This window comes from Arachis ipaensis, chromosome B1, assembly GCF_059453495.1.
Source record: "Arachis ipaensis isolate K30076 ecotype BB chromosome B1, ASM5945349v1, whole genome shotgun sequence".
NCBI lineage: Eukaryota > Viridiplantae > Streptophyta > Magnoliopsida > Fabales > Fabaceae > Arachis > Arachis ipaensis.
This window is the reverse complement of record NC_142436.1, coordinates 87402635-87474723: the sequence shown is the minus strand read 5'-3', so window position 1 is coordinate 87474723 and position 72089 is coordinate 87402635. Positions and strand designations below refer to the sequence as shown.

General features: G+C 35.8%; 1 protein-coding gene and 2 non-coding genes across 3 annotated transcripts; 2 read left to right on the top strand and 1 right to left on the bottom strand.

Moving 5' to 3' along the window:
• Window positions 1-4371: 4371 nt before the first annotated feature.
• LOC107618299 (protein STAY-GREEN, chloroplastic) lies at window positions 4372-6742 on the bottom strand. Its single transcript, XM_016320327.3, has 4 exons — window positions 6414-6742; window positions 6133-6306; window positions 5799-5966; window positions 4372-4922 (listed from the first exon to the last, which is right to left on the bottom strand). Exons 1-4 carry the CDS (start codon window positions 6537-6539, stop codon window positions 4560-4562), a joined length of 831 nt encoding a protein of 276 aa, XP_016175813.1. The 5' UTR covers window positions 6540-6742; the 3' UTR covers window positions 4372-4559.
• A 10294-nt stretch (window positions 6743-17036) lies between these two features.
• LOC148577358 (small nucleolar RNA R71) lies at window positions 17037-17144 on the top strand. Its single transcript, XR_015902773.1, has one exon. It is a non-coding gene; the product is annotated as a small nucleolar RNA R71 (small nucleolar RNA).
• Window positions 17145-38781: 21637 nt separating this feature from the next.
• On the top strand, window positions 38782-38888 carry LOC148577357 (small nucleolar RNA R71). Its single transcript, XR_015903064.1, has one exon. It is a non-coding gene; the product is annotated as a small nucleolar RNA R71 (small nucleolar RNA).
• The last annotated feature ends 33201 nt before the right edge of the window (window positions 38889-72089 follow it).

The window sequence follows — 72089 nt, the reverse complement described above, 5'->3', positions numbered from 1 at the left end:
TTTCCGGATTCTCTTGAATGCCGCCATCATTCTAGCTTACGCCACGAAGATTCTGGTTAGGAGATCTAAGAGATACTCATTCTAGCTTAATTCATGTAGAACAGAAGTGTTTGTCAGGCACGCGTTCATAAGGGGGAAGGATGATGAGCGTCACACATAATCATCACCTTCATCACGTTCTTGGGTGCGAATGGATATCTTAGAAGCGAAATAAGAAGAATTGAATAGAAAACAGTAGTACTTGCATTAATCTTTGAGGAACAGCAGAGCTCCACACCTTAATCTATGGAGTGTAGAAACTCTACCGTATGAAAATACATAAGTGAAGGTCCAGGCATGGCCGAGATGGCCAGCCCCCTAAACGAGATCACAGGATCAAAATACAATCCAGGATGCCTAATACAATAGTAAGAGGTCCTATTTATAATAAACTAGTTACTAGGGTTTACATGAGTAAGTAATTGATGCATAAATCCAGTTCCTGGGCCCACTTGGTGTGTGTTTGGAATGAGCCTGAGTGTTGCACGTGCAGAGGCCATTTGTGGAGTTGAACGCCAGTTTCTGTGCCAGTTTGGGCGTTCAACTCTGGTTTTGGATCCTTTTCTGGCGCTGGACGCCAGATTTGGGCAGAAAACTGGCGTTGAACGCCAGTTTACGTCGTCAATTCTTGGCCAAAGTATGAACTATTATATATTGCTGGAAAGCCCTGGATGTCTACCTTCCAACGCAATTGGAAGCGCGCCATTTCGAGTTCTGTAGCTCCAGAAAATCCACTTTGAGTGCAGGGAGGTCAGAATCCAACAGCATCAGCAGTCCTTCTTCAACCTCTGAATCTGATTTTTGCTCAAGTCCCTCAATTTCAGCCAGAAAATACCTGAAATTACAGAAAAACACACAAACTCATAGTAAAGTCCAGAAATGTGAATTTAACATAAAAACTAATGAAAACATCCCTAAAAGTAACTAGATCCTACTAAAAACATACTAAAAACAATGCCAAAAAGCGTATAAATTATCCGCTCATCAGCTGTCACAGATAAAATTCAGTTAAAATAACTCATTTTACTAAATCTAATTTACTAAACTCCCGGATAATAATAATTTAACTTACAAATTTAATCAAAAATCCTGTTGGGTTATTTCGAATGCTTCATAATTTTTAAAAATTACGATATTATTATACATATTAATTATTTTAGCCACACTTCTTCCTAAGGCAAGCATTGAATTAATTTAGTCATAGATAATTTATCGGTCAATAATAATAATTCCTTTACTACTAACTACAGTTTCTAATTTACCATTAATAATAATAACTAATACATAAATTCGGTTCTTATTTAATTAATAATGTTAAACTTTATTATTAAAACCTCAACTATATATATATATTATATATCAATTAAAAAACTAACAACAAACATATAATTAATACTTAAAAACAAATATATTATATTTTATAAAATCTAATTATTAATCAAAATTCCCAATACTATTACAAAAAATTATACACTAATTTAATATATTTATTGTTACAAAAAATTAGCATAATTTCTAAAATTATAATTTCTAAAGTTAATTATAAAAGTTAATTAATTAATTACAATTTCTAAAATTATTACAAAAAATTTTTAAAATATTCTTTAACTAATAACATCTAAACATATATCTCTAACTATTATTTAAACATATATTTTTAAATTTCTAACAATAATAATATTTCTGTCATATATATACCTAGCTTCAATTTCTAACAATACTAAAAAATAAATTTTTAACAAAAATAATTATAATTCTAAAATTTGAAAAGGTTTAAAAAAATAAACTTACATAATCAGGATGACAGAAATAATTTACAATAATATAAAATTCAGGATGATCAATATTTTAACTTTATGTTTCTTTGGCATTGTTTAATTTTTTTTCCATTCTGTGAAGAACAACTTGAAAAAAGAAGAAGGAGAGAATAGTATGACTATGAGGGTTAGGGACACTCTGATAGTGATTTCGGACTGAGGGAGTGGGACAACAAGGAGGATATGTTTATGTTGGGTTCAGAAACACCGTTCACAGGGGAGCTTGGGCTGCACGATACGTAGATGTTAACCGTCTGTGTGATCCCCACAAATCGGACCGTCCGATCGCTCTTCTCCTTATTATACAGTCTAAGTTCTTCACACCTGACACCATACCCTGGTAAAGTACACATGTACCCCATATTTACAGCCTACTCCATTAACGACTCTATATGAAAATTAAAAAACGTTGAAATGAATATAAAATATAAAATAAATAAACAATAACATAATGACAAAACATACGGGACTCACCATCATCACAACTTGGCTTGCAGTGGCGAGATGGGCAGAGGGAGGTTGGCCGCCATCCCATCAATCCATCATGGAATACATGTTTTTTTCATGTTATGACAGTTACGTTCCTTCCCTTTCTTTCCATTCTTCCTAATTCCAACTCCGTCCAATTTTGTGTTTTCATTCTTATACAAATAAATTAAAAAATACTAAGCAAAAGATGTCACTAATTCGATATGAAAAATGTTAACAACCAATATTTTTTTATTAATATCGCTCAATATTCTAGATTATATTTTATTTTTATATATTAAAAATTAAAACTTGTAATATAAAAAATTATTTATTAACCAAATGTGATATATGTTATTAGTTAGCATTTTATACCATAAATTTTTTATGAAATCGGTTAATAAAATAACGAAATGATAAATGTAATTAATTTATAATGTCCGAAAGATAAAGACTAATTTAAAAAATGTCTTGGAAACGAATTTGGATTCTCTAAATTTTAAATTTGTACTTTAGAGAGTAAAGTATGATCTTCTACCCTTGAATGGTTTCTCTTTCATATTTATTTTTGGTCCCATGCTACTTGTACAACACTAATCAGCCTTTAATAATATTTAATTATTTTTTTATTAAAATATATCCCTATTTTTTAGATACATATCTATAAATTAATTTAATTTAAATATTAAAAACAAAAATTTTTCTAACAACATAACCCACTTCATAGGTAGTTACTGGGACTTTACTTCTTTTACGTAACTTCTGATAACAAATACGATTTGTTATTTTTTTTTACGTAACATTCACACTGCATTAGTGAATTTCAAACGAACAGGAGCTAAAGCCTCCTCTTTTCATCGGTGAAAGGTATCACCACCTTCCAGCAGAAGCACCCTCTCGTCTTCATTGGTGGAAGGTATCACCACTTTTTATACCTGTACTTAATTAATGTTATGAAATATCATGTTCATCATTTTTAATTATATTTAAAAATAAACATACAAATTCCATTCTTATTTAATTGGAAGAAGTTTGAGTTTATTTAATTTTATCAATAGAATTGTTATAAATAAAATATTTTGAGTAAAGAAGCAAAAAAAAATCTAAAGTTTGAGAGAGAAGATGTAGCTGATATGGTCATAAAAATTGTGTTTTTATTTTTCAATTATAACACATTTAATAGTAGAATATTATATACAAAATATTTTTAAAACACATCCAAAATCGTAAAATTTTAGTTTTTAAATATAAACGTTTTTAAAATCGTTAAATTCTAGTTTTTAAATATAAAAGTTTTCAAAAATCAGTTAAACTCACTTCAATTATTTTTTTTATTCAAAATATTTAAAACTCATGTAAACAACACATCTAAAATTAAATAAACAACATAAACATATTTAAAATTATGTATTAACACATCTAAATTATTGTCATTATAGTTCTAAATTACATATTGAACACAGAAAAAATTAAACTCAAATACACATCCAAAATTATAAGAATGCACTCTAAATATTTTATAACACATCCAAAACTTATGTAAAAAAACTTATATATGTACATAAAAACATAATGAATAACATAAACACATCCAAAATTAATTTAGAATTTAATAAGGGGGAGACGCTGCAGCTCTGGATCTTTACGGAATGAAGATTTTACTAGTGATTTAAGATAGTTTAAGATTTATTTTAGAATTTTAAATTCGAAATTTTGAATTCTAACTAATTTTATTTTTGAATGTGTATTTAAATTGTAATATATTAATAATTAAATATATTAAATATGAGACAGAAATTTAAAATTAAAATTAAAATTTTAAATTTCGGTTTTATTTAGTTTGTATTTTGAATGTGTATTTAATTTTAACAAGACACTAAATCTATTTATAATTTTTAGATGTGTTTGTTTTATTTTTTTTAAATTATTGTAATAAAAGACTGAATATTGTACAACTTTTAAAGGATACCTAGTTGAATTTTAAAATAAATAATAAGAGATCACACTTTATTCTCTAAAATGAAATTCAAACTTTAGAGAATCGAAATGTTTTGGGACTGATTTAACTTTGATCATTAACCTGTTGAATCAGTTTACAAACCTAAATCAGAAAAGGAAAAGTAGGCACCAACACCAAATTTGTATTTACATTAAATAATTCATTTAATTTTGGTTTTCCCAAGTGACAAACACGCACATGGAAGAAGTGATAGTTCTAAAACATTTGAGGCTACTTCACAAGATGTGCTGATCCCTAAACTCGTCATATGTTTTATCGTGGTCACGTTTATGATGACGATGATGATGATGCTGTGAACATGAAGAGCATGAAGAAGGGTTACGATTCTTGCTAGTAGAAGTAGACGGTGGGAAGCAACAATTACATTCCTCTTGGCACGGTTCTTGTGGCGTACCCTCGTTACTATTTGTTGTGTGGGACCCAGTTGAAGCCGAAGACGCATCCTTCAGTGGGCCCCAACATTCCACCTTGTTGTAGTCTGGAATGTTTGAGTGGAAATATACCCAAACCTCTGCATCTTCCAGTTCTGGGTAGTTCCTTAACAAGTCCCCATCTCCATGAACAAACGCCTTCAATACCTAATCCATACCATAAATTCAATATAGAAACACAATCATGTTATATGTAACACAAAAATCAGTCAAATATATTTGAGGATAACTATTTGATGGAATAAATATTTTATTTTGTCTAATTAATTCTTAATTATTCAAATAATTAGCCTAAATTATTCTGGTGATTTATTGATGTATCAAAGGCTAGTTAGATCCATAATCAGACTATTAATCAATTACTTAAATAATTAAAAGCTAATGAATATTTTTGAATAGTAAAAGAATGAGTTAATATTCAATTTGGTCTCTAAATTTATATCCGAGTTTTAATTTAATCTTTGAAGTTTTAATTGTCTTTCTTTAGTTTTCAAACTTTGCAAATATGATTCACATTAGTTTCTGAAACAATTTCTGCCACAAAAACGTTAATAAAGTGCTGATATGAACAGCTAAATGTCATATTGGAACTTGTAAAACAATGTCATTATGGTTTTAGTGTTTAAATAGTCCAAAAAGATTTCGGATCACTTGTTTTAGGAGAAAAAATTTCAATAAATAATATCACTTACAATGTTTTTTTGGACTATTGGAATGTCAAAAATAAAATAATATCGTTTTACAGACGTGGCATTCAGCTGTCTATGTTAATATTCCATTAATGTTTGTGTATTAAAAATTAGCCTAGAGATTAATGTGAGTCATATTGATAAAGTTTAGAAATTAAATAAAAGCATTTGAAACTTCAAACACTAAATTGAGACTCACATACAATTGAGGGGACAAATTAAATATTATTTCAAAAAAAAGTAATGTCTTTCAAATAACCAGTGAGAAACCGAAAAGGCTATTTAATGTTTAAGCAAAGTTTAGAAATGTTGGTCAATGGTCAATGCTTATTACCACAGGAAGCTCCTTGCAGAAGATGTAGTATCTAAACCTAGCGCATAGATCAAGGAGAAAATGACCACCACTTATGTGACAATGAACGTGCAGAGACATCTTCCCTTTAATCTTCCTCCAATGTGCCACCACATCATCTCTTTGCAATTTGTTGTACCAACCTTGCAACTGCAATCAACATCAACAATTAATTAATAATCACTCTTATAATATATACGTCACCATGTCAAGTGTTATTAATGTGTTCATTTCCTAATCCAAAAATTACAAGTGTTCAATGTTCATCACTTGCTCTGTTTTTTTTTTTCTTTCAGAGAACAAAACAAAGAATTACCTGAGAGTTGTTAATGGATTGGGAGATAGCAAGAGTGATCTTAGAGGTTACGTCGCTATGTGTGAGGGTGTAAGTTCTTGGAAGATTTGCAGGGTGTTTCTTTTCGTCTACTCCTAAGAACAACACCTTCAACTTCGATGCTTCAAATATTGCTGGCCCAAACAACCTTGCCACCTGTCATTCAATTCATATCACCAAAACCAAAACCAATAACAACAATTAAAAGGTCTTCCTTCGACAAACAAAACCAGAAAATTCAAATTAAAATTAAAGTTACATACAGGAAAAATGAATTGGTTCTTTTTCTTCCATAGTGCTTTTCTGTGAGGAAGAAAAACAGAGTCTTGCTGCTCCCTGAGCGAAGGCTTGAGATTAGACGGAACCAAAGCATTCGTTAAAGTTCCCATGCTTCTAATGAATATCTGAATCTGAATTAATGTATGACTCCTCTTAATATAATAAAAGAATGAACTAATAAGAAGAGGCTAGCTATGTTGTCATCTGTTTCTTGCTTCAACCTGCTTTAGCTTTTACTTGTTAGCTATAATAAAGTAGAAAAAGAAAGCAAGCAAATGGAAGGTGTGTTTAGACTTTAGATGCGTGAAGTGGTGTGTGACACTTGCGGTTACGGTTGCCTTATATTCTTAGGTTAGGTATCTTTAATAATTTGGATTTGGTAGTTAGTTTAATACGCTGTTTAAATAAATATTAAAAATTTGAATCCTATTTTGTGGATATAGTAATTTATTCGTTAGTGATAAATTTTTTAATAAGATATCAATTATAATGAATTAATTATTAATATCACTGATTAAAAAATATCATAAATAATAATAATAATAATAATAATAATAATAATAATAATAATAATAATAGTAAGAGTAGTAGTAGCAGTAGTAGTAGGTGTCACTGTTATCGTTCAACACGTTACGGATCGGAGGACCCAGGTAGCATTCTTCTTCTTGCCATCATGCTCTCCTCCAATCTAAATTCAGAGACGGATATTCTTCCCTCAATCAGGAAACCACGAACCTTCATGCTGGAATTATCAAGATTAAAGAGAGAGAGTAAAACTTCGATTTAGCTTTTGACAATTTAAAGTGGGTTTCATTTTGCATTCGGGTTCCCATAATAATAATGAGGAGGATAATAATATAAAATTATTTCATTTAATTTATAATTTATAATTTTATATATATAATATTTTTTATAATTATATATTTATTATATTTAAAATTATTCTTTATTTTAATAATAATTAATAAATATAAAATTAAAAATGAAACTCCGCCTATGTTACACTTGCGGTACATAGTCGGTCCCAAGTCCAGATAAAGGAGGAGGGTTGTGTTAGGTCTTCGACAACCACCATAAAAATATAGTCGAACCCCCATGACATGAATCAAAGACATTATTGCGCTAAAGCTAGGTCATTGCCCGGAAGCAACGCGCTGTATGGCTCGAGTACGGTGTCAAATGAGCAAGAGCCACTGCATCGGTGCCCGGATGTAGTGTTAAATGAGCAAGGATTCTCGCGTTTTCGTGAACGGACGAGGGTAAATAAGCTAGTTCACAAAGTAAAAGGTAAAGGTCGAAGCGACAGAAGGTTGAGATTTGGGACATGGAACATAGACACTCTAACAGGAAAGTCCATGGAGGTGGTGGACACTATGACAAGGAGGAATATTAACATTATGTGCCTACAAGAAACAAAATGGGTTGGTGCAAAGGCTAGGGAGTTGGATACTTCTGGTTTCAAACTTTCGTATACAGGAAATGTGAAGAATAGGAATGGAGTTGGAATAATTGTGGATAAGCAGTAGAAGAAGGACGTAGTGGATATCAAGAGGGTGGGAGATCGGATCATCTCTATCAAACTGGTGGTAGAGGGAGGTGCTTTCCATGTGATTAGCGCCTATGCACCACAAGTGGGTTCGGACGAACAACACAAGATAAGATTTTGGGAGGATCTAGAGAGTTTGGTTCAAGGCATACCTTTGGGAGATAAGATTTTCTTAGGAGGAGATTTAAATGGCCATATTGGGAGAGAAGTGACTGGATATGGGAGTATTCACGGAGGCCATGGTTTCGGGGTGATCAATGCCGAGGGTAAAACTATTTTGGACTTTTCCTCAACCTTTGATCTTCTCATCGCAAATACATGTTTTAAAAAGAGAGACGAACATCTTATAACCTATAAGAGTGGCATGACAAGCTCTCAAATCGACTTCTTCTTGTTGAGGAGATTCGACCGAAAATTTTGCATTAACTGTAAAATTATCCCGGGAGAGAGTTTGACAACACAACATAGAGTGCTCGTCATGGATTTTCGCGTTGAGCAAAAGTTGAGGAAAAGACATCATAGGAAGAACCCAAAGACGAGGTGGTGGCGGATGAAAGGTGAGGAACAAAGAAGATTCCTAAGACGGGTAGGAGAAGAGGCAAAGTGGGATGGGAATGGAAGTGCGGAAGAGATGTGAAGGGAGATGGCAGAAGTTATTAAAAGAACAGCAAAAGAAAGTTTTGGTGAATCTAAAGGAATAGGATCAAGAGACAAGGAGTCCTGGTGGTGGAATGCGAGTATACAAGAAAAGATAAAGATAAAAAGGGAGTGCTTTAAAGAGTGGTCTTTATGCCGCAACGCAGATAACTGGGAAAAATACAACGCGGCTAAGAAAGACACAAAAGTGGCTGTAAGTGAAGCAAGAACAAGAGCATATGAGGGTCTTTACTAGTCTTTGGGCACAAAAGAAGGAAAAAAAGGTATATATAGAATCGCAAAGAGCCGGGAAAGAAGAACGAGAGATTTGGATCAGGTTAAGTGCATAAAGGATAAGGATGGAGAGGTGTTGGCTCAAGAGGAGAAGATTAATGAAAGGTGGAAGAGCTACTTCTACGAGTTATTTAATAAGGGACAGAAGACTCTTCCGAGCCTTGGTCGATTATGCACAAGGGAAGAAGATAAAAACTTTGACTACTATCGAAGGATTCGAGACTTCGAGATAAAAGAGGCTCTAAAGCAGATGAAAAATGGCAGGGCAGTAGGACCTGATAATATCCCGATTGAGGTTTGGAAGGGTCTTGGAGAAAAAGGCATCAACTGGTTAACCAAGCTTTTTGATGAGATTTTAATGTCAAAGAAGATGCCTGATGAGTGGAGAAAGAGCACCTTGGTACCTATCTATAAGAATAAGAGGGATATACAAAGTTGCAGAAACTATAGAGGGATCAAGCTTATGAGTCATACTATGAAGTTATGGGAAAGGGTGATAGAACGGAGGTTGAAAAAAGAGACACAAGTAACGGAGAACCAATTTGGATTTATGCCAGGAAGATCTACCACTGAAGCGATATACCTATTAAAAAGGATGATGGAGAGGTATCGTAGTAATAAAAGGGATCTACATATAGTGTTTATTGATTTGGAAAAAGCGTATGATAGGGTACCAAGGGAGGTCTTATGGAAGGTTTTAGAAAAGAGGAGAGTAAGGATCGCATATATTCGGGCAATTAAAGACATGTATGATGGGGCCACAACTAGTGTGAAGACTCAAGGTGGTGTGACAGAGGAATTCCCTATTGGTATAGGATTACACCAGGGATCATCCTTAAGTCCATACTTTTTCAAATTAGTCTTGGAAGTACTCACAGAGCACATCGAAGAGCCTGTGCCATGGTGCATACTTTTTGCCGATGATATCGTCCTTATGGGAGAGTCAAGGGAAGACCTAAATAAGAAGTTGGAGTTATGGAGAGAAGCTCTAGAAGTATATGGTCTACGCATAAGCCGTAGCAAGACGGAATATATGGAATGTAAGTTCAGTTTGAGAAGGGAAAACACTAATATAGAGGTGAAGATTGGAGAAAACATCCTACGAAAAGTTAAAAGTTTTAAGTATCTTGGATGCATCATACATGATAATGGAGAGATTGAACAGGATGTAAATCATAGGATCCAAGCAGGTTGGTCAAAATGGCGGAGTGCATCTGGTTTTATATGCGACAAAAAAGTGCCTTTAAAACTTAAAGGTAAATTCTATCGTACCGCTATAAGACCGGCCATGCTTTATGGTACGGAGTGTTGGGCGGCTAAAGGGGAGCACGAACATAAGCTGAGTGTGGCAGGGATGAAGATATTGAGATGGATGAGTGGTCATACGCGATTGGATAAAATAAGGAATGAAGATATAAGGGAGAGAGTTGGAGTAGCACCCATTGTGGAAAAAATGGTTGAATCGCGTCTGGTGTGCGAAATCGTGATCATTCCATTCCTTAGTAACGGCGCTAAAAACTCAATACGCACGTTCATGATCTTATATCTGTTTCACAACTTCGTACAACTAACCAACAAGTGCACTGGGTCGTCCAAGTAATAAACCTTACGTGAGTAAGGGTCGATCCCACGGAGATTGTCGGCTTGAAGCAAGCTATGGTCACCTTGTAAATCTCAGTCAGGCGGATTAAATTGTATTAAGAAATTATAGTGGATGAAAATAAATAAAATATAAAATAGGATAGTGGTACTTATGTAATTCATTGGTGAGAATTTCAGATAAGCGTATAGAGATGCTTTCGTTCCTCTAATCTCTGCGTTCCTTCTGTCTTCATCCAATCAATCCTACTCCTTTCTATGGCAAGCTTTATGTAGGGCATCACCGTTGTCAATGGCTACATCCCATCCTCCTATGAAAATGGTCCAATGCGCTGTCACTGCATGGCTAATCATCTGTCGGTTCTCGATCATACTGGAATAGGATTTACTATCCTTTTGCGTCTGTCACTACGCCCAGCACTCGCGAGTTTGAAGCTCGTCACAGTCATCCCTTCCCAGATCCTACTCGAAATACCACAGACAAGGTTTAGACTTTTCGGATCTCAGGAATGGCCATCCATGGGTTCTAACTTATACCACGAAGACACTAATATCTCGGACTTGGTCCCCTGTATTAGATATCCAAGAGATATCCATTCAATCAAAGGTAGAACGGAAGTGGTTGTCTGGCACGCGTTCATAAGTTGAGAATGATGATGATTGTCACGATCATCACATCCATCATATTGAAGTGCGAATGAATATCTTAGAAGCGGAATAAGTTGAATTGAACAGAAAAATAGTAGTACTTTGCATTAATCTTTGAGGAACAGCAGAGCTCCACACCTTAATCTATGGTGTGTAGAAACTCTACCGTTAAAAAATATATAAGTGAAAGGTTCAGGCATGGCCGAATGGCCAGCCCCCATGATCTAAGAACTAAACGTCCCCAGATGTCTAATACAATAGTAAAAAGTCCTATTTATACTAAACTAGTTACTAGGATTTACAGAATTGAGTAAATGAGGTAGAAATCCACTTCCGGGGCCCACTTGGTATGTGCTTGGGCTGAGCTTGAAGTTTACACATGGAGAGGTCATTCATGGAGTTGAACGCTAGTTTGTAACGTGTTTTTGGCGTTGAACTCCACTTTGCAACTTGTTTCTGGCGTTTGACTCCAGAATACAGCATGGAACTGGCGTTGAACGCCAGTTTACGTCATCAATCCTTATTCAAAGTATTGACTATTATATATTTCTGGAAAGCCCTAGATGTCTATTTTCTAACGCAATTAGAAGCGCCCCATTTGGAGTTCTGTAGCTCTAGAAAATCCACTTTGAGTGTAGGGAGGTCAGAATCCAACAGCATCTGCAGTCCTTCTTCAACCTCTGAATATGATTTTTGCTCGGGTCCCTCAATTTCAGCCAGAAAATACCTGAAATCACAGAAAAACACACAAACTCATAGTAAAGTCCAGAAATGTGATTTTTAATTAAAAACTAATAAAAATATACTAAAAACTAACTAAATTATACTGAAAACATACTAAAACCAATGCCAAAAAGCGTATAAATTATCCGCTTATCACAACACCAAACTTAAATTGTTGCTTGTCCCCAAGCAACTGAAAATCAAATAGGATAAAAAGAAGAAAATATACTATAAATTCCAAAATATCAATGAAACATAGCTCCAATCAGATGAGTGGGACTTGTAGCTTTTTGCCTCTTGAATAGTTTTGACATCTCACTTTATCCATTGAAGTTCAGAATGATTGGCATCTATAGAAACTCAGAGTTTAGATAGTGTTATTGATTCTCCTAGTTCAGTATGTTGATTCTTGAACACAGCTACTTTATGAGTCTTGGCCGTGGCCCTAAGCACTTTGTTTTCCAGTATTACCACCGGATACATAAATGCCACAAACACATAATTGGGTGAACCTTTTCAGATTGTGACTCAGCTTTGCTAAAGTCCCCAATTAGAGGTGTCCAGGGTTCCTAAGCACACTTTTCTTTTGCTTTGGACCTTGACTTTAACCGCTCAGTCTTAAGTTTTCACTTGACACCTTCACGCCACAAGCACATGGTTAGGGACAGCTTGGTTTAGCCGCTTAGGCCAGGATTTTATTCCTTTAGGCCCTCCTATCTACTGATGCTCAAAGCCTTGGGATCCTTTTTATTTACCCTTGCCTTTTGGTTTTAAGGGTTATTGGCTTTTTGCTCTTGCCTTTTGGTTTTAAGAGCTTTTGGCTTTTTCTGCTTGCTTTTTCTTTTTCTTTCTATTATTTTTTTTCGCCATTTTTCTCTCTTTTTTTCGCAAGCTTTCTGTATTCACTGCTTTTTCTTGCTTCAAGAATCAATTTTATGATTTTTCAGATTATCAAATAACATTTCTCCTTATCATCATTCTTTCAAGAGCCAACATATTTAACATTCTTAAACAACAACTTCAAAAGACATATGCACTGTTCAAGCATTCATTCAGAAAACAAAAAGTATTGTCACCACATCAAAATAATGAAACTAGTTTCAAGGATGAATTCGAAACCATGTACTTCTTGTTCTTTTGTAATTAAAACATTTTTCATTTAAGAGAGGTGATGGATTCATATTCACTACTTTAAGGCATAGACACTTAGACACTAATGATCATGTAATAAAGACACAAACATAGATAAACATTTAACATAAGAAAACGAAAAACAGAAAATTTAAGAACAAGGAATGAGTCCACCTTAGTGATGGTGGTATTTTCTTCTTGAGGAACCAATGATGTCCTTGAGCTCTTCTATGTCTCTTCCTTGTCTTTGTTGCTCCTCCCTCATAGCTCTTTGATCTTCTCTAATTTCATGGAGGATGATGGAGTGCTCTTGATGTTCCACCCTTAATTGTCCCATGTTGGAACTTAATTCACCTAGAGAAGTGTTGATTTGTTCCCAATAGTTTTGTGGAGGAAAGTGCATCCCTTGAGCCATCTCAGGGATTTCATGGTAAGGAATTTCCTCATGCTCATGTTAAGGTCCATGCTCTCTTGTTTGCTCCATCTTTTTCTTAGTGATGGGCTTGTCCTCTTCAATGAGGATGTCTCCATCTATGTCAATCCCAACCGAATTGCAGAGGTGGCAAATGAGGTGAGGAAAGGCTAACCTTGCCAAGTTGGAGGACTTGTTAGCCACCTTGTAGAGTTCTTGAGGTATAATCTCATGAACCTCCACTTCCTCCCCAATCATGATGCTATGGATCATGATGGCCCGGTCTATAGTAACTTCAGACCGGTTGCTAGTAGGAATGATTGAGCGTTGAATGAACTCCAACCATCCTCTAGCTACTGGTTTGAGGTCAAGCCTTCTTAGTTGAACCGGCTTGCCTTTTGAGTCAATTTTCCATTAAGCTCCTTCCACACATATGTCCATGAGGACTTGGTCCAACCTTTGATCAAAGTTGACTCTTCTAGTATAGGGGCGTGCGTTCTCTTCCATCATTGATAGGTTGAACGCCAGCCTCACATTCTCCGGACTGAAATCTAAGTATTTCCCCCGAACCATGGTGAGCCAATTCTTTGGGTTCGGGTTCACACTTTGATCATGGTTCCTAGTAACCCATGCATTTGCATAGAACTCTTGAACCATTAAGATCCTGACTTGTTGAATGGGGTTGGTTAGAACTTCCCAACCTCTTCTTTGGATTTCAAGTTGGATCTCCGAATACTCATTCTTTTTGAGTTTGAAAGGAACCTCAGGGATCACTTTCTTCTTGGCCACAACTTCATAGAAGTGGTCTTGATGGACCTTAGAGATGAATCTCTCCATCTCCCATGACTCAGAGGTGGAAGCAATTGCCTTCCCTTTCCTCTTTCTAGAGGTTTCTCTGACCTTAGATGCCATGAATGGTTATAGAAAAACAAAAAGCAATGCTTTTACCACACCAAACTTAAAATGGTTGCTCGTCCTCGAGCAAAAGAAATGAGAAAGAAGTAGAAGAAGAAGAGAATGGAGGAGATGGAGGGAGAAGTGGTTTCGGCCAAGTGGAAGTAGAGAGGGTTGTGTTGTGTGAAAATGAAGAAGGAATGAGGGGTTTATATAGGAGTGGGGAGGGGTTAGGGTTCGGCCATTTAGGGTTGGGTTTGGGAGGGAAATATTTTGAATTTAAAGGTAGGTGGGGTTTTTGGGGAAGAGAAGATGGATGTGAGTGGTGAAGAGGTGATGGGAAAGAATGATTGAGTTGATTGATGAGGGGTATTTGGGGAAAAGTGATATGAAAAGGTCTGAAAAGGAGAAAAGAAAGGTAAGTGGGGATCCTGTGGGGTCCACAGATCCTGAGGTATTTGAGGATTTCTCATCCCTTCACCTTTGAGGCGTGTAAAACGCCCTATATATGCAATCCTGGCGTTTAATGCCAGATTGCAGCATGTTTCTGGCGTTAAACGCCACTTCCATGCTTGTTTTGGGCGTTCAACGCCAGTCTGCAACATGTTTCTGGCGTTGAACGCCAGTATGGTGCATAATTCTGGCGTTAAACGCCAGTCTGATGCTTGTTTCTGGCGTTTAATGCCAGCTTTCCTCTGGGTGCAATCCTGGCGTTTAAATGCCAGACTGCTGCTTGTTTCTAGCGTTTAACGCCAGTTTCATGCTCTGTTCTGGCGTTAAACGCCAGCCAGATGCTCCTTACTGGCGTTTAAACGCCAGTAAGCCCTTCCTCCAGGGTGTTCTGTTTTCAATGCTGTTTTTCATTCTGTTTTTGATTTTTCAGTAGTTTTTGTGACTCCACATGATCATTAACCTAATAAAACATGAAATAACAAAGAGAAAATAAAATAGAAATGATTAAATAACATTGGGTTGCCTCCCAACAAGCGCTTCTTTAATGTCAATAGCTTGACAGTGGGCTCTCATGGAGCCACACAAGTGATCAGGTCAATTTTATAGACTCCCAACACCAAACTTAGAGTTTGGATATGGGAGTTCAACACCAAACTTAGAGTTTGGCTGAGGCCTCCCAACACCAAACTTAGAGTTTGACTGTGAGGGCTTTGGTTGACTCTGCAGTGAGAGAAGCTTTTCATGCTTCCTCTCCATGGTTACAGAAGGAGATCCTTGAGTTTTAAACACAAGGGAGTCCTCATTCAGTTGAAGGATCAATTCTCCTCTGTCCACATCAATCACAGCTCTTGCTGTGGCTAGGAAGGGTCTTCCAAGAATGATGGATTCATCCTCATCCTTCCCAGTATCCAGGATTATGAAATCAGCAGGGATGTAAAGGCCTTCAACCTTTACTAACATGTCCTCTACTTGACCATAAGCCTATTTTCTTGAGTTGTCTGCCATCTCTAATGAGATTCTAGTAGTTTGCCCCTCAAAGATTCCCAGTTTTTCCATTACAGAGAGGGGCATGAGGTTTATCCCTGACCCAAGGTCACATAGAGCCTTCTCAAAGGTCATGGTGCCTATGGTACACGGTATTAAGAACTTTCCAGGATCCTGTTTCTTCTGAGGCAATCTCAGTTGATCCAGATCACTCAGTTCATTGGTGAGCAAGGGAGGTTCATCTTTCCAAGTCTCATTACCAAATAATTTGGCATTCAGCTTCATGATTGCACCAAGGTACTTGGCAACTTGCTCTTCAGTAACATCTTCATTCTCTTCAGAAGAAGAATACTCATCAGAGCTCATGAATGGCATAAGGAGGTTTAATGGAATCTCTATGGTCTCCAGATGAGCCTCAGAGTCCTTTGGTTCCTCAAAGGGAAACTCCTTATTGATCTCTGGACGTCCCAGGAGGTCTTCCTCACTGGGATTCACGTCCTCCTCCTCTTTTGTGGTTTCGGCCATGATGGTCATTTCAATGGCCTTGCACTCTCCTTTTGGATTTTCTTCTGTATTGCTTGGGAGAGTACTAGGAGGGGTTTCAATGATCCTTTTACTCAGCTGGCCCACTTGTGCTTCCAGATTTCTAATGGAGGACCTTGTTTCATTCATGAAACTTAGAGTGGTCTTAGATAGATTTGAGACTATATTTGCCGAGCTAGATGGGGTCTGCTCAGAACTCTCTGTCTTTTGCTGAGAGGATGATGGAAAAGGCTTGCTATTGCTAAACCTGTTTCTTCCACCATTATTAAAGCTTTGTTGAGGCTTTTGTTGATCCTTCCATGAGAGATTTGGGTGATTTCTCCATGAGGAATTATAGGTGTTTCCATAGGGTTCACCCCTGTAATTCACCTCTGCTATTGCAGGGTTCTCAGGATCATAAGCTTCTTCTTCAGAAGATGCCTCTTGAGTACTGTTGGATGCAGCTTGCATTCCATTCAAACTCTGAGAAATCATATTGACTTGCTGAGTCAATCTTTTATTCTGAGCCAATATGGCATTCAGAGTATCAATTTCAAGAACTCCCTTCTTCTGAGGCGTCCCATTACTCACAGGATTCCTCTCAGAAGTGTACATGAACTGGTTATTAGCAACCATGTCAAAGAGTTCTTGAGCTTCTGCAGGCGTTTTCTTTAGGTGAATGGATCCACCTGCAGAAGTATCCAATGACATCTTAGCTAATTCAGACAGACCATCATAGAATATATCCAGGATGGTCCATTCTGAAAGCATGTCAGAAGGACACTTTTTGGTCAGTTGCTTATATCTCTCCCAAGCTTCATAGAGGGATTCACCTTCTTTCTGTCTGAAGGTTTAAACATCCACTCTAAGCTTACTCAGCTTTTGAGGAGGAAAGAACTTGGCTAAGAAAGCCGTGACCAGCTTATCCCAAGAGTTCAGGCTATCTTTGGGTTGAGAGTCTAACCACACTCTAGCTCTGTCTCTTACAGCAAACAGGAAAAGCATAAGCCTGTAGACCTCGGGGTCATCCCCATTGGTCTTAACAGTATCACAAATTTGCAAGAACTCAGTTAAGAACTGAAAAGGATCTTCAGATGAAAGTCCATGAAACTTGCAGTTCTGTTGCATCAGAGAAACTAATTGAGGTTTCAGCTCAAAATTGTTTGCTCCAATGGCAGGAATGGAGATGCTTCTTCCATGTAAATTGGAATTAGGTGCAATAAATTTACCGAGCATCCTCCTTGCATTATTATTATTTTCGGCTGCCATCTCTTCTTCCTGTTCGAAAATTCCTGTAAGGTTGTCTCTGGATTGTTGTATTTTAACTTCTCTTAGTTTCCTTTTCAGAGTCCTTTCAGGTTTAGGATCTGCTTCAACAAGAATGTTCTTGTCCTTGCTCCTGCTCATATGACAAAGAAGGGAATAACAAAGAAAATATGGAATCCTCTATGTCACAGTATAGAGATTCCTTTGTGTGAGTAGAAAAAGAAAAGAATGTAATGTAAAGAAGAGAAGAGGGAAAATTCGAACACAGAGAGGGAGGTGGTGTTCGAATTTTTGGATGGAAGAGAAGTGTTAGTAGATGAATAAATAAATAGAAGGAGATGAGAGAGAGAATTTCAAAATTTATTTAAAATAAAAATAAAAATTGAAAGTTAGATTTCGAAAATTAAAGTTGAAATTAAATTAAAATTAAAACAATTAGTTAATTAAAAAGAAATTTTGAAAAAGGAGAGAGGAAATTTTCGAAAATAAGAGAGAGAGGATTAGTTAGGTAGTTTTGAAAAAAGATATAATTGAAACAAAAAGATAAGATTGATTGAAAAAGTTTTGAAATTTGTTTTTGAAAAAGATATGATTGAAATTTAAAAAGATATGATTGAAACAAAAAGATAAGATTTGAAAATCAATTTTTTTAAAAAGATAAGAAGTTAGAAAAGATTTTGAAATTGAATTTGAAAAAGATATGATTGAAATTTTAATTTGAAAAAGATTTGAAAAGAAAATTAAAAAGATTTGATTTTGAAAACTAAAGTTGATTACTTGACTAACAAGAAACTAAAAAGATATGATTTTAAAATTTAAAGATTGAACCTTTCTTAATAGGCAAGTAACAACTTGAAATTTTTGAATCAATCACATTAAATGCTAATTAAGAAATAAGAGAAAGATTTTGAAAATCAAATTTAAAAAGTTTTCGAAAATATGAAGGAAAAATGAAAAAGATTTTGAAAAGATAGGATTTTTTTAAATTGAAAATTTGATTTGATTCATAAGAAACAATTAAATTTAAAAACTTTTTGACTAAATCAAATCATATTTTCGAAAATTTTGAGTAAAATAAGGAAAAGATATTTTTTTTATTTTTGAATTTTTAATGAAGAAAGAGAAAAACATGAAAAAGACTCATAACATAAAAATTACGAATCAAAACACACAATGCATGCAAGAACACTATGAATGTCAAGATGAACACCAAGAACACTTTGAAGATCAAGATGAACATCAAGACTTGTTTTTGAAAATTTTTAAGAAAAGAAAAACATGCAAGACACCAAACTTAGAAATTTTCAATAATTAGACACTAACAAATTAAAAATGCATATGAAAAACAAGAAAAGTCACAAAACAAGAAAATATGAAGATCAAACAAGAAGACTGGCCAAGAACAACTTGAAGATCATGAAGAATGCAATGCATGAAATTTTCGAAAATAATTTTTAGAAAATTAAAAAGATGCAATTGACACCAAACTTAAAACTTGACTCAAGACTCCAACAAGAAACATCAAAAATATTTTTGCTTTTATAATTTTGTAAATATTTTTTTGTATTTTTCGAAAATAAGAAATAAAAAGCTTAAAATTAAAATAAAATTACCTAATCTTTGCAACAAGATGAACCGTCAGTTGTCCAAACTCGAACAATCCTCGGCAACGGCGCCAAAAACTTGGTGTGCGAAATCGTGATCATTCCATTCCTTAGTAACGGCGCTAAAAACTCAATACGCACGTTCATGATCTTATACCTGTTTCACAACTTCGTACAACTAACCAGCAAGTGCACTGGGTCGTCCAAGTAATAAACCTTACGTGAGTAAGGGTCGATCCCACGGAGATTGTCGGCTTGAAGCAAGCTATGGTCACCTTGTAAATCTCAGTCAGGCGGATTAAATTGTATTAAGAAATTATAGTGGATGAAAATAAATAAAATATAAAATAGGATAGTGATACTTATGTAATTCATTGGTAAGAATTTTAGATAAGCGTATAGAGATGCTTTCGTTCCTCTGATCTCTGCTTTCCTGCTGTCTTCATCCAATCAATCCTACTCCTTTCCATGGCAAGCTTTATGTAGGGCATCACCGTTGTCAATGGCTACATCCCATCCTCCTATGAAAATGGTCCAATGCGCTGTCACTGCATGGCTAATCATCTGTCGGTTCTCGATCATACTGGAATAGGATTTATTATCCTTTTGCATTTGTCACTATGCCCAGCACTTGCGAGTTTGAAGCCCGTCACAGCCATCCCTTCTCAGATCCTACTCGGAATACCACAGACAATGTTTAGAGTTTCCGGATCTTAGGAATGGCCATCCATGGGTTCTAACTTATACCACGAAGACACTAATATCTCGAACTCGGTCCCCTGTATTAGATATCCAAGAGATATCCATTGAATCTAAGGTAGAACGAAAGTGGTTGTTTGGCACGCGTTCAAAAGTTGAGAATGATGATGACTGTCACGATTATCACATCCATGATATCGAAGTGCGAATGAATATCTTAGAAGCAGAATAAGTTGAATTCAATAGAAAAACAGTAGTACTTTGCATTAATCTTTGAGGAACAGCAGAGCTCGACACCTTAATCTATGGTGTGTAGAAACTCTACCGTTGAAAAATACATAAGTGAAAGGTTCAGGTACGGCCGAATGGCCAGCCCCCATGATCTAAGAACTAAACGTCCCCAGATGTCTAATACAATAGTAAAAAGTCCTATTTATACTAAACTAGTTACTAGGGTTTACAGAATTGAGTAAATGATGTAGAAATCCACTTCCGGGGCCCACTTGGTGTGTGCTTGGGCTGAGCTTGAAGTTTATACATGGAGAGGTCATTCTTGGAGTTGAACGACAGTTTGTAACGTATTTCTGGTGTTGAACTTCACTTTGCAACTTGTTTCTGGCGTTTGACTCCAGAATGCAGCATGGAACTGGCGTTGAATGCCAGTTTATGTCATCAATCCTTATTCAAAGTATGGACTATTATATATTGATGGAAAGCCCTGGATGTCTACTTTCCAACGCAGTTAGAAGCGCGCCATTTGGAGTTCTGTAGCTCCAGAAAATCTACTTTGAGTGGAGGGAGGTCAGAATCCAACAGCATCTGCAGTCCTTCTTCAACCTCTGAATCTGATTTTTGCTCAGGTCCATCAATTTCAGCCAGAAAATACCTAAAATCACAGAAAAACACACAAACTCATAGTAAATTCTAGAAATGTGATTTTTAATTAAAAACTAATAAAAATATACTAAAAACTAACTAAATTATACTGAAAACATACTAAAAATAATGCCAAAAAGCGTATAAATTATCCGCTCATCAGCGTCAATGGATCTTGGAGATACCATTAAGGCTGAAAATAATACATCCCAGAAGGATATAGCCAAAGCGATAATTTTCTTTCGTCGTCATCTTGACGTATGATTGAAAAATGAATATCCCACATTAAAAGATCATGCAAATCTGTGCAAAGACCTTGAAGAAAGGTACAATCATCAAAAGACGGTGATACCTCCTCAAGCCCGATATGTTAGAGAAAACTTTTTTGACTTTCCATGCCTCGAATGTGCTCCTGCAGTAGCAATCGAGAAAAAGGATTTAAAAATTTTTTTGAGCTAATTTCTTGCTTTCTTGTTGCTGAACACAACAATGAATTGTTCTTAAGAAATCATGAAGCGCGCCCAGCTGGCGCCGCCCCATTTCCTGAAGCAAATGCGGTAAATTATAACCCCAGAAGAGGTAAATGGCAAGATTTTAATAACAAGAAAAATTATGGAAGGAAAAGAAATTATGTTCACAAGAAAATATCTCACCAGAAGTGGGATAAAGAAAGAAACAATGGGCAAAGTATATCAATTGAGGATAAATGCTTCCGTTGTGGTGAAAAAGGCCATTGGTCATGTACTTATCATACCCCAAGGCACCTAGTTGATCTTTATCAAGCATCCTTAAAAAGGATGACAAAAGAAAGGAAACAAATTTTGTTTCAAATGATGAAAATTCCACCACTCATTATGATGTATCTAATTTCTTTAAGGATTCTGAAGGAAATATTGGCTATTTGATCAATGATGGAATAGTTTGATATGTGTATGTGTTTGTTAAGTATTCATGTGAATAATTTTACTGTGCATGTAATTTTACTCATTTTATTATTATTATCACTTGTCTTTGAAGAAAAATGGCAAGGACATATTCTGAAGATATTTGCCTTGCAGATAGTGCAAGTTTGCACACTATTCTTAAAAGTAATATATATTTTACCCATCTTGTGCCAAAAGAAGAAAACGTTAATACTATTATTGGTCAGGCAATGTGATAGAAGGCTCCGGAAGAGCTATAATTTTGTTTCCTGGAGGAACAAAATTTATAATAAATAATGCACTATTGTCTACCAAGTCTCGAAGAAACTTGTTAAGCTTTAAAGATATTCGCCGAAATAGATATCATATTGAGACTATGAATGAGGAAAATCATGAGTACTTATGTATCACAACTTATGATTCAAATAAGAAAGTTATATTAGAAAAGTTACCCTCACTTTCATCTGGGTTATATTATACCAAGATTAGTGCAATTGAATCACATGCCATTGTAAACCAGAAGTTTACTAGCCCAAATGAATTCATAACTTGGCATGATAGATTGGGTCATCCAGGAACAACCATGATGAGGAGAGTTATTGAAAACTCTCATGGACATTCACTAAAGAACCAGAAGATTCTTAAAACTAGTGAATTTTGTTGTGCTGTATGTTCTCAAGGGAAGTTAATTTTAAGGCCATCACCAGTAAAGATTGGATTTGAGTCCCCTGAATTCCTAGAAAGGATTCAAGGTGATATATGTGGACCTATTCATCTACCATGTGGATCTTCTAGATATTTTATGGTCCTAATAGACGCATCTTCGAGATGGTCACACGTGTGCTTATTATCTTCTCGCAACCTGGCATTTGCGAGATTACTGGCTCAAATTATTCGATTAAAAGCACAATTTCCAGAAAATCCAATCAAAGCAATTCGTCTTGATAATGCTGGTGAATTTACTTCCCAAGCTTTTGATGCTTATTGTATGGCTAATGGAATAAGTGTTGAACATCCAGTAGCTTATGTTCACATACAAAAATAGGTTAGCAAAATCACTTATTAAGCGCCTCCAATTAATTGCTAGACCCTTACTTATGAGAATAAATCTCCCAACCTCGGTTTGGGGGCATGCTATTTTACATGCCACAGCACTTATTCGTTTGAGGCCAACGAGTTACCATCAGTTCTCTCCTATGCAATTAGCATTTGGCCAGCAGCCAAATATTTCCCATTTAAGAATATTTGGGTGTGCGATATATGTTCCCATTGCACCACCTAATCGCACCAAAATGGGACCCCAAAGAAAATTGGGATATAATTCTCCCTCTATAGTAAGGTATCTTGAGATACAAACGGGAGATGTATTTAAAGCCCAGTTTGCGGATTGTCATTTTGATGAATCAAAATTTCCAACATTAGGGGGAGAGAATAAGCTTCCTGAAAAGGAACTTAATTGGAATGCATCATCGTTGATGCATTTGGATCCTCAATCAGGGCAATGTGAACTAGAAGTTCAAAAGATTATACATTTGCAAAGAATAGCAAATGAATTACCTGATGCATTTTCCGATACAAAGAGGATAACCAAATCTTATATACCAGCAGAAAATGCCCCAATTCGAATTGATGTCCCAGTAGGACAAGTAGCCACTGAAGCAAATTCATGCCAGAAGCGTGGCAGGGTGGAAAATACCCCAATTTGAATTGATGTCCCAGTTGGACAAATTGCCACCGAAGCAAATACACGCCAGAAGCGTGGCAGGCCTGTCGGTTCCAAAGACAAAAATCCTCGAAAGAGATAAGAGGTAAATACTATTCCTGTTGAAAAAGACACAGTAGAGACACCTGCAGTTGTCCAAAATTCTGATATAGTTTTAATGCCAGAAGACGTTCAGGTACCTAAAAATTGTGAAAATGACGAGATCTCGATAAATTATGTCTTCACAGGAGAGAAATGGGACCGAAATAAGACAATTGTCAATGAAATATTTGCATATAATGTGGCATTAAATATCATGCATGAAAGTAAGGATCTTGAGCCAAGATCAGTCCAAGAATGTCGACAAAGAAATGATTGGCCAAAATAGGAAGAAGCCATGAAGGCTGAATTAGACTCACTTGCAAAACGTGAAGTCTTTGGACCTGTAGTCCGTACACCTGAAGATGTAAAACCTGTTGGATACCGATGGGTATTTGTGAGAAAACGAAATGAGAAAAATAAAGTTGTGCGCTATAAAGCCCGACTTGTGGCACAAGGTTTTTCACAAAGGCTCAGTATATATTATGAAGAAACGTATTCCCCTGTAGTGGATGCGATAACATTGCATTATTTGGTCAGTTTATCTGCATATCATAAACTACATATGCATTTAATGGATGTGGTAACAGCCTATTCATACGGCTCATTAGATCGGGATATCTATATGAAAGTCCCTGAAGGACTAAAGATATCTAAACCATCCAGTGAATATTCGCAAGGGTTATACTCAGTTAAATTGCACAGATCTTTATATGGTCTAAAGCAAACTAGACGAATGTGGTATAATCGTCTTACTGAGTATTGATAAACCCCAATTTCGTGATTTATCTTATGCTTATTTTAGGGGATTTTATCACCTTTTCTCACATTTATTCAATGAAATAGCATAGTTTTGCAATTCTCCCTTGATTTGTGCTTAAATGTGAAAACATGCTTTTTAGGCGTTAAAATAGCTAAATTCAATTCACTTTAATTTCATTCGATGCCTTAATATATTTGTTGAGTGATTTCAGGTTCATAGGGCAAGTATTGGATGGAAGAAGTGAGGAGAAAAGCATGCAAAGTGGGAGAACTCATGAAGAAATGAAGGAACCGTAAAGCTGTCAAGCTTGACCTCTTCGCACTCAATCGACCATAACTTGAGTTACAGAGGTCCAAATGAGACGGTTCCAGTTGCGTTGGAAAGAATACATCCAAGGCTTCGAAATGATATAAAATTTGTCATATGTTACTTCACGTTCAAGGGCGCGCATGCGCCATATACGCGTGCGCACCGATGCTGTCCGTGACCCACTAAAGTGAAATCGCCCCCAGCAATTTCTGAAGCACTTTGGGCCCAACCCAACTCATTTCTAATGCTATTTCATGCAGAATTCAAGCTTGGGCAAAGGGGGAGTAATTTTTTGGTAGTATAGCATCATGTAGGATAGTTTCTAGAGAGAGAAGCTCCTTCTTCTCTCTAGAATTAGGTTAGGTTAATCTCTCTTAGATTTAGGTTCAATTACATGTTTTCATCTTGTTTCTTTTATGAATTCTTGCTTCTTCTCTTTCATTCTCTTGATTTGTAATGTTAATTTTCCTTTTTGCTCTCTTTTATATTCATGGATACTTATGTTGGATTTAGATCTCTTTTAATGAAATTTAATGTTTGATGTTCTTTTTATTGTTGAATTGAGTTGTGAATATACTTTTCTTGCAATTGGTAGTTGGTAGATTTTACTATTTCTTGCTCATTTATTATGCTTTCTTTTTATGCCTTCCAAGTGTTTGACAAAATGCTTGGTTAGATGTTAGAGTAGATTTTGAGCATTCTTGGCTTGGAAAGAGTAATTAGGCAATCTTGAGTCATGAAAATCCAACTCATGTTGGTGATCTAGAGTTGTTAGCTAATATTGTTTCCATTGACGCTAATCTTTTGCTAATTTAATTAGTAAGTTGATTAGGACTTTTAGATTGAGATTAGCTAGTCTTATTAGACTTTCTCTCATGGAAGATAATATGATACCTTCTTCCAATGTTGGAGATGACGTAATAAGATAAATTCTTGTTTATATTTGTGACATGATTAACTAGTCTTGTTTGACTTTCTCCCTTTGTGTTGGAGTTGACTAAATAAGATGAATTGATCATTGTATGACTAGGATAGAAAGCCTATGATCTCAATCTTTGCCATGAATGTCTCTCTTTATTAATTGCTTTCTTTAATTACTCTCTTTACTTTTCTTGTCATTTATTTTATTGCCCCTCTTATAAACCAAAACCCCCTTACCCCACTTCATAGCCAATAATTGACCACTTCATTGCAATTCCTTGTGAGATGTCCCGGAGTCTAAATACTCCGGTTAATTTTTATTTGGGGTTTGTTAATTGTGACAACCAAAATTTTTGTATGAAAGGATTCTTGATTGGTTTGGAAACTATACTTCACAACGAGAATTCATTCATTTGAGGAAATTCTAAACTGTCAAAAATCTCTTCATCAAAATGGTGCCGTTGCCGGGGAGTTGCAATGGTGTTATGTTATTGGTTATTGTATATATGTGAATATTGTGAATAGCTTGATTTTTGGATTGCTTGTTAGTTTTTGCTAGTTTTAGGACTTTGTTTCATTATTTCTTGTTAGCTTTTATTTCTTACTTTCACTTTTCACTATGAATTCTCACTTTGGCTATGAGTGTGATTACAACTATGTTGTAGGAAATGGGAACTTCAATGAGGATGTGTATCAAGGATGGGATAATCAAAGGTGGGAGGAGCCATATGCATATGATCAATCCTCATGGCAACAACCTCCACCAATGCACTATGAAGAGGAGCCATTCTATGATGCATATCAATCCAATGGCTATGGTGAATCCTCTTGTGACTTTCAAGAACCACCACCACATGCCTATGAGCCATATCCCAAACATAACCATCAACCATACTCACACGCCACCTTTCACCAACCATCTTCATATGACCCTAATCCATACTCACCATACCAACAATCATATGAGCCATATGAACCACACATAGAGCCACCACCACTCCAACATCAACATTTTCAAGAGCCACCCCCTCCATACTATTACCAAGTAGAACCACCTCCAACGCATGCAAATTTTCAACCACAAGATGAATTCTACTTTTTGCCACAACCACCTTCCGACTATAATACCTTTCCCTCAAACAATGAACCCTCTCTTCCACCATCACCCTCCGATGAAGCCTCTATGCTAGAATTAAGGGATCTTGAATCTCATATCTTAAGGCAACACGAGGAGGATGAAAAGAATTTTGAGGAGTTAAGAGCAAAAATGGCCATCATGGTAGAAGCCATTGGCAACATAGTCTCATCCCGCCTAAGCCTATGCGATCAAGGCACTTCCATTGTGGAATGTGGAGAAGCAACGAAGAAGCTTAGTGAGGGAGTGAACTTGAAGCTCCAAGGAGAAGAAGAGGAGTTAAAGCAAGAAATGCAACAAGAGGAAGTAGAGATTATTAAAGAAGAGGAAGAAGTTGTTGAAGACTTAGGAGATGCGGAACCACCTTGGGAGTCTAAGATTGAAGAAAACCACTCCAAAATTATTGAAATTGATGCTAAGGAGGAATGTGCACAACCTCCAAGGCATATCTCTTATGAAGAATTGGATGGAATAGAGCAAGAATTGAGTCCCCTTGGTGATGAAGATCAAGCATCAAGTCTTAGTGGTGAAGAATCCTTTGAGCATGAAGAACCTTCTCTCGATGAAATGGAAAGCAATGTGGAGGTAAATGTCTCTCACCCTCCCATTTATGATTTGAGTAAGGGAAAAGAGTTAGATAAAAGTGTTGAACAAAGGATTGATATTAAGAGATCTTGTGAGGAGGTGGAGATCCTTAGAAAAAGGAGGATGGGAATTGAATATGCTTTAGCAAGACCCTTGGAATCACCTTTGCCTAGGTTGCCATCTACACCTTCATTTGAGTGGATGAAACTCATTTCAATTATCTTTATTATCCCACTTGAATATGGCTTGCTTGAAACGGATGGTCAACTTAGGATGCTTTGTGGGATGAAGCATAAAAGAAAGATGTTTCATGGTTGGCGTTGCAAATCAAGGCTCATTATGGTTGAAGCTTCAAGGAGTAAAGGTTGGACTAGTGCTCAATTGGATGGGTCTAGGAGGATAGTTTGGTACTTCCATGAGAATTCATCTCTCTTGCCACCCGGAGAAAATCACCATGATCAACTCAAGGATGAGTGTGAAAACAAAGTGTGGAATCTCGGATCGCACAAGGAAGATCAACTTTGGGAGCCTATGGTTTGTGAAGAACTCCATCAAAGCTTGGAGTTATTAACTTTGAATGATGAAGCATAATGGAAGTCCAAGCATTGGTGGATGTTCAAGGATGGATTCAAGCACAAGCCACCTTGATGAAGAGCTCCCCATAAGTCCAACTTAAGGACAATAAACAAAAGTGCTAGGTGGGAGACACCCCACCATGGTAACATCTTTTCATCTTTTCCTTTTGTACATATTAGTAAAATAAGTTTAATTTCATATTTTGTTTGATTAGTTGAGTTTAATTGGGAGTCTAGTAGGTTAAATAAGGTTTTATGATGTTTTGGTAGTTGTTTGGAGGTTTGGAATGCTTGGTTTGGTGCAAAAGCATAGAAAAAATTTGAAAAACAGAGCACCACCCACGCGCACGCACACTCCACGCATATGCGTGAATCAAGCAATTTCGGCCATCCACGCGGATGCGCCATGTACGGGTACGCGTGGATTGAATTTTTCCACTTCCCATACATTCACCCGAGAGTTGTGCCTGAAGTTTGCCAACTTGGTGCCCAGGGCACGCGAACGCGTACCTTGCGCGTCCGCGTCGACTCTCTGCTTTGTCATGCACGCGTACGCGCACATGACGCGCACGCGTACGTGCACATGATGCGCACGCGTGGATTGCCCTGTTTCACCTTCTTTTCTTCTCTTCTTTCCATTTCTTTCCTTCTTCTCTTTTCTCTTCTTTTGTTTTTACCCTTCAAACATCATCCGACACTACCAAATATCATATAACACCATTTCTTTTAGTTAGTTAGTTGGTTTAATTTTTGTTTTCCATTATAAGTATTGGATTACTAATCTTGTTTACTGTTTACTGCTGCTTATTACTAATAGGATGTTAGTTTAACATCATTGTTGTTATTGTCATTGTTGGATTCCTTTATTGAGGTTTCAATTTATTACTTGGTTTTGAATTTTCATGTTGAGCATTTGTGAGCACCAAGTGAATGTTACATTGCCTTTAAGCTTCTTAACTCTTTTGAATTGCATGTTTTGGCCACCATGCATTCATCATCTATTGTTAGGCAATTGTATATTATCATTGCAATTTTTTTTAGGTGATGCTTGTTTATGGTTTACCCTTATTCACGTCACTTATTTCATGCATTGAGATTGTAGAATTGTGAAATTGGATCAAAGCTTACCTAGTGACATATTTTTGAGCTTTGTAAAGCTTTGTGGACCATGCTTGCTATGTGATTGATTTCCACTTCTATCTTCTTTTTTCTAAGTTCCATAGCATCCATGTGTTTCACCTCTATGTCACTTAGGTGTTGCAACAACTTCAATATGTGTCATTGATTGTTGTGTGAGTTTTATATACCATTTTGTTCACTAAGTCTACCTAGACATCAATCAATGTCCATGCATTATCCAATTTCACAATGGCTTGATTAATTGCTTGAATGCTTTTATGCTTCTTCACTACTTGTTTGGTCGCCCTAACCTACAAGTCTTTTAAAGTATCTCAAGCACACTATAATGAGTAAAGTGCATGTTTTCTTTTGTATAATTGTGACATGATCTTTAAATATTAGAGTGTGAGTACTAAACCGCATGCAAGTTAGAACCCATACAACTATTTTTCATCAATGTCACACCAATTCACTCACTCAATTCTAGTGATTCACCTCATTCCAACAATTCACGCTTCCTAGCTTTTGTATGTTTTCATCTTACGGTGTTTATTTTGTTTTTCATGATTGATACACCATAAGCAAAAAATGGAAGCGGGAGGAAGAACACGCAGCATCGGTTGACCTACCAACTGAAGGTAGCAACTAAGAAAGTCGCCGAACCCCCTTGTTCATCTTTGGATGCACCGAGGACGGTGCAACTTTTTAAGTGTGGGGAGGTCGTCCGACCACTCGGCGTTTTTGGGTGACAAGTTTCTAATCCCAACACTTTTGCATTTTATTTTAGGATTCTTAGTTGCACTTTCTTATTTTGCATATGTATATAATAAGCTTAGTCAAAATCATGATATTTTCCAGGGATTTTATCTATAGGGCACCCTAATTGAAAAATTTTTTTTTTAGAACTTGCTTGAATTATATACTTTGTGGAACATGATGTTTGAGCTAAGAACACAAGCATGTGAGATTTGAGCCTAATGGTGTGGTTACATCATATATAACCACTTATTTTCATTCTTGTGTGCATTATTCTCTTCTTATGATTGCAATCTTTGATTTGTTTAATTCTATATGTCCATTATTTTGTGTATACATGTATTTATATGATTTAGGCCATTGTTCAAATAGCTCACTTACCCAAATAGCCTACCTTTTATCTTCCATTGTTAACCAATTTGAGCCTATGCTTAACCCATTTGTTCTTAATTGTAGCACATTACAAGCCTAAGTGAAAAACAATAAATATCCCTTAATTTAGATCTTTGATTAGCTTAGGCTAGTGAGAGTGTTTATCATTTAATTTTGGGAGAGTTGGGAACATTGGGTAGAGATAAAAGTGTGTTTGTATTTTTGTTGAAAAATTTTGGGAATTGGGTACACACTCATGTATTAATCATGTGTAAACCATATGCATTGATGTTCTTGTATATATTTTAGTTTAAAAAGAAAAAAATGAATGAAAAAAAAATAATAATAAAAAAAAGACAAAGAATTGCAATAAAAAGGGGACGAAAATGCCCCAAAGCAAGGTTCAATAAAAGTCAATGCATATGGGTGGTGATCAAAAAGAGAATGCATCAGTGTGTGAAAAAGTGAAGAATGGGTAGTTAGGTTTGTTTAGAATTGTATAGGTTGTCATAGGATAGGTGGGAAGTTTAAGTTAATCAAAGATTCAAATTTCAAGTCCACTTGACCATATGCATCCTACCTTGACCCTAACCCCATTACAACCTATGGAAAAGCCCTCATGATATTTGTATGCATGCATGAAATAATTGTTGATTGTTAGATGAAAAACAAATCTTGGAAAACATGATTAGGGGAGAATTGAGTGAATCAACCCCATACACTTGAGCGACTAGAGCGGATACACATCCGGTGAGGGTTCGATTGCTCAATTACATGTCTCCACACATGATAATCTTTTCTTGCAAGTTTGTAAGATCTTTCAATGATTCAATTCAATTGTGGGTTGATTTGATTGCTACTGCCTTAGCCCTTGTGTTTGTATATGTATTCTTGGAAATTGATTTATTTTGGCTAAGTGGATGTATTCATGTAGATAGATTGCATATAGATAGGTTGCATGTAGTTAGTTTGCATTGAATAAATGTTGATGTCCCTTTGCTTCTTTCTTGATTTTAGCATGAGGACATGCTTAGTTTAAGTGTAGGGAGATTTGATAAACCCCGATTTTGTGATTTATCTTATGCTTATTTTGGGGGATTTTATCACCTTTTCTCACATTTATTCAATGAAATAGCATGGTTTTGCAATTCTCTCTTGATTTGTGCTTAAATGTGAAAACATGCTTTTTAGGCCTTAAAATAGCTAAATTCAATTCACTTTAATTCCATTCGATGCCTTGATATATTTGTTGAGTGATTTCAGGTTCATAGGGCAAGTATTGGATGGAAGAAGTGAGGAGAAAAGCATGCAAAGTGGGAGAACTCATGAAGAAATGAAGGAACCGTAAAGCTGTCAAGCCTGACCTCTTCGCACTCAATCGACCATAACTTGAGCTACAGAGGTCCAAATGAGGCGGTTCTAGTTGCATTGGAAAGCTAACATCCGGGGCTTAGAAATGATATAAAATTTTTTATATGTTACTTCGCGTTCAGGGGCGCGCACGTGCCATGTACGCGTGCGCGCCGATGCTGTCTGTGGCCCACTAAAGTGAAATCGTCCCCAATGATTTCTGAAGCACTTTGGGCCCAACCCAACTCATTTCTAATGCTATTTCATGCAGAATTCAAGCTTGGGCAAAGGGGGAGCAATTGTTTGGTAGTATAGCATCATGTAGGTTAGTTTCTAGAAAGAGAATTTCCCTCTTCTCTCTAGAATTAGGTTATGTTAATCTCTCTTAAATTTAGGTTCTATTACATGTTTTCATCTTGTTTTTTTTATGAATTCTTGCTTCTACTCTTTCATTCTCTTGATTTGTAATGTTAATTTCTCTTTTTGCTCTCTTATGTTCATGGATGATTATGTTGGATTTAGATCTCTTTTAATGAAATTTAATGTTTGATGTTCTTTTAATTGTTGAATTGAGTTGTGAATTTATTTTTCTTGCAATTGGTAGTTGGTAGATTTTACTATTTCTTGATCATTTATTATGCTTTCTTTTTATGCCTTCCAAGTGTTTGACAAAATGCTTGGTTAGATGTTAGAGTAGATTTTGAGCATTCTTGGCTTGGAAAGAGTAATTAGGCAATCTTGAGTCATGAAAATCCAACTCATGTTGGTGATCTAGAGTTGTTAGCTAATATTGTTTCCATTGACGCTAATCTTTTGCTAATTTAATTAGTAAGTTGATTAGGACTTTTAGATTGAGATTAGCTAGTCTTATTAGACTTTCTCTCATGGAAGATAATATGATACATTCTTCCAATGTTGGAGATGACGTAATAAGATAAATTCTTGTTTATATTTGTGACATGATTAACTAGTCTTGTTTGACTTTCTCCCTTTGTGTTGGAGTTGACTAAATAAGATGAATTGATCATTGTATGACTAGGATAGAAAGCCTATGATCTCAATCTTTGCCATGAATGTCTCTCTTTATTAATTGCTTTCTTTAATTGCTCTCTTTACTTTTCTTGTCATTTATTTTATTGCCCCTCTTATAAACCAAAACCCCCTTATCCCACTTCATAGCCAATAATTGACCACTTCATTGCAATTCCTTGTGAGACGACCCGGAGTCTAAATACTCCGGTTAATTTTTATTTGGGGTTTGTTAATTGTGATAACCGAAATTTTTGTATGAAAGGATTCTTGTTTGGTTTGGAAACTATACTTCACAACGAGAATTCATTCATTTGAGGAAATTCTAAACCGTCAAAAAGAACGAGAAAGAACGAGAGAGACAGGGGCTGTGTTCTACTGGTTCAGTGTTTAAAAAAGAGGAGAAGAAGGAGAAAGTAGCTGCGGCGATTAGGGTGGCCGGCGGTGGCGCTGTGGGAGGAAAGGAGAAGAAGAAGCTCGTCGACGGAGAGGGGAATGCTAGGTTTAGCTCCTTTTATTTGGTGCTGTGAATGAACGGAGCTCGGGCACAAAAGATCATAAACGCGAATTATCGACGGATTTTCTTTTCCGTCTGTAATTTATACTAATTCATTTTTTTGTTTTTCGACAAAAAATCCCTCTGAAATTCCATCTGTATTTCCGGGGATAAAATCCGTCGAAAATATCCGTCTGTAATAACTAATTTGCTGGAAATTCTCATAGAAAGATTTATGGGTGTAATGAAACAAAAAGGATAAAAGACAAACTATTATTTTTCAATAATTAAAATGCGAGTTGTCTAAATTTAAAAAATAAAAATTAAAAAAAATTTACCCTATATATTAATTATTATTACTATAATGTGCCACGTTAAGTAATGATATCTGTGAAACATGCATGGTTAGTTCTTAGTGATGATTTAGTTAACATGGTGCTTGGTTTTGATTAATACGTGCAAGTGCAACAATGTTGATCAATAATACATCATGTCCTGGAATTTCTAGCTTCCAATCCTTTAATAATTTGTTTGAAAATTTCTATTTCTTTTTTCAAAATAATAAAATTTCTATAAGTATTAGGATATCTAATTTTTTATACATTATAGTGTCAATAAAAGTAATTTTTCTAAATATACTATTTAATTAGATAATCTTCCATTATATATACAAACACACAGTCACACACACTCTTTTGTTACACTTTTGTTATACGTTTGTTATATAGATAACCGTCCAATATTAGTAAGTCATTGTGAGTTATAGGTTTGTTTCTACTTAATTTCTCATGGGAGTCACTAATTTTATATTACTTTAAGATTTTCATTTCGTCTTAAAGTCAATATTGTTGTCATGTTTTTTATTGTATCCAAAATAAAATCAATTATTAAAATTAGTTATTATATATTTGTATATAAATATATGGTGAATTTTTAGTTAATTTTTTTTGAAATAATATATAATTTATCTTTTATGATATATCAATTTTTAATTGAATATTATCTTAATGGGAGAATTAATTATACTTGTAACTTGAGTTCAATTTAATTAGAGTTAATATCTTAATCATAACAAGACTACTTTATAATTAAATTATTATTTAAAATAGATAATGATCTATTTTTTTAATATATTAATAACTATTTTTTTAAATTATTCTTTTTTAAAAAAACATTTCTGAGTTTTAGTTACTTAAAGCACATTATCACTCCTCAATATAACTGCTCACTAAATTATAAACTCAGTAAACTTTCAAATTTTTAAATGAATCTAACTATTTATGCTAAAATTTTAATCTTACTAGATAAAATCGATATAAAGAATGATATATCATTGTTAAAGGAGATAATAGAAAATTAGATAAGAATGAGGACTTTATAAGTTTACCTCTGTCAAAGTGTGTTCAAGTTAATTACTTGATACGGTGAACAATTTTGGTATGATTTCGGGAGGTACAATAACAATGAAGGAATGGAGAGGAGCGAACGAGACTGCGCCGCCACTGCATGTCATCACTGCCACGCCGTGTTCTGCTGCCCCGCCATCATGCCTGGTGCTGCCGTCAAGCCTTCAGCTGCCGTCGCTGGAGATGCGCGAGAGAGAAGAGACGTCGAAAGGAAAAAGCGTGAGGAAGAGAGGGACGCGGCCAGCCTTGTCGCCGTCAGCTTTGAGGGTTGGCATCATCGAGGTCTTTGTCGCTGCCATCGTTCGCGCGTCGTCGCCGAGCTTCCATAGCCGCCACCGTTGATCTTCGAAGAGAAATGAGCTCGCAGAGGAGAGAGAAAATGCGATGGGACTCCGTTACTATTGCTGCCATTACAAAGAGAGTTAGGGTAGTTGATTTAGGAAAAGAAATTATTCAATTTTTTCTTCTATATTTGAGATAAAAGGATTTGGACAAAATAGGATTTAGTTATTAATATTTTAAAAAATTATATAATTATTTATTTTAAATAATAATTTAATTACAAAATGATCATATTATAGTTAAGATATTAACTTTAATTAAATTGAAGTTACTCAAGTTAAAAGTATAGTTAGTTATTAGATTAAAATAATAACCAATTAAAAATTAACACATCATAGAAGATAAATTATATATTATTTTAAAGAAAATTTAATAAAATTTACCTATCTATCTATATATATATACTATTTAATTTATGTTTAATATATATTTTATATTAATAATTAATTTGATGATTGAATTCAATACACACCTAACATAGCTGAAATAAAAATGTACGTTTAAAAAAAAGCTTTTATAAATTAATATTTTATTGTTGATTTATATAACATGAAGATTATATGTCTTGTATATCAACGTTATTAATTTATTATTATTTGTTTTAAATTTTTTTCTAAAACAACAATAAAAAAATATTATTTTTTATAAGAAATTATTCTAACTTTATGGTGCACGAAATTGTGATCTATAAAACGGCGCCAACAACTTGGTACGCACTTTTATAATTTCAATTCTTTTTCACAATTCCGCACAACTAACCAGCAAGTGCACTGGGTCGTCCAAGTAATAAACCTTACGTGAGTAAGGGTCGATCCCATGGAGATTGTCGGCTTGAAGCAAGCTATGGTCATCTTGCAAATCTCAGTCAGGCAGATTCAAACGGTTATGAGATTTTGATAATTAAAATATAAATAAAATATAAAATAAGATAGAAATACTTATGTAATTCATTAGTGGGATTTCAGATAAGCGTATGAAGATGCTTTGTTCCTTCTGAACCTCTGCTTTCCTATTGTCTTCATCCAATCATTCATACTCCTTTCCATGGCAAGCTGTATGTTGGGGGGATCACCGTTGTCAATGGCTACCATCCGTCCTCTCAGTGAAAATAGTCCAAATGCGCTGTCACCGCACGGCTAATCATCTGTCGGTTCTCACTCATGTTGGAATAGGATCCATTGATCCTTTTGCGTCTGTCACTACGCCTAACACTCGCGAGTTTGAAGCTCATCACAGTCATCCATTCCCATATCCTACTCAGAATACCACAGACAAGGTTTAGACTTTTCAGATCTCAGGATTGCTGCCAATTGATTCTAGCTTATACCACGAAGACTCTGATTGTGAACCAGGAGGCTAAGAGATAATCATTAAAGCTTGTTTTCATGTAGAACAGAAGTGGTTGTCAGGCACGCGTTCATAGGTGAGAATGGTGATGAGTGTCACATAATCATCACATTCATCATGTTCTTGTGTGCGAATGAATATCTTAGAATAAAAATAAGCTTGAATTGAATAGAGAAACAATAGTACTTTGCATTAATTCATGAGGAACATCAGAGTTCCACACCTTAATCTATGGGATGTAGAAACTCCACCGTTGAAAATACATAAGTGAAAAAGGTCTAGACATGGCCGAATGGCCAGCCTTCATGCCAAAGGTCTAAGGACTAAACATCCAGAGATGGTAAAAAAGACATCAAATAAATCTCTAAAAGTAGTTTTTATACTAGTAACTAGGGTTACAGAAAATGAGTAACTAAGTGCAGAAATCCACTTTTGGGGCCCACTTGGTGTGTGCTTGGGCTGAACATTGAAGCTTTCACATGTAGAGACTTTTCCTAGAGTTAAACGCCAGTTTTGGTGCCAGTTTGGGCATTTAACTCCAGCTTTTAACTCAGTTCTGGCGTTTAACGCCAGAATAGGGCAGGAAGTTGGCGTTTAAACGCCAGTTTGCGTCATCAAAACTCTGGTAAAGTATGGACTATTATATATTGCTGGAAAGCCCAGGATGTCTACCTTCTAACTCAATTGAGAGTGCGCCAATTGCGTTTTTGTAACTCCAGAAAATTCATTTCGAGTGCAGGGAGGTCAGAATCCAATAGCATCTGCAGTCCTTTTTCAACCTCTGAATAAGATTTTTGCTCAGGTCCTTCAATTTCAGCCAGAAAATACCTGAAATCACAGAAAAACACACAAACTCATAGTAAAGTCCAGAAATTTGAATTTTGCATAAAAACTAGTAAAAACATAGTAAAAACTAACTAAATCATACTAAAAACTATGTAAAAACAATGCCAAAAAGCATATAAATTATCCGCTCATCACAACACCAAACTTAAATTGTTGCTTGTCCCCAAGCAACTAAAAATCAAATAGGATAAAAAGAAGAGAATATACTATAAATTCCAAAATATCAATGAAACTTAGCTCCAATTAGATTAGCGGGACTAGTAGCTTTTTGCCTCTGAACAGTTTTGGCATCTCACTTTATCCTTTGAAGTTCAGAATGATTGGCATCTATAGGAACTCAGAATTTAGATAATGTTATTGATTCTCCTAGTTCAGTGTGTTGATTCTTGAACACAGCTACTTTATGAGTCTTGGCCGTGGCCCTAAGCACTTCGTTTTCCAGTATTACCACCGGATACATAAATGCCACAGACACATAACTGGGTGAACCTTTTCAGATTGTGACTCAGCTTTGCTAGAGTCCCCAATTAGAGGTGTCCAAGGTTCTTAAGCACACTCTTTTTGCTTTGGATCACGACTTTAACCGCTCAGTCTCAAGCTTTTTACTTGACACCTTCACGCCACAAGCACATGATTAGGGACAGCTTGGTTTAGCCGCTTAGGCCAGGATTTTATTCCTTGGGGCCCTCCTATCCATTAATGCTTAAAGCCTTGGATCCTTTTTACCCTTGCCTTTTAGTTTAAAGGGTTACTGGTTTTTGCTCTTGCCTTTTGGTTTAAAGCGCTCTTGGCTTTTTCTGCTTGCTTTTTCTTTTTCTTTCTCTTTTTTTTCTTTTATATTTGCCATTTTTTTACGCAAGCCTTGTTTTTCACTGCTTTTTCTTGCTTCAAAAATCAATTTTATGATTTTTTAGATTATCAACAATATTTCTCCTTTTCATCATTCTTCAAGAGCCAACAAATTAGTGAACAAGGGGGTTCATCCTCCCAAGTTTGATTACCAAACAACTTGGCATTCAGCTTTATGATTGCTCCTAAATACTTGGCAACTTGCTCTTCAGTGATGTCTTCATCCTCTTCAGAGGAAGAATATTCATCAGAGCTTATGAATGGCAGAAGGAGGTTCAATGGAATCTCTATGGTCTCTGTATGAGCCTCAGATTCCTTTGGTTCCTCAAAGGAAAACTCCTTTCTGTCCAGAGGACGTCCCATGAAGCTTTTCTCACTGGGACTGACGTCCTCCTCACTCTCTCCAGGTTTGGCCATGTTGGTCATGGTTATGGCCTTACACTCTCTCTTGGAATTTTCTTCTGTATTGCTTGGGAGAGTACTGAGAGGAGTTTCAGTAATCTTCTTACTTAGCTGACCCACCTGTGCCTCCAAATTTCTAATGGAAGACCTTGTTTCATTCATGAAACTTAGTGTGGTCTTGGATAGATCAGAGACTATGGTTGCCAGGCCAGAATGGCTCTGTTCAGAATTCTCTGTCTGTTGCTGAGAAGATGATGGAAAAGGCTTGCTATTGCTAAACCTATTTCTTCCACCATTATTATTGAAGCCTTGTTGAGGCTTCTGTTGGTCCTTCCATGAGAAATTTGGATGATTTCTCCATGAAAGATTATAGGTGTTTCCATAGGGTTCTCCCATGTAATTCACCTCTGCCATTGCAGGGTTCTCAGGATCACAAGCTTCCTCTTCAGAAGATGCTTCTTTAGTACTGTTGGATGCAGGTTGCAATCCATTCAGACTCTGAGAAATCATATTGACTTGCTGAGTCAATATTTTGTTCTGAGCCAATATGACATTCAGAGTATTAATTTCAAGAAATCCCTTCTTCTGAGGCATCCCATTGTTCACAGGATTCCTCTCAGAGGTGTACATGAATTGGTTATTTACAACCATTTCAATGAGTTCCTGAGCTTCTGCAGGGGTTTTTAGATGAAGAGATCCTCCTGCAGAATGGTCCAATGACATTTTTGACAACTCAGACAGACCATCAGAAGGACACCTTTTAATCAATTGCTTATATCTTTCCCAAGCTTCATAGAGAGACTCACCTTCCTTCTGTCTGAAGGTTTGGATTTTCACTCTAAGCTTGCTCACCTTTTGAGGTGGAAAGAATTTGGCCAGGAAAGCACTGATTAGCTTTTCCCAAGAGTTCAGGCTTTTCTTAGGTTGTGAATCCAACCATGTTCTAGCTCTATCTCTTACAGCAAAAGGGAAAAGCATAAGCCTATAGACCTCGGGATCAACTCCATTGGTCTTGACAGTGTCACAGATTTGCAAGAATTCAGCTAAGAACTGATGAGGATCTTCCAATGGAAGTCCATGAAACTTGCAATTCTGTTGCATTAGAGAAACTAATTGAGGCTTAAGCTCCAAGTTGTTTGCTCCAATGGTAGGAATTGAGATGCTTCTTCCATAGAAGTTAGAAGAGGGTGCAATAAAGTTACCAAGCATCTTTCTTGCATCTCCACCATTGTTATTGGGTTCGGCCATGTCTTCTTCTTTTTCAAAAATTTCTGTCAGGTCCTCTCCAGAGGGTTGTGCTTTAGCTTCTCTTAGTTTCCTCTTAAGAGTCCTTTCAGGTTCAGGATCAGCTTCAATAAGAATGTTCTTATCCTTGCTCCTGCTCATATGAAAAAGAAGAGAATGGAAAAGAATAGGAATCCTCTATGTCACAGTATAGAGATTCCTTTATGTGAGTGGAAGAATAGAAGAGTAGAATGAAGAAAAGAGAAGATGAAGAATTCGAACACAGAGAGGGGGAGAGGGTTCGAATTATAAGAAGAAGAGAAGTGTTAGTAAATAAATAAATCAATAGAAAGAGATGAGAGAGAGAAGAATTCGAAATTTAAATTAAAATAAAAGTAAAATATTTTTGTTTTTTATTTTAATTATTAGTTAGAATTCGAAAATTAAAAAGAGAAATAAAATTAAATTAAAATTTAAAACAATTAGTTAATTAAAAGGAATTTTGAAAAAGTGGGGAGGAGTTTTCGAAAATTAGAGAGAGAAAATTAGTTAGGTAGTTTTGAAAAAGATATGATTGAAATAGAAAACTTTTAAAATCAAACAAAAAGTCAGGTAGTTAATTGAAAAAGATTTGAAAATCAATTTTGAAAAGATAAGAAGTTAGAAAAGATTTTGAAATTAAATTTTGAAAAAGATATGATTGAAATGATTGGAAAAGATTTGAAAAAGAAATTTAAAAAGATTTGATTTTTGAAATTAAAGTTAATTACTTGACTAACAAGAAACAAAAAGATATGATTCTAAAATTTAAAGGTTGAACCTTTCTTACTAGGCAAGTAATAACTTAAAATTTTGAATCAGTCACATTAATTATTATTAAATATTTCAAAAATATGAAGTAAGAATAAGTAAAAGATTTTGAAAATCAATTTAAAAAAATAAATTTCGAAAATATGTAAAAATAAATAAAAAAGATTTGATTTTTGAAAAAGATTTGAAAAGATAGAATTTTGAAATTGAAATTTATGAGTAAAACAAGGAAAGATATATTTTTGATTTTTGGATTTTTAGTAAAGAGAGAGAAAAACACCAAATTGAAACAAAACATAGAAATTATGAATCAAAACAACTAATGCATGCAAGAACACTTTGAATGTCAAGATGAACATCAAGAACACTTTGAAGATTAAGATGAACATCAATACTTATTTGTGAAATTTTTTAAGAAAAGAAACACATGCAAGACACCAAACTTAGAAATTTTCAATGTTTAGACACTAATAAATTGAAAATGCATATGAAAAACAAGAAAAGACACAAAACAAGAAAATGCAAAGATCAAATAAGGAAAATCATCAAGGACAATTTGAAGATTATGAAGAACAAAACTCAATGCATGAATTTTCGAAAATTAAAGGAAAATTAAAAAGATGCAATTGACACCAAACTTAAAATTTGACACAAGACTCAAACAAGAAACATAAAATTTTTGGTTTTTATGATTTTATAAATTTTTTTTTGGATTTTTCGAAAATTATTTGGAAAAAGAAAAATAAGGATTTCAAAATTTTTAATAAGAATTCCCAGGAATCATGCAATGCTAGTCTAAAGCTTCAGTCCAAAATTTTAGACATGGGTTAATAGCCAGCCAAGCTTTATGTGAAAGCTTCGGTCCAAAAATTTAGACATGGCCAATGGCCAGCCAAGCTTCAGCAGAACATTACATACAACAGCTAAATTGATGCGAAAGACAAGGAAGCTCTTCTAAGGATAAGTGAAACCTCGGTCCAAAAGATTAGACATGGCTTAACAGCCAGCCAGGATTCAACATATCTCATGAAACTCTAGAATTTATTCTTAAAAATTCTGAAGAACACGATAAAAATATAATATAATTATTTTTGTTTTTTTTTTTGAAAATTTTTCGAAAATAAAAATCTTTAAAAATAAAGTAAAATTACCTAATCTGAGCAACAAGATGAACCGTCAGTTGTCCAAACTTGAACAATCCCCGGCAACGGTGCCAAAAACTTGGTGCATGAAATTGTGATCTCTAAAACGGCGCCAACAACTTGGTACGCACTTTCATAATCTCAATTCTTTTTCACAACTCCGCACAACTAACCAGCAAGTGCACTGGGTCGTCCAAGTAATAAACCTTACGTGGGTAAGGGTCGATCCCACGGAGATTGTCGGCTTGAAGCAAGCTATGGTCATCTTACAAATCTCAGTCAGGCAGATTCAAATAGTTATGGGATTTTGATAATTAAAATATAAATAAAATATAAAATAAGATAGAAATACTTATGTAATTCATTGGTGGGATTTCAGATAAGCGTATGAAGATGCTTTGTTCCTTCTGAACCTCTGCTTTCTTATTGCCTTCATCCAATCATTCATACTCCTTTCCATGGTAAGCTATATGTTGGGGGATCACCATTGTCAATGGCTACCGTCTGTCCTCTCAGTGAAAATGGTCCAAATGTGCTGTCACCGCACGGCTAATCATCTGTCGGTTCTCACTCATGTTGGAATAGGATCCATTGATCCTTTTGCATCTGTCACTACGCTCAACACTTCTGGGGCCCACTTGGTGTGTGCTTGGGCTGAGCATTGAAGCTTTCACATATAGAGACTTTTTCTAGAGTTAAACACCAGCTTTGGTGCCAGTTTGGGCGTTTAACTCCAGCTTGTAACTCAGTTCTGGCGTTTAACGCTAGAATAGGGCAGGAAGTTGGCATTTAAATGCCAGTTTGCATCATCAAAACTCGGGCAAAATATGTACTATTATATATTGCTGGAAAGTCCAGGATGTCTACTTTCCAACGCAATTGAGAGCGCGCCAATTGCATTTCTGTAGCTCCAGAAAATTCATTCCGAGTGTAGGGAGGTCAGAATCCAACAACATCTGTAGTCCTTTTTCAGCCTCTGAACCAGATTTTTGCTCAGGTCTCTCAATTTTAGCCAGAAAATACCCAAAATCACAGAAAAATATACAAACTCTTAGTAAAGTCCAGAAATGTGAATTTTGCATAAAAATAGTAAAAACATAGTAAAAACTAACTAAATCATACTAAAAACTATGTAAAAACAATGCCAAAAAGCGTATAAATTATCCGCTCATCACTTTATATTCCAATTTTTTTAAAACTAGAAAATTGATTATTATAGATGAATTTATAGATAGATTTAGTCTCTTTTACCGATGGATTTTTGGTTACTGAAAAAATTACCGACGGATTTCGTCCTTCCGTAAAAGTCTCATCAAAAATTACTTACTGACGGATTTTTTTTCCTTGGTAATTTACCGACAGATTTTTTTCCATTACCTACAGAATTTTCTTCGGTAATGATCTCTCCATGCAGCCAAAAAGCTGTCAGTTTTTCTGACTGATTTTCTGTTACCGACAGATTTTCCCTCGGTAATCGTCACTTCAATTTTGCTTTACCCGTCTGATTTTTCTACAGATTTTTCATCAGTAATTAGAACCTGGAAAAGTATTCTCAACTCTGAATAGAGACGGATATTTTCTGTCTGTAAATCCGTCAGCAAGGTAAAATAGCATTTTTTTAGATTTTTCGTTATAAAATAAACCTGATTTCATATAAAATAAATATAAATTTAAAGAAGTTCATCGTATTATCAAACTAAAAGAAAAATACTATAAACAAGCACACATAACAAAGTATATTGATACATTAACTATAATAATAAGTAACAACTATACATCAACAAAGTGTATTGAGTAAATTAAAAGTTGTTAATGGGTATCCAAACTCCAAAGGGCTCTAAATGAGTTTTCGCATAGTAGTAAATTAAAAGACCTATGCTGCCAGCAACTCTTATTCAATTTTATAACTCATTCGAACAATTTTCGCTACTCTAATAATTAACTTGTAATAGAAGATTCATTAGATGAAGTTGGTGAAGGAGGTCCTGTGTTAATTTTACTTATCTCATGTGCAAAATTCACTTCACTTGCTATTTCTACTGCTGCTTCTTCTTCATCATCATCATCACTACTTTCCTCACAAGAAAATTTTGCCTTCTTGTTCCTCCTCTTATCCTTTTTCAGATATATTTTGTAGCCAGCCCATGATGACGTTATCTGTTTCAAAAATCACATGTTATGAAATACTATATAACGTTTTAATGAAACATACACCAAAATAATTATTTAGATAAGATAATGTGGCATACAAAAGTATTCAAAAAAAAAAAATAAAAGATTTGATTATTATTCAGATAAGATAGTCTGTTGTTGATCCTGCTGCTGTAATTGTATGATTTTAGATGGCAACAACTGAGTTACAAATTTGATTATTATTATTCAGATAAGGTTTGATTATTATTCAGATAAGATGGTCTCTTTGTTCTTTTCCCATAGAACCATGTATAGTCCACACACTATCAGATAGATGATCTTTTCAACTTTTAACTAATTCAGGTAAAGGAAATATTATAATTAAAAATTATGCTAGTGTGAGCATTTCCAGAAATGTAGTTGTCACTACAGCACATGTTGAAAGAATATACAGATTATTTTTCTTTTGCATATCTCTCTGTCACTTCCTGGTAGCGAGCCAATGCCTGAAAATCATTAAGAGACAAAACACTATAAGGATCTCGAGATAAACCATAAGCCACGATTGAGTAAAGCAAATAGTAACCTTTCTATATTCTACTTCAGATTGGCATAGCTCATTCCTCTTTCTTAAAATCCAAGCCCAACTCCAAGGAAGTGGCGCCCAACTCCCTACCATCAAGCCCATTGCCTTCATGGTTGGGAAGAAGCACAAGTAGCCTGACGCCCAATTTCCATAGCTGGCGCCCAGCTCCACCAAAATTCTATGTACTGGGCACCCAGCACCAAGATCCAATGCCCAGCTCTAAAATCTTTCAAGCCCAGTGCCAAGTACCTAACCAATTTCCAGGAAGCTTCAATTCAATTCAAGATTCAAGATTTAAATGATTAGTTAGCAACAACCTCTTCTAAAAAGATAATATTTGGTTGTTAGGATTTAGATTAGATTAGATTTAAATTTGAATAAGTTGTTATCTTTTTCTTTTGAAGATAAGATTAGTTTTTAAATTTTAATTAGTTAGGAAGTAGATTATAAAGAAGTGAACAAGGTTCACATCTTGGATAGGTCATCGAATCATCACTGGAGCCATCCAGCACCTCATTAGTTTTAGGTTATTTTCTTTTCTACTATGAGTAACTAAACCTCTCTATTAGAGATTAGGAACTCTATTTTATTTAAAGGATTAGTAACGCGAGTGTTTTTTGGATTTTAATTCAGACTTTTCTACTTTTTCAAGATTAAGTTTCATTCATCATCATTAATGGTTAAAATTATTGAAAAATACTCTAATTCTATTTTGGATTCTGTTATTACTTTGGAAAATTTAATATCAGAATTAGATTGAAACTCATCTCATAATCTTCAACTATTTAGAACTAGTCTTTGGATATGTGACATTTAATTCAGCTAGAGATAGTTTTTAAATATTGTGTGGCTTAAAATCAAAACCATTCTTAACCTCTTCTCTTAATTATTTGACAAAAAAATAGGATTAGAGAAATTAGATTGCTAAGGAATTGGAATTTAATTATAAATATTTTTTGTGAAAAGATTTTTGCATGAGTCAAAGTAAGAAAACACAAGCATTGCTTTATAAGAATTTAACATCTCCGAAGCCTTTAACATTTCTTATTCTTGATTACTTCCTAATTCTATAAGCCTTCTCCTGCCCATAATCAATCCAAAATCGATTTTCTCTTCATTGTTCTTGCTTCTACCTCATGATCCAAATTCATCTTACCAAGGTTTCATTGATCTAATTAGAGATTCAATTAGACGTTGCTTGCCTCAATCCGTTAATCCTCGTAGGAATAATATCTACTCACTGTAGTATTACTTGAGCAATTTGGTGCACTTGCCAATAAAACGAGCGTATTAACTTTGCCTCATCAAGTTTTTAGCGCTGTTACATGGGATTAATTGAGATTGACAGCATACGTCCGGTTAAATCACCAACATAGATCTTATTTTCATTTAATTTATTTATTTTCTTTATTCTGTTTACTATTTCTTTCCTTCTTTATTTTTCTTCTTTATTCCACACGGTGCATTTGATTTTCTTTCTTTGTGTACCTAAGGAACAATGAAATCGAATACCACGGATTCAGTCCTGGCATTCAATAAACTCCTGTTTCAGCAAATCACCTCACTCACAACACAAGTGAAAAAATTTCAAGTTTCACAAGTTATTGCGTGTGATTTGTGTGGAGAACACAATAAAAAAGGTGTAAACTATTCCATCCCACCAATAAACAAGCCAATTACATAGGATATTTCTCAAGGTTAGGGAACAATCCATACTTTTCTAGACAGAGGAATTATCCTAATGTTGGTTGAGGTAATCAAGGACAAGGTTACGTGAACGTTTCATACCAAAAGTAAGTCAACCCGATGCAATTCCAAAATTCTCTTGAACTTGCTGTAGAGAGATGGTCTCAATCCACTGCTGAGTTTGTTCAGCAAACCTAAAATTTTATACAAGAAACAAGGATAAACTTCAAAAACCATGAAAGTACCATAAAAAATTTAGAGGTGCAAATGGAGCACATTGCCAAGCAATTGGCAGAAAAGCAAAAAATTCCCTCCCAAATAAAACAACGTCAAATCCTACGACGAAATATGAGGCGATCATATAAGGGGTCCATATCTCAGTGAGTGTAACATTCCGTATTTTAAAAAAATAATATAAATATCAATAAATTATGGTTTATTTTATTGAGTTTTAAATTTTATATTTTAGAAATTATTTAAAAAGTAATTACATTAATTTTATGATTATTGAAGTTTAAATTAATTATGAAATATTCTATTAGTTTGAACTATTTATTAAAAATTATTTTAATAGGCAAAAATTAAATTGATTTTTATAATTATTATTATCATTTGAATTTGGATTAATTACTACTACTACTACTACTACTACTACTACTACTACTACTACTACTACTACTGCTACTACTACTGCTACTGCTACAACTACAACTACTGCTACTGCTACTGCTACTGCTACTGCTACTGCTACTGCTACTACTACTACTCGCTTTGATTAAAATAAAGTTTAGTTAATATTATTATTAAGTTCAAAAATGATCGGCATGAGTAAATATCAACTCTTCAGTGAATTTAGCTTTGCAAATGCTTCATCATATATCTTTTATCATTATGTTACTAATGTCATTTATATTAGTAACTCATATATATTTATCCCTATATATATATTATTACTTTTATTATTTTTATTACTTTCATCATATATATTATTACTTTTATTTTAATATATCCAACTTTCACAGTTATCCGTTTAAGATATTTTTAACTTGAATTGCTGACTCAGCGCCTCCATAACGCGACACCGAAATCCCCATGTGTCATCTAATCATTTAAGCGCTATTCTACCTTATTAATCATTATCATCATCACTGAACTGAATTGGAGAAAAGAGAGAGAAAATGACCATGGGTGAGAGAGAGATTTTCATAGCACCGTTGAGCTTCCGAACTTGATTTCTTGAGATTTGTAACTTCGATTAAAAATTTGAACTGATTAAAGTGTTCGTATCCTCTTCCTCTTCATGTTGACATCACTTTTGTTCGGAAGAAGTCAATAGAGAAGCTACAGTTCCTCTTGCATGTCATGGCCAAAATTGAGGAGTTGGAGGGAGTAGCCGATTTTGACATTTTCTTCTTCGATTTTTCATTCAGAAAGCTTCCTTGGTGTTTCAGTTTCGTGGCTGTCATAGTAATGTAGGATTTGGTAATTTTATAATAATTAAATGTGTTCCTAATGTGTGATTGTTGATTGGATATTTATGACGTGAAATTGAATGATTTTGCATTTGAATTTTGATAAAATATTATTGATTTATTGCTCTATGTTTTGGTTTTGATGAGACTGTCAAATTCGATCTGTTATGGCCTGATTTAAGGGCTGTTGTTAAACTTGAATATTGAGAAAAAATAATATGATTTGGTGGTTGGAAGATTAAATTAAAAATTGTGAAAAATCGATCATCGTAAAGTGACGATGAGCAATTGCACGGGTTTGGATTTTCACACTAAAAGTAGAATTTGTCCATTGTAAGTGTAGTCCAAAGCCAACAATTGAGCATCAATCAAATAATAAAGTCAATACAAAATAACCGAGAGTATTTAGCTCCCGGGTCGTTCCTCCCTAGGAGTTGCAATTAAGTGTAATGTCATTGGCTATGAAGGAGAGCATGGGAATTGGGAATGAAAGCAAGAGCAAGTAATGTAAATAACAAGGAATTGAAACAAGCATGCAAGGAATTTAAAGGAAAGCAGTTAAAGGACTCTTGGTAAGAATTGGGGAGTTTAGGATTCCTATCCTAGTTATGGACCACAAGCATGGCAATTGTGTGGAATCAATCCAAATCAATCAATCCTCCTTGAGAATTAGTCAAAAAGCCATAATTGATCTCAATCCATAAGTCCTAGTCAACTCACTAATTACTTAGTGAAAGACTAGCGTCAATGGAAACTAAACCAATTAACTATTCTCACACAATGCAGAATGGACATCCACAACTCAATTCCACCCAAACATTCAATTTCTCAACCAAGAGTGTGAAAACTAAACATGCAAGAAATTAAATGAAAGCAAGTAAAAGTCAAAGCAATAAAACTTCAAATGCAAGAAACATCTTGGCAAGTAATTGAGGGTTAAGGCTACCTATCCTAGTCATTGACCATAAACATATGATGATTATGAAGAGTTAATCCTACTTAGTCAACCTTACATCGAAGATAAGTCAAATAGGCATAGCTAATTTCAATCCCTAAGTCCTATGTCAACACTAAGAGGTCACATAGAGTCAAGGGAAACCAAATCAACTAACTACTCTAATATATCAAACAAGAATGGACATCAATGACTCAAGGGTCACCAAAGTCATCAATTTCAAGCCAAGAGTGAAGAGAAACTAAGTAAAAACTAAGCCAAGCATTTTATCAAACACTTGGTGTGCATGAAAATAAAATAATATTAAAATGCATTAAAATAAATTCTAAAGCTACCAAAGTAAGTAAATAACAATAACAACTAGAGAAAGCAATAAATGACATGGAAACATAAATTTGCATTAATTGAAATTAAAATGTAACAAGAGTGTTCATAACATAAAAATGGCAAAATAAAGGAAATACAAGAGAAATAAAGAAGATAAAGATGCAATAACAATAAATGACAAGGAAAAATAAATGAAAACAAGCATTAAAAGTAGAAATTTCAAGAAATTAAACTAAAGAACCCTAATTCTAGAGAGAGGGGGGAGCTTCTCTCTCTAGAAACTAAGAGAAAACATAATAAAAACTAAACCTTATTGCCCCCCTTCATCCTTCTTCAATTTGGCCTTAAATAGCTTCAAAAAATGAGTTAGATTGGGTTTTAGGGGCCCAAAAATTGCTGCCAGCGAGTTGTAATTAATGAGGTCACGCACGGGGACCTATGCGGATGCACAGATGTGTGCGTTTGCACACATTGTGAATTCCGACCTGTGCCTACGCACAAGTTGTGTGTGTCCGCACACGTAGACTTATGTCCACTATAGCAAATTATATATCATTTTGACGCCTCGGATGTTAGCTTTCCATTGCCATTGAAACCGCCTCATTTGGACCTCTGTAGCTCAAGTTATGACCAATTTAGTACAGAGAAGTCAGGGCTGGCAGCTTTCCAAATCCTTCATTTCTTGAATTCTTCCCTTTTGCATGCTCTTTTCCTCACTTCTTCAACCTATACTTGCCTTGGAAACCTAAAAATCACTTAAGAAATACATCAAGGCACCAGATGGGATTAAAGTGAATAAAATTGACTAAATTAGCACAAAAGAGCATGTTTTCACTTTCAAGCACAATTTAGGAAGAAATCTCAAAAGCATGCTATTTAGGTGAATAAATATGGGTTTATGTGATGGAATCCACTCAAATCAAACCAAAATATATCGTAAAATATGAATTCATCATAAAGCACAAAAACGAACTTAAAAATCAAGCAAAAAATTTGAAGAATTTTGGAAATGAGATTCGGTCCTTTGGTAAAGCTATAATCATAGAAATAAAATTTATTTTTGAGATTAAAATAGTAATTTAATAAAAATCAAAGTTAGTTTTGTAATTATATAAATTTTGGAGTATTTTGGGTAATAAATAATAAGCTCAACGGTAAAATGGATATTTTACAAAAGGTGCAAGATTATTTTGGTAATTATATTATATGCAAGGATATTTTAGTAATTTAAAAACTATGTTGGGATAAAAATATAAATTTTTAAAAAGCTCAGAGATACAGAAGAATTTATAAAAGTTTAATAATAAAGCTTAAGTTAATAAGTTTTGAGTAATAAGATTATTTAAAGTTCAAGTTAATAAGTTTTGGGTAATAAAGAGAAATAATAATCTTACTCCGGTATTAAGATTATTATCTATGTGTTTTTGAAATATTATATATTAGTAATTTGTATTATAACAGAATAGAAAAGTTAAATAGTAACTTACTTAAAAGTTGTAGAAAAATGAACATAAGCTAAGAATCTTATGATTCACTCTTCATAAACCATCTAGGGAGAGATGGGTGAAGAGTGTGAAGACGATTTGTGGTATTAAAACAAGAAAAATAAAAGAATGATGAAAAGAAAGAAAGAAAAAGAAAGAAAAGAATGTATTAACTAAAGGGATCTCTGCCACAGGAGAGCAAAGAATAAAGACAAAAAGAGTAACTGATGGTGAATAATGAAAAATATTGTGTGAGAATCTGCTGCAGAAGGCAGTCAAATAGATGGTGGTAGGACCACCGAGGTTTGCTTTCTTGGAAACCTTCAGCCTAGGGCCGCAGCCTGTGATGACAGGGGGTATTCATAGAGGTTTTGTCGTACATACTTTCGGCCTAGGATCACAGTCTGTGTCGACATGGGATGTTCATAGAGGTATGTCAAGCATGCGTTGGTGAGGGAAAGCTACCCTATATTAACAGGGGGTGCGTACAGGGGGTATGCCAACTGGAAAGCTGTATTCGGATATGGTTACTATTAAAACAAGAATGAAATGAACATAACTATCCACCCCTGACCCTACTAAGAACTCCCCAGTTCTTACCCTCTATTTCTACCCCTTTCAGCTACAGGTGCGAAAGCTTATTGCGAAGTTGCAGGAGCATAGAAGAATATGTTTGCAAGTTGAATTGTTGTTAGAATTTATTTTTTCTCTCGCCTTGTTAGTTAAAGTTTTATTTAGAGGGGTAGGTATTGTAATTGGTTTTGTATGTATTACTATAATGTATTAGTAATATTAAGTATATGAATATGTGTTATCTATTCATGACGGAAAAGTTTTAAATTTTTAGTAAAACCGTCGACAGATTAACATGTAAAGGCTCAATATTAAATACATAATTAAGGAATTAAGTTAGTAACGCCTTACTTTTGGTATAATTATGACGTACTGAAAGTTGGGTCGTTATATTGAGCTAGAAGGCAGCATGAAAGGCGACTTAATTAATCTATTGATTCAAGAAGCCCTTAGTAAAGGGGCTTTAAAGAATGCTTCACAACACTTTAATGGTGAAGAAGAAGAAGAAAAGTTAGCAGACGCTTATTCAACAAAGGTAATACTCATGGGTGACACCAAGGAGAAAGAGGGATCACCCATGTTAAAGCTATAACCCCCTACCAACCACCCTCAAATATGCATTCCTTGGTGATCATAAATGCCTTATTAAATAAAGAAGAAGAAGAGGGACTGCTACAAGTATTAAGGGAATATAAGACTACTATTGGGTGGACAATCAGCGATCTAAAAGAAATAAGTTTCACCATGTGCATGCACAAAATTTTACTTGAAGCAAATTCTAAATCGGTAGTGCAAGCACAAAGAAGTCTCAATCCAACAATGAAGGAGGTTGTCCACAAAGAGGTAATGAAACCGTGGGATGCTGGAGGTATTATGATGACTTGCATCATTTACCCTTTTTTCTTAGCTAAAAAGGACCATAAAAGAGTATAATCTCATTTGATCATTGTAATTTATGAGCTAATTGATGAATATTATGGTACATTGCTTTGAAATGAGTTTGTGCTGAATTTCAGGTGAAAAGAGCAACAAAAAGGGAAGAAAACAACAAAATAAAGCTGCGCGTGTGAAACTGGCGTGCCACTTGGAACAAACGCTATGAAAGCATGAGGCGTGGCACACCAGGAGCTGGGCATGGCATGCCAGTAATGATTTCCATAAAGGAATGTTTGAGTTTAACAAGGGCGTGACATGCCACCTGCTGGGCGTGGCACACCAAGTCCATCACACACCATGGGCGTGCCACTTGAACCATTGGGCGTGGCACGCCAGTTTATCAATCCAAAAGGGGACAACCACTTGGGCGTGCCACTTGGTATCGAAGGCGTGGCACACCAACTCGAGCCTATCACTTGGGCGTGCTACTTGAAGACCTAGGCGTGGCACGCCAAGATTAAAAGAGCCACCTTAAGGTGGGCGTGCCACTTGAGCATCAAGGCGTGGCACGCCAGTTCAAGTTTCCAGAGAAGAGGTGAAGACCCAAACACTTGGGCATGCCACTTGGTATCAAAGGCGTGGCATGCCAGCGATCATACTCACTTGGGCGTGCCACTTTGGTCCCAGGCGTGGCACGCCAATGCTAAAGAAGATCAAACACCAAGGCTGGGCATGCCACTTGAGGTCGAAGGTGTGGCACGCCAACTAGAGCAACCAAAGAGAAGAAGACTGGGCGTGCCACTTTAATGCTGGGCGTGGCACGCTAGCTACTAGAGCAAAGAAGCATGAACTATGGGCGTGGCACGCCACACACTGGGCATGGCATGCCAGTTATATTTTCCAGAGACATGAAAAAGGGTCTTCATGGGCATGGCACGCCAACTGCTGGGCGTGGCACGCCAGTAGTAAAATCCAGAGATGAAGATGAAGCCACCACAATAGGCGTGGCACGCTAGACCCTAGGCATGCCACGCTGGTTCAATTGTCCAGGGAAGAAGAACAAGAAGGAAGAGCCTAGGCGTGCCACTTGAGTTCTAGGCGTGGCACGCCAACCAAAGAACCAAGCACACATAAAGAGCATGGCACGCCAGACCCTGGGCGTGCCACGCTAGTTCTACTTTTCAGAGAGAAGAAGAAGAAGAAGAAAAAGGCCTGGGCGTGCCACTTGGGCTTGAAGGCGTGGCACGCCAGGCTAACCAAGCTTTAAAAATGCCTGGGCGTGCCACTTGGGTTCGAAGGCATGGCACGCCAGGCTAACCAAGGATGAAAAAGACCCTGGGCGTGCCACTTGGGTTCGAAGGTGTGGCACGCTAGGGAGCTGGATGCATGGAGTGTACCACTTGAAGGACTGGGCGTGGCGCGCCTAGCCAAACTTAGTGGCTAGGCGTGGCACGCCACTCAAATGCCACTCACACGCCAAGCCTGAAAGTCACGTTTTTGGAGTGTCTCTTTCCCTCCAGCTGTAATTTTCTTTTCTCTTTTGTATTTTTCTTAATTCTAGTGCTAGGAGTAGTATAAATAACTCCTAGAAGTACTGAGAAGGGGTTGTTGAGTAGTAGTTTTGTTAAAGGGTAGTTAGATTTACTTTTCACATAATCTTCTTTCATCTCTTGTACTTTTCTCTTAAGCTATGAGTAGCTAAATTCCCTCTCATTGAGAGAGGGAGCTCTGTTGTACTTGATGGATTAATGATAGTGAATTTCTTCTTCTCTTCATCTTCTCTTTGATTTGCTAGAAGGAATTTCGTTTTAATGTTAGTGTTCAATCATCTTGGGAAAGAGGTTGAATGCAAAATGGGTTTCATGGGAACCTTGGAAAAGGAAACATGAAACCATGCTAGAAATCCCTTCTCACACTTGAGTAGAATCTGGGTTTTGGTGATTGGATATGGTGACATATAATCCACCCACTACTTGGATCATTAAGGATGTGTGGTATAATCAGGGACCAAGCATATCTCTCTTCATGAGCAATTAGACCAAGGAATTGGCTATTGATCAAGATCTGAGAGATTGAATCACCAAGGGATTGGGGTTCAATCAATCATGATTGCCAAGATGTCCATGAGTTGCATGATTGAAGATGAGATGAGCTGGATTTAATCCAAAGAGAACAACATCTCCTAATCTCAATGAATTTCCCCTATTCTCATCTTCCCGATTCTTTATAGCTTTCTTTACATTCTGTTATTCCCGATCCCCATTTACAATTAAGTCATTTATGTTTCTGCACTTTACATTCTTGCCATTTACTTTTCTGCACTCTACTGCTTCTTTTTACTTTTGAGTCATTTACATTTCTGCTCATTTACAATTCTGCAATCACAATCTATATTTCTCAGCTTGACTAATTCACCCATTGATTAAAATTGCTCAAATCTTCCAATCTCTGTGGATACGATCCCACTCCTAGTGGGTTATTACTTGACGATATTTTTGGTGCGCTTGCCAAAAGAGGGGATTCATTATTTTTTATATGGGGAGTGAATTCTGTCCATCAAGTTTTATGGCGCCGTTGTCGGGGATTAATTGTGATTAACAAACTGCCGGTTGGTTGATTATCTAGATTAGACATTTTTTTTCATTTTTGTCATTTACTTTATTTTTTTTATTTCTCTTTTCTTATTGCTAGTAAGGTGTTTGTGTTATTACCTCACTAAGAATCCCTCATCTGTGACAATGGGGATTTTAATTTCTTTTGGTGATTATTGTTTGAGACAAAGCATTTTGCAAGAAAAAATGGAGTTTACCTCACATTTCAATCAATCATATCATATGGGATATTGCCCACTACCACAAAATGATTCAAGTCATTATCCTAATGGTGGCTGGGAATATCACCAAGGAATGAGACAAAATAATCAATCAAATTTCATGAGAAACTTTCCACCACCACAAAGTAATCCATGTTATTATACTCATGGTGGGTGGGAGTATCAAGAACCTGAAATGGGGTTCTTCCCAGGGCCACAAAGTGGTCTATATTTTGATAAGTGTAATCACTACTCATGTTATGGCTGGAAAGATCAAAATCAAAGAGATTTCACTTATTCATACCCCATTCATCAAGAGCCAGTACTTCTCAATTATCCAACCTCACCTCCTAGTTTTACATGTCCAAATTTTTCATTACTTGAGCATGCCTCAGCACAAAATTCCTTTCCAAATCCATACAATTCATTTCATCATCCACAAAATTCATTCCATTACACACAAGATTCTTTTCACAGTTCACAAAACTCATTCCATCACCCACAAAGCCCTTACCACTCCAACCAACAACCACACAGCAACCATTCTCAAAATGTATTAGAAGCCGCAATGGCAAGGTTAGCAGAGGTAGAGAGACAAATACAAGCCTACTACTCTAACCAACCGCCACCACAACCTCCCTTAGATACACTTTCTAGGCTAAAATTTCTCCTTGAAGAATGTAATAAGAACATCAAAAGATTTAATAAAGAATCAGATGAGAGGGAAAAGAAATCTAGAGAAAAGGAGGAAATAGCCAAAAGGGACCATGAAGAAATAATGAGAAACTTAGCACAATTCTATGCTAAAAATCCAACCGCTCTCTTTCCTTGGCTAAGGGAAGAAAACAATACCACAAGAGGAGGAGTGCTAAGCAAGGGGGATGAAGATCAAATGGTGGGTGAGAAGGAAGTATTGGAAATACAAGAAAAAGAAGCACCCATGCCAAGTGAGATTCTTATGAAGAAGGAGGAGGTTGTGAGAGTGTATAAGCTTAGGGCTCCATACCCACAAAGGCTACTAAAGGTGACAACCAAACATGCAAACTCACTCCTAAATGAAGCAATACAAAATCATGCAGAAGAAAGGGAGGAAGTCAATCAAGGGAGTCCACACTCCAATGAAATAGAGAGTTGTATAAAGGGTGAGTTCATTGAACAACCAATTTAAGAAGCTCTTGATGAAGAGGACACTCCAACCATCCCACAACACCTAAGTTTTGAAAACAAAGAAGTGAAAGCAATCAACAAAAGCACCAAAGAGAGGATGGTGACCAAGACAAGAAGGAGAATATCCATGAACAAGAGGTCAACCAAAAGCCATCCCACCCCTACCCCAACAAGCAAGTTCACTCAAGCTAAAAACAAAAGAAAGCTTGCTGGGAGGCACTCAAAATAGGGGACATCAACTGGCTCATCTTTCCTCTTAAGGTCATTCCTCTTAACAAACTGGAAGAAGAGGAAGAAAGTTGAGAACAACATGTCAAGCTAATGACATTAAAAGAGCGCTTGTTGGGAGGCAACCCAACCGTAGGTAACATTTTCTTTCCTTGCTTAGTTTACTTTCAACAATTTGACATATGATTGCATTCTAAGTTTGGTGTTGCCATGCAACCATTTGATTTTTATTCTTCACTGGGTACTTGCTTCATTCTAAAATAAAAGTGTCACACTAAGTTTGGTGTTGCCACTTACCTTTCATGCAAAGTACCATGCACACACCACTTATTAATGAAATCACATTGTCTCTATTTTTACTTCTTGTGCCCTTATTGTATCTTTAATTTTGCTTGCCTGAGCACATGCACTACTCACATTTCATTGTTTAAGATATTCATGACCCATCATGAACCCCATCACCACTGTTTTATTTATTGTTTGAGGACAAGCAATCATTCTAAGTTTGGTGTGGGAAGGGGAAGAATAGGAGAAAAATGACAACAACAATGAAGATGAACTACAAGGTGGTAACATTCTTTTTTCCTCTTACTTATTTCCAGCACTTTAAATTGCATGATTATCTCCTATTTTCTCTGTATGCATGTGTGTTGTGAATAAGCATAGCTTGATTGCTGAATTATAACATGTGCTATGACATTATGACTACCATCTTTAGTTTTGTGAGTTTAAAGTAATTAAGAATCGTGATCATAAACAAACAAGGCAATTAAAGAAGAAGTTAGCATGAGCTTATAAGTATTGGGAAGTTAGCATGACTATTGTTGCTCAATTTCATTTGAATTTGTTTAATTGAAGTTTTCATCTAGGACATTTTATGAAATTTTTTAAATCATGAAAACCTTGATGAAGCAATTGCAAATAAGGTAAGAAAAAAAAGGGAAAGAATAAGAAAGCTGAAGGCTCTGAGTACCAATAACAATTCAATTGTTAAGTACTTGTGGTGTTTATGTATCAAGCAAAAAGCTTGAAAATAAAACACTTAGAGTCAAGGCTAGGCTCAAGTACAAAAGCACTCCCTCAAAGCTCAAGGCTCTGAGCATCCATGATTAGAGAGTAAAGAAAAGAAACAAATGAGCTTAAAGAGTCCTCTAATTAAATGCTTGTGGTGCTTATGTATCAAGTGGTAATACTTGAAAACAAAGCATTTAGAGTCGTAGTTTTCAACAAATAGTGCAAAGCACCCAAGAAGCTAAGATAAGAAAAGAATTAAAAGCTTGCTTCAAGGAAGGAACATAAAGAAAAAGATTTCATAAAATGAGCTATATAGAAGCATCAATCAATTGAATTTGTTTTGTGATTGTAGCGTGCATAAGAAACTAACCAACCATGAACATAAAAATTGCTACTCTTCTCACTTTGGTTTGTCAAACTTTATTGCATGATTCTTTATTTGCTTGAGGACAAGCAAAGTTTAAGTTTGGTGTTGTGATAACTACGCATCATGTACCTTTTGTCTATGCTTTTTCACCTTTAATTTCCATTGATTATGCTTAATTATTGAGTATTTTTGTGCTTAAGTTGTATATTGCTTTGATTTCTTTGAATGGTTTAACTTTGTAGAAAATGGTGGAAAAAGAAGCAAAAAAAAGCACAAAAGAAGCAAAGAAAGCTGACGTGCCACTTGGTGCTCTGGGCGAGGCACGCCAAGCCAATGAAACAGAAAATAGTTTCTAACACAACACAATGGGCGTGCCACTTGGAGCTCTGGGCATGGCATGCCAAGCCTTTGAAGCCTATTCTCATCAATGGGCGTGCCACTTTGTGCTTTGGGCGTGGCACGCCAGGCCAACATTCCAGCAAGGGAGATTGAAGAGTTCAACATGGGCATGCCACTTGATGTCGAAGGCATGGCACACCAACCTTAATTGTGACTTGGGCGTGCCACTTGGGTTCTAAGCATGGCACGCCAAGCTTGAAAGAATGCAGTTCCAACATGGGCATGCCACTTGGTGCTATGGGCGTGGCACGCCAAGTTTGTGAAGCCAAGATCTCAAAGAGGGCGAGCCACTTGGTGTTTTGGGCATGGCACGCCAGGCTTGAGTTCTAGAGGAGTGATTTTGAGCCCCACAATGGGCGTGGCACGCCGGGGCATATACTAGCCTGACCTCCTCTCATTCAAATGAAGATAACGTGAGCTACACAACTCCAAATGAGGTGATTTTAGTGCCATTATAAAGTAGACATCCAGGGATTTCTAACCATATATAACACTTTATTATGGACACTGGAATTGAGGAAGATATTGACCCCGAAAACACAAGGAGAAAAACACGTCACTGCAGAGTTACTAGCCTGACCTCTTCATCTTCAAAGGAACATAACTTGAGTTGTAGAGGTCCAAATGATCTGATTTTGGTGGTGTTGAAAAGCTGACATCAAGAAATTTTCAATGATATATAACACTCTAGGGTGGACATTAAAACAAGAGGTGAAAAAGGCCATTATTTCAGCGTTGCAAAACCTGGGCGTGCCACTTGATATCGAAGGCGTGGCACGCCAGCTCTATTTTCATAATGGGCGTGGTACGCCAGTTTTAATGGCCAGAGAGTAAGATTTTGTGCATCATTGAAGGCGTGGCATGCCAAAGAGTGGGCGTGGCACGCTGGGGTACTGACAGACTGACCTCTTCACCTTCAAATGGGTATAACTTGAGCTAAAGAGATCCAAATGAGTTGATTCCAGTGGCGTTTGAAAGCTAACATCCAGGGCTTTCCAACAATATATAATACTGTATAGTGGACTGATAAACCACTATTTTATAGTTTATCTTGTGCTCAATTGAGTGGATTTTATCAACTCTTTACCCACTTATTCATACTATTTGCATGGTTTTACATTCTCCTTCTTGATTTTATGCTATGATTGAAAACATGCTTCTTTGACCTTATATTTGCTAATATTAATCCTCTCTTATCACTATTAGATGCCTTGATATGTGCATTAAGTGTTTCCAGAGATTACAGGGCAGGAATGGCTTAGAGGATGGAAAGGAAGCATGCAAAAGTGGAAGGAATACAAGAAACTGAAGGAATTGCTAAATCTGTCCAGCCTGACCTCTCTGCACTCAAATGGTCATAACTTGAGCTATAGAGGTCCAAATAATACGGTTCTAATTGCGTTGGAAAGCTAACATCCGGGGCTTCGATTTGATATATAATTTGCCATAGCTGCCTTGACGTTAGGTAACGCAAATGCGTGAATGACGCGCCCGCGTCGTATCTGCAAATTGCAATCCGCGCGAATGCGTGGACGACGCCTCAGCGTCACTTTCCCGCGACCTGAACGTAACAGAAACTGCTGGGAGTGATTTCTGGGCTGTTTTTGACCTAGTTTTCAGCCCAGAATACACAGATTAGAGGCTATAAAGTGGGAGAATGTATCCATTCATAATCATGCTTTTCATAATTCACTTTTCATAATTTAGATGTAGTTTTTAGAGAGAGGTTATCTCCTCTCTCTTAGGTTTTAGGATTAGGATTCCTCTTAAAGGATTTAGGATTCAACTCTTCATCAGGTTCAATATTTCTTTTACGTTATATTTATCTCTTATTTTCAGATACTTTAATGCTTGTATTAGTCATGTTGCCTAATTGGCTTATGAACTTTTCCATGTTAAGATTTGAATATTTTATTTAATATAATTGAGGTATTTCAGATTTATCACTTCTTCTATTGTTTGTTATTAATTAATGTTCTAAGTTGGATCCTAACTTGATTTTAGAGTTGATTAATATTCGGAGACCCTTGAGTTGAATTACTCAAGAGTTAAATTGTAATTGGGTTTATTGTTGGTTGGCTCTCTAGTCACTAACACTAATCCTTCCCAAGGGAGAGGATTAGAACTTGTGAATAGAAGTAGACTTCCAACTTACTTGACTTTCTTTTACTTTACTTGGTAAAGGATAACTAAGCAGAAGCAACCTTCAATTATCAATTGATCTTGAGAAAAATCCAACAAGGATAGAACTTCCAATTAATCTTCTCCGAGTCAAGGCTTTTAATTTAATTACATAAAATTTCTTATTTTTTTTATTGCTTTAATTTATAAATATACCTGTGCCCATTGCCCAAACTTCAAAACCACCAATTTAAAAGACTCATAATCAATAATAAGAATATACTTGATGACAAGTCATCTTAGCCTATTTTAACTAGTCTTTTTCTTTTGTTTTCATTAGAATTATGCACTTTCTTGAGCTACAAGCAAGCTAATTGAGTAGATTTTCATGTTTCCCTTGATTGAATCAACCATATATGAATTCATGCCATTTCATGAGGTTTTATGCTATATTTGTTGCATATTATGAAAGAATGAATATCTCATGATTTTGAGCATAGCTTTGATGAGTTTGGTTGATTAATTATAGGTGAAGAAAGCTTGGAGAAGGGTTGAAGCAAGAAGGAATAGCTAGGAGTAAAGAGAAGACAATGGAATAAGTGAAATTGAACCAGGAAGCAAGAACCTGGACCTAAAGTTAGCATCAAACTTTTGCACAAACTTTTGGTTGAAAAGTTAGCCCCAACGTTAGCCCCCTAACTTGGAGGCTAACGTTGGAACTTGAAAATTCTCCCCTGTGCACCAAAAGTTTGCGCCAACGTTAGCCCCCTAACTTTGAGGCTAACGTTGGCACATGAATTTCTCCCCTGGGCACCAACGTTTGCGCCAACGTTAGACCCCTAACTTGGAGGCTAACGTTGGCGCATGAAAATTCAAGGAAGAGGAGCAAAAGTTTGCGCCAACGTTAGCCCCCTAACTTGGTGGCTAACGTTGGCGCCACTAGCACACAAGGCAAGGCCAACGTTAGGGTCAAAGTTAGACCCCTAACGTTGGCACCAACGTTCATACCAGCAAGTTTTGTGGGCTGCTATGAAAAGTTGGAGCCAAAGTTAGACCCCTAACTTTAGCTCCAACTTTTGGTCCAACTTTTGCTAACCTCAAAACCGGTTCAATTGGTTCACTTTGGTTCTTCTCCAAACTTCAAGAGTAATCAACCAAGGCCTCTTTCAACCCAATTCCACCAAGAGCAAAGGCCCAACTCAAGGCTTGAAGATCATTTGAAGAAAGTGTATAAATAGGATAGAATTCAAGTTCTTCGGAGAGCTTTCCTCTTGGAATTTTCATAATAGTTTTCGGAGAGCTTTTGTTATTGAGTGAACTTTAATTTCTTTGTCTTGGGGAAGGAGAATTCACTTCTCTTCCTCTTAGTTTTATTGCTTTCAATTTCAATTACACTTGTCTTGGATCTTGGATTGGAGAATTGAAGAAATTCTGTTTCAATCTCAATCTTGGATCTCTCTGTTTCTTTACTGTTAATTGAATTTCATTTCCGGTTAATTGCTCTTCATTTATTCTCTTTGCAATTTACAATTCCCTTGCAATTGTTCTTATTGGATCTAGGAAGGCATTGAGATCTAGACTTAGTTTTCTAGTCTCTGAGTCCTGAGATCCAAATCTCCAATTTACATTCTGTTTCTTGCTTTCCATGTTCATTTACTTTTCTGCTATAAGATCCGATCCAATCCCAATTCCCTTTTACTCTTCTGTTTGATGCAATTTAACTTTTCCTTGTTTAAATTCTGTAAATCCATTCCCCAACTCCCTTTACAATTCCAGCCGTTTACATTTCTTGCACTTTAAGATTCTGCAATTTACATTTCTTGCAATCTAAGTTGCCGCAATTTATGTTACTTGCACTTTAAGATTCAGCAATTTAATTCTCGTCCCCTTTAATTTCATGTCAATCACCCGTTCCCTTTACTTTCTTTGCAATTTAATTTCTGCAAATCACCAATCAATCAACCAAATCTTGATTCGCTTGACTAAATCAACCACTAAGCTAAAATTGTTCAATCCTTCAATCCCTGTGGGATCGACCTCACTCCCGTGAGTTTTTATTACTTGATACGACCCGGTACACTTGCCGGTTAGATTTGTGTGTTTTGGGAGAAATTTATTTTTCCTCCAAAATACTCATCTAGTTTTTGGCGCCGTTGCCGGGGATTGATTAGATTGACAATGATTAAGTGAGGTGGTGATCTAGATCAAGCACTTTTTCTTTAATTTTTGACTAACCCACTAACTGTTTGAAGTTTTGCCTGAGCTAATAGAAACCTCATTCTAGCAATAGAGTGAAATTTCCTTGGTTTATCTTGCTGAATATGATTCTCATAGCTTGATAAATAAACGAGAGAAGTGATTTTCGTTCATTAATCTCTCAAGTTTACCAACTGTTTGACACATGGTGTCAACTAATCCTCTGACTACATTCTGGCATGAGAATATCCAATTTTCATTTGGATTATTTGTGATTGTGCAGGTCATGGAGGAAAGGAATCCTACAGCAAGAGGAGAAAAACTGAGGCATTATGATTTCCAGCCTCCATAATCAAAGAGCAAGATGTCAAGCTAGTGACAATAAAAGAGCGCTTGTTGGGAGGCAACCCAACCTGAGGTAGTTTTCTTTCCATAGTTATTTTAATAAAAAGGTTAAGTAGTTTTATCTATAATGCAAGAAGCTAAGTTTGGTGTTGCACACCAAAACAATCTAAAGGAGAATGCAGGATTCTAACTTTGGTGTTTCACCAAAATCCCATTATAAAACACATTCTCACTCTCTGCATAATGCTGGCTTCAAGCATGTTGGATGAACTAGTTAACTATTCTGCTGTTTCCTAGTTTTCAGTTTTATTGCTTTTGAAAAAGAAGAAGAAAAGAAAAAAAAAGTTATTACACATGGTTAATTTGATGCATGAAACCCATTGGCAAGGTACTAAGTTTGGTGTTCTCACACCAAAGTAAGTTCAAAAGCCCATAAATAAATCAGCCAGACTAACCATTGTTTCTAAGTGCTTGGGGAACAAGCAACTTTCAATATCATTGCAGAATATCATACAAGCCTTTGGAGAGATTGAGCATCATCAACCAAAGAAGCAAAAGATGAACATAAAGGACAGCAATGATGATGATGAGAAGAAGGAAAGCAAGTGAACTCCAACAGGTTGTATTGTTAAGTGATTGTTTTACATCAAATATTGCTGTGATTGAAAGTTGGATTGTATCCTGATCTACCCTGCCTGTCTGCATAGCATAGTTTTTTTTATTTACCCCTGCCTGCCTGCATAGCATAGTCTTTCTTTATAATTCAATAAGCAAGGTGTCTGATCATTCACAACATTCTTATCTTCAAAACTTGTTTGCACTCAATTTCCAAGAAATGCATCACATGAAAGTTCTTTGAGAAGAAAGATTGAGGAATTAAACAATTTTGAGGCAAGCAAAAGATTAGGAGAAGTGGTGGTTCTAGTTGTATGATTTTGTATTGATGTTGCATGCTTGTGAAAACTTGCATGGGAGCTCATAGGCAGGACATGAAGTTCAAAGAAATATTGTGGAGATTCTCAAAAATCTATTGATCCAAGAAGCAGCAAACAAAACAAAAGAAAGAAAAGAAAATACAAAAACAAAAGGAATATGGCCCAAGGCTCTGAGCATCAATTACTAGGTAGAAAAAGAAAGAAAGAAACAAAAACTCAAAGAGTTGTTATCCTAGTAAATGCTTGTGGTTGAGATGTGTCAAGGAAAGAGGCTTGAGCAAGTAAATCCTTAGGGGTGCTTCAACACCTAATACCTTAAAACCAACTGGTTTAGGAGTATTGATTGAAAGCTTATCTAAAGAGCCGCTTTGAGACATGATACTTAGAGTCGAGGCCAAAGCACAGAAACTATAAGCTGCTTCAAGGTGATTACATATAAAGAGATCTCCATGATACCATTTGGATGAAAATCCTAAGACCTACGACTCCCAATATGTAAGGACTAGTGAGCACTGAAGCCCTTGCATGAGCATATGATTTAGAGTTCACCCCACTGATACTTGATCACTTCACTCACTGTACTTTACAAGTGTTCCTCAATCCATCTTAATTGAAAGAATCTCTGAGCATAATTCATTTCTTGCTTGAGGACAAGCAAGCTTTAAGTTTGGTGTTGTGATGACAAGTCATCTTAGCCTATTTTAACTAGTCTTTTTCTTTTGTTTTCATTAGAATTATGCACTTTCTTGAGCTACAAGCAAGCTAATTGAGTAGATTTTCATGTTTCCCTTGATTGAATCAACCATATATGAATTCATGCCATTTCATGAGGTTTTATGCTATATTTGTTGCATATTATGAAAGAATGAATATCTCATGATTTTGAGCATAGCTTTGATGAGTTTGGTTGATTAATTATAGGTGAAGAAAGCTTGGAGAAGGGTTGAAGCAAGAAGGAATAGCTAGGAGTAAAGAGAAGACAATGGAATAAGTGAAATTGAACCAGGAAGCAAGAAGCTGGACCTAAAGTTAGCATCAAACTTTTGCACAAACTTTTGGTTGAAAAGTTAGCCCCAACGTTAGCCCCCTAACTTGGAGGCTAACGTTGGAACTTGAAAATTCTCCCCTGTGCACCAAAAGTTTGCGCCAACGTTAGCCCCCTAACTTTGAGGCTAACGTTGTCACATGAATTTCTCCCCTGGGCACCAACGTTTGCGCCAACGTTAGACCCCTAACTTGGAGGCTAACGTTGGCGCATGAAAATTCAAGGAAGAGGAGCAAAAGTTTGCGCCAACGTTAGCCCCCTAACTTGGTGGCTAACGTTGGCGCCACTAGCACACAAGGCAAGGCCAACGTTAGGGTCAAAGTTAGACCCCTAACGTTGGCACCAACGTTCATACCAGCAAGTTTTGTGGGCTGCTATGAAAAGTTGGAGCCAAAGTTAGACCCCTAACTTTAGCTCCAACTTTTGGTCCAACTTTTGCTAACCTCAAAACCGGTTCAATTGGTTCACTTTGGTTCTTCTCCAAACTTCAAGAGCAATCAACTAAGGCCTCTTTCAACCCAATTCCACCAAGAGCAAAGGCCCAACTCAAGGCTTGAAGATCATTTGAAGAAAGTGTATAAATAGGATAGAATTCAAGTTCTTCGGAGAGCTTTCCTTTTGGAATTTTCATAATAGTTTTCGGAGAGCTTTTGTTATTGAGTGAACTTTAATTTCTTTGTCTTGGGGAAGGAGAATTCACTTCTCTTCCTCTTAGTTTTATTGCTTTCAATTTCAATTACACTTGTCTTGGATCTTGGATTGGAGAATTGAAGAAATTCTGTTTCAATCTCAATCTTGGATCTCTCTGTTTCTTTACTGTTAATTGAATTTCATTTCCGGTTAATTGCTCTTCATCTATTCTCTTTGCAATTTACAATTCCCTTGCAATTGTTCTTATTGGATCTAGGAAGGCATTGAGATCTAGACTTAGTTTTCTAGTCTCTGGGTCCTGAGATCCAAATCTCCAATTTACATTCTGTTTCTTGCTTTCCATGTTCATTTACTTTTCTGCTATAAGATCCGATCCAATCCCAATTCCCTTTTACTCTTCTGTTTGATGCAATTTAACTTTTCCTTGTTTAAATTCTGCAAATCCATTCCCCAACTCCCTTTACAATTCCAGCCGTTTACATTTCTTGCACTTTAAGATTCTGCAATTTACATTTCTTGCAATCTAAGTTGCCGCAATTTATGTTACTTGCACTTTAAGATTCAGCAATTTAATTCTCGTCCCCTTTAATTTCATGTCAATCACCCGTTCCCTTTACTTTCTTTGCAATTTAATTTCTGCAAATCACCAATCAATCAACCAAATCTTGATTCGCTTGACTAAATCAACCACTAAGCTAAAATTGCTCAATCCTTCAATCCCTGTGGGATCGACCTCACTCCCGTGAGTTTTTATTACTTGATACGACCCGGTACACTTGCCGGTTAGATTTGTGTGTTTTGGGAGAAATTTATTTTTCCTCCAAAATACTCATCAATACTTCCCTGCAATTCCTTGAGAAGACGACCCGAGGTTTATACTCGGTTATCAATTTTAAAGGGGTTTGTTACTTGTGACAACCAAAACGTTTGTAAGAAAGGTTGATTGCTTGGTTTAGTAACTATACTTACAACGAGAGTTTACTATAACTTCTAAACCATCAATCTTCAGTTCTTCATGGACATTCAATTTAAGGCCCACTCTATCTTTTCAGCATGTCAAATGGGTCACAATCCAACACTACAAGAAAAATACCCATTCAGCCACACTTTTTTTAAGCTACATTTGAAAAGCGTAGCCTATTCTATGAATAGGCTACGCTTTTCTCCGTGTTGCCTTTTTATATGAGAAAAGGATACACAATTGTGGCATCATTTAAAAAGTGTAGCCTTAGGTATTTTAGAAATCACTTATAAAGCGTAGGTTGATATCTATAGGTTCACTTTCCGTATCAAAGGGGATGCTTTTAGAGAGTAGCCTATTTGTTAAGTTTTGGGTGCATTTTAAAAGTGATGCCTAATGTGTCTAGAGCAAAAAATTTGACACTTAGTAAATTTTTTCCCTCCTCTTAACTTTTTCTCGGTGTAAAACACACACACTCTGTAAGCTCACACTTAGTGAAAATTTTCATTCCCTCCAAAGCTCAGAAGTCACCCTTTCAGTAGAGAAGAAAACCCTCTTACACTCCTGCACCGCGCAAAGAAAACCCTGCCTCCTACACCTCGCAATGATCTTATAGCCTCACCGTCGCGAAGATTATCGCACCCCAGTCCCCACTCACCACTCAGCGCCACACCGTCGTGAAGATCGTGAAGCTCACACCGTCGTGAACCCTTCTGCATTGATCGTCGCGCGCCACCCATACCATCGTCGATCTCTGCACTTCTCGTCGTCCTCTCTGTGCTTACGTCATCGATTAGGTAAGTATTAATTTCCATTTGATTATGAAATTTGAGGGGTTTAAGGTTCTGATTTTAGAAAACTATTGAGATCGATGTACCTCTTCTTTCTCTTCTTTCTCTGAAGATTGTACCGAGTTGATATGAAGCCCTAGCTTGGCAAGTCCATCTATGCAGAAATTCCCCTCTCTCCCAATCTCTAGCTAAGAGGTCGCGAGATTCATCAATAAGAAGTCCATTGGGCTCAAGCTCTCTATCCGCCGAGTTGCTGATGCCCGAGGGGCTACTACGCTCACCGCGCACTTGCATGACCACCTGAGCTTCGCTATCGCTTCGGCTTTACGACCTCGCAAGGCGCTACTGTAGTGCTCTTTGGGTCTGCCGCTTTCTCAATCGCTTGGTAATCAGAAACACAACAACTATGATCTTATTTATTTCTTGTATTTCAATTAGAATGTTGAAATTTGAGAGTAGCTAAGTTGATGCATGAGCCAGATACGCCATTTTGTTGCTGAAATCGTATTTGGATCCGGTGACATTTTAAGTTGATTCCATCGATTACCCAATTCTGCATGCAAAATTATTGTCTTGTTGTTTAAAGTTCCAATCTTTATGGATTAGTTGAAATGAGTTTTGGTACTGTTGCTATGTTAATTTTCATTTTTGCTTGATCATAGCTCATTGTTAGTTCGGGAAGTTGGTTCTAGGTTTGGAAATTTGAGCTTTGTGCTATAAAAATACTAGATTTGAAGCCTTAGAATCGCCTAAATTCCATGTAAGTTAGGTTTTGTATGTGACCTATTGGTCAATGGAGTAAAATTGATGAACTATTTAATCCCAAATTTGTGTTGTGAGGTTAGCTACTTGATTGTACATTGTGAGATATATTGAAGCTTTGCAAGTAACTGCTTGAATGTGCTTTGTTGTAAAGGGTTTTTGAATTGATGACATGGTATTCGTGATTGAAATCAAATAAGTTTTTAGTAGATTATCTTGTTACTAGAAATTGTTGATTTTTGTGGCCCTCACCAGTGTGAAAATAAATGGATTAAAGTAATTTATCTTATACTTTCTTGCATTTGTTGTATATCTTGGTCTGAGTTTCAACTAGTCCACCTGCTATTCCACTGTTGTGATGGCTTATAATAGGTTATATACTTATATATTTTATATTTATGGTCTGTGAGTGATTCAACACATTAAGAATCAGTTTTTCATCCATAAACATTTTTTTATATATTTTTAGTAAAAAAATAACAAATTGGTTAATGTTAGTTTAACTGATATTTATTTAAAAATATGATTTTTTTTCCTTGATCGACTTATGGAGAGAAATACTTGGGTGACTTTGTTATTTTGTACTGTTCCAAGTTTTGTCATTTTTAGTAATTTGTGAATTCACGATAATTAACTTTACTTGATTGATCTGCTATACTCTTTGTTGACGCCACCATATCTTAACCCATCGTTTCGTCTTTTTCTGCTTTCTTTTTGCATTTTTCTCAGGGTTTATCTGCACCTGCAAACCATAGTTTTGTATTTGTTTTCCTTCTTTACTCTCTCTCTCTCTCTTTCTCACTTTCAGAAACTGTGCATTTACCAAACTTCTTTTTTTCCTTTTACTAATGCTAAGGTAAAGGTAAACCAGGATAAGAAAAAAAAATCAAGAGTTTTGTTACTAATGATTTATTTCATTTTCAATCCCATTCGTTTCAGTTATAACTTATAACTTAAGCATAAGGCTATTTCTTCTTGTATTATGTTTCTCATTTCTACATTTTATAAATTGGTGTCCTTTCTTATCTGTGTATATTCCAGGCCAAAATTATTTGCTTTTTGTCTAAAAAATATTGGTTTTTGTTCCTTATATTCTTCCTCCTCCTTGCTATGGAATGAGAAAACTTGGACACTATCACAACTGTGTTGCCTTGCTCTTTATTTTGATATTCTATTCTATGAAGATCCATGTTCTGTTCTGTGAAAGAAAATGCATAGAAATTTAGTTGTTAACCCTTTTGAAAATTAAAGCCTCTTGTGTTCTCTGCTTTTTCTACTTAAGTTTAGATTTTCGATGCAAAGTTTATGGATTAAAATAATGTCAGGAGCCTCAGAGTTTGATGTTGTCAATGTGATTCTTGAGGAATGACCAATCATCCTACATATTTTTAGTATATTCTATCACTTGGTTTCACATGTTAGTATTTTAATATTCATATAGATTGATTATTTTAGTCTTATCTGTTTTTGTTCTTTCCATGCAACAATCGCTTGATTCTTTGTTTAGAGTATATGCCAAGACTATTAAATTTAAATTCATGGGAAGAAGCTTTGTGTAATGGTGTTATGTTTGTGCTGGGTTCATGTAGTGACAGCTTCTGTTACATATGATCACGAAGCAATTGTTGTTAATGGGCAGAGAAAGATTCTTTCTACGATTTATTTCCTTATTAATTAAGATTAATACTCTATTGTTATTGCACATAGCGATTAGTGCTGTCTCTTTTATATCACACGTAGAATACATTATATCACATTGATATAAATAAATTACCAATATATACATATACTCAATTTTCTTCTTCCTCCTTCCCTTTTTTAGACCCATTATCTCAACATTTTCTTGTTTGTTCAATGAGTATTGGTGCTTTAATTATGTTATGCTGGCAGCAAAAATAATTGCTCTTGCCTTAATACTGTATTTTATCATGTCCATTCTTTGTCTTCCCTTATTTGTAGATGTTTATTATTTGTTTTTAGAGCAAGAATAAAGTTGCTCCATTGATTACCTGAAATATATGAAGAACTTATTTATTTATTTTTATTTTTACTTGTTTTAGTCATTTGATTATAGAAACATCACAAGAAGTCAGTGCTCACCACCACCCACCCAGCCTCTACCATCATCTTCTATCCGGCTGGGCCTATTAGAGCAGAGGCTATTGTGCCAAAACAGGAAGGGACTTGTCTAAGATATCTTTTATGCGTTGGTGTAATGCACAAAGGACTTGTCTGAGATATCTTGTGCCTAGTGTTTGGCTATTTCGATGAGTAACTTTCCCACATTTTGCGACAATCGTAAAGGCTGTAGAGTGCTATATAGTTCTTGTTATGTTAGATATGAGCTTTACCCCTTTTTCTTCCTCCTTGATTTCGGTAATGCTGGTGCTTCCATGAAAACGATGAGAGCCATTGTGCATCCTTAGGCTCTGTTTGGATTGGGTTATGGAATGCAAATATGGAGACAACGGAACAGAGACTGAGAGAATGCCTTTTAAATAGATCTCTTTCTTTTTGTATTTGACACAATCCAAATACTGCCTAAAGATCCTCTGGCCCTGCTTCAATTTAAGTACAACTCTAAGTTAATTTTTGCACCCTTTAGCTTATATAATAGAACATGGGACAGTTTGCATCACTCTTTCAAGAAATCAGAATGAATATATAAATGAAATAAAACCAGCTATAATTTTATATCGCCTTAGGCTGGCTTGGATCATGAGCTTCTGCATATAATGCTTGCCTTTTAAGTTTTTCTGCCCCAGCTGAGAGGCATCCCTAGAAACTAGAGCTATGATTTTATCACATTAAATGGTGCTATATTTTGTACATAGCAACAAGTCAGAATTTCAATTGGATCCCAATTTCTTTTAAGTAAATCTAATATTTACTAATAAATGTAAACAAAATATTTATATAGTACAAACGAAACATATGTTTTAAAAAAATTAAGATCTGAGCCGAAGTATAGCATAGATTTTTTTATTGTTATCACTTTCTTCATATAGCCCAATGCCCTTTTTCATCTGTTTTCCTTTATTCACAAATTCAATATGTGATAAACGAAATTCTAATTAATAGCCATATTTATACACTAAAAATTTTGTTGTTTTGCCATTATCTCTTGAATGATTTAATTGCTACTGCTGCTGCTATTGGGTCCCAAATCTGTTTGATTATATCAATTTAATTCTTGCTAAATGATGATTGTGCTGAATTCGTGGTTAAATAGTTGCATATGGCAATTACAATTTTTTTTCTGTAATTTTTACAGTTATTCGTGGTTAAGATTGAAGGCGAAAGTTTTTGGTTAAGGTCTTCCAAGCAGATTTTGTCAAAACGTTGATCGTGTCATGGCAAGGTACAATGCATACTTTAATTCTTTTGATTTGTTAGTTTTGAAGTTGTAATTTAACTTATTATATTTGTACTATAAATTCTATGTTTCTCTTTATTTGTTTTACCTCAATGGGTTTTTAGGGAATTACTTCTAAGATTAGGAACTATTTTCCAACCTAATTACAAGGCTTTGAAAGTCCTTTTCATTGCCCATTCCCTTTATAGCGAATAACACCCTTCCTCCTCTATTCTTGTTATCTTCACTTTGCGACCCCTTATAAATTTTCCTCCTAAAAAAATTAATAATTATCGATTAGGTTTTGTGATATGCCAAAGGATTGGATGGATCTACCGAGGTATAGTGAAGAGTATATCAATGGTGTTATTAGTTTTTTAGACTTTGCATACTCCGAGGGAGAATCGGACGGACGACAAATTCAATGTCCTTGTAAGAGGTGTTGTAACATTAATTGGTATAGAATAGATGTGATATTTGACCATTTAGTAGCCAACGGATTTGTTAAGGGATATAGAACATGGATTAATCATGGCGAATGGGCAATCCCGATGGTAGTTGACGATGACACGGATGATGAAGAAGGTGAACGCGATGACATCTAAGGACTGCTTAATGATGCATTTGGAGATGTAGAATTAGAGTATTTTGGGCGTTTTAAGGTTGTCTTATTTCGGTGTGAGTGGTACAATGCTGGGAGAGATAAGTATGGTCTTATATTTGTTCACTTCCATAAGAAATGCTTTCAGAATGAACCTTTTATACTAGCATCTCAAGCACATCAGTGTTTTTATGTGCAAGATCCATATGAATATAACAAACATTATGTTATGGAAACTGTCCCAAGAGACTTATTTAAAACAAGCGACGAATATGAGTCTGAGGCTCGTCAAACACACTATAGTGAACAACACGAGCGTATAATGAGCCCTGCCATACCAGCTGATGATGGTGAACTTATTCTGGAGAGGACTGATTTACGACCCATGGTTTATTGAAACGGTTCTCCAAGTGACTTCTGCCCAAGAATATGAGGCAGACTTCATTGGGGATTCTGATTCTGATTGGTCATCCTATGCAATTTATTGCTTAATATGTACATATGTATACTTAAGTTTTCTTCTTCACCTTTTTATTCGTAAGTAATACTTATTTTTTTGTTAATTTGTCAGTCTCTTACATTTTTCTTATATTAATTTTGATGGGTATATTGACTCTACTTAACTAATTTATTTGTGTAGGAATAAGGAATTTATTGATCTTAAAGCTACATCAAGTAAGAATTTGCTTAGACAATTTGAGGCTAAGCTACATCCGTGACACTCATCATTATCCTCAGCCCTATGAACGCATGCCTGACAATCACTCCGTTCTATTTGAGCTCAACGTAGTCATTGGGCGACAGCTTGAGTGCGTATCTCTTGGGTTTCTAATCCACGGACCGAGTCTGGAGGTTAGAACCTTCGTGGTATAGGCTAGAATCATTGGCAGCATTCCTGGGATCCGGAAAGTCTAAACCTTTTCTGTGGTATTCCGAGCAGGATCTGGAAGGGGATGACTGTGACGAGCTTCAAACTCGCGAATGTTGGACGCACTGACAGTGTGCAAAAGGATAATGGTCCTATTCCGA

Bases quoted from the DNA above. Each gene is read 5' to 3' on its own strand.
- LOC107618299 (XM_016320327.3), bottom strand. From the start codon at position 6,539: ATGGGAACTTTAACGAATGCTTTGGTTCCGTCTAATCTCAAGCCTTCG. The intron at 6,307-6,413 runs GTATGTAACTTT...ATTGAATGACAG, and splicing joins AGAACCAATTCATTTTTCCT to GTGGCAAGGTTGTTTGGGCC. The intron at 5,967-6,132 runs GTAATTCTTTGT...TGTTGATTGCAG, and splicing joins AATCCATTAACAACTCTCAG to TTGCAAGGTTGGTACAACAA.